We start from the raw sequence: 72,089 nt of genomic DNA on the forward strand, positions 1-72,089 counted from the left end.
TGTGGAAACGTAGGATCTTTGGCGGAGTAGCGTGCGTCTATGCGGGTCATCAAAGGTCAACCCTGAGAACTATTTCATTCGGCAGGGTAAGCTTACTGCGAAGCATCTTGTATCATGCATCACAGGCCCACGGAACGTTTCGTAGATCGTCGTCGCATGGGAAGTGAGTGTACTGTATTATACCATGGATGTAAAAAATGATTATACTGTGTCGGTACTGTATCATGCATGTGTACTTTTGAACTGGCCCGCGCCAGCCATCTGGGCTCACAGCGCCACCAACGTCAGAAAACTTGAGGAACACAACCAACCAACACACAATACAACGTCTCTTCCTGTGGGCGAAAATACAGGAAGTACATGTACTGAAATATTGCAGAAGTTGACAAATTTTCAAGATGTCAGTCCCTCAACAGCACAAGAAAACTCAGAATGTACCATCCAGCCTTCTGACACAGCAGGAGAACGACCAGCTTTTTAACATATTGGGGAAAAGATGTTCGGTAAGGAGCGTTTTGTAATTATGTCCACCGGTTGAGCAGTGCTGTTCGCCGGACGGTCACTCAAAATTACGACATACCAGGTATATGTACCCAGAGAGTTATTTAATAACTTGAGGTGTGGACTCCATGTTTGTAGAAGTCATATGTCATGAAGTTATTTCTACGGGCTTAGTAGTAACTGTGATGAACTTTATTTAACTTATCTGGTTCGACCGAGGAAGTCCCCGCTACTACCTCCATGATTGACGTACATGTACAACAAATTCGGACTATGTCATCATTGATTTTAAAGCGCAGTGGTCGTCGCGCCGCGCTTGCGTGGTTTTTTTGTTGATAAACATAAATTTTTGTAAACATAAGTCTTCTCAACTTCAATAGGAGTGAGATGGGAGCAGTCCCCCACTTTGTTAAGGCCTTTGTAAGACTCAACATCATGCAATAGTAAAATATTAAGATCGGAAACGAACTTCAGTGGTATAAACTCGTGTAGAGCTACGAACATTGGGACACTACACTCAGCACATTATGTCGCTGAGTTCACTGTACGCAGACACAGTGAACAAAAAGCTTTGATCGCGCGCGATCACGCTGGTTATACACAATGCTATGTACAGTACAGTGAAAATACATAGCTAAAATGATCAACATTGCCTATATATGTAGACCAGCAACAAGCACAATGCCTAACACAAAAATTACACTCAAGACCATGATCGGCTAGCCTGAGCAGGACACGGGAGATGTTGTTGGGAGACGGTCACCGCGCGCCGCGTTGACGTACACGGATATAGAGAATCCGGTCCCACAACGTACCGGCCGGCCCGCGACGACTTGGCCCACAACCAACTGTTGATCACCATGTCTTACTTCTCCTAGTATTACGTGGTAAGAAATAGTAAATGTCAGGAAACAATAGACAAAACGAGCGGGTTTTCGCGGCATTTGGCAGGAAAATTGCACGGCTACACCGTGCATAGACGTATCGAGAGATCCTGTGCCCGGGCCTGTGCACGGTCATGGCAGTGATCCAACCGCTAGCTGCATGGTGTAGGCCTACAGGTGCTGGGCAAACTTCGTTGTTGTACCTCCTGATTGCCGAGTAGGTCTGAATCCTCTTTCAAAAGAGATAACCCCCACATAACAAGAAGACCTATGAAAGGTCCTTCGCTTGACTTGATACCTGTACTCAGAATTCTCGTTTGCACCCCAAAACGGGTAAACTTTGTTGTAGTTGAGTTGGATTCTCCACAGCCGAGTGTAGCGCGCCATATACCCGGTTTGACACGGACGTTCATACAGACCACGGAACGGAACAGATGCAGAGATGCTTCTTGCTGCAGCGGGCATTGCTCTGCGAGCTGTAGATTTCTGTAGTTTGAGTTGTTGTCTTTGTACAACTTGTTGTACTCCTGTCGGGCCTCTTGAAATGAAAGCTCTCGTCCTTGCTAGCGATGTCGAAAACTAGAGCCCGGTCGTTGATAGTCTGTTGGCGTATACATGCGTACATGCGTACGTCTAGCTCTATGGCTCGAGCGATAACAGTAGCCGAGCCCCATTCAACTGATTCAAGAAAATCATGAGCAAATGTGATCTCAATCCAGCGTGCAATTATTGTTCAATATTCAGCAGATATTTAACTTAGATTAATTGACCTTTTATTGCGTGTTACATTTGGTTAGTTGGTATGCTTGTGACAGATCAGCCGCCATTTTAACAAGCGGCAATATCGCAAACATTACAATCAACCGTAACATGTGCGGCGTTCTTGGATTTGTTTACAACAGAGGGGGACCCCCTCAGGAGGATGCGCAGCGCGACGACCACTGCGCTTTAAGTTATGACACGATAACAAACATGTTTCCTCAACCAATGCATAATTACCCCATGTCTTAATTTAACTACATGACGAAGGTTGACCGTTTACCTGAGAAAGTGAATACCATCTCGGCGTCTCCGACACTGGTTCGAACCAGCCTTGATTTAATCAAGGTCCTCTGTGATTAAATGCAAATTTGACACTTCAGGTTCACTTTACCATGTGCCCTGTTGGGAAATCAGGATTTGAAACTATCTCAAGGAGGTGTGTCAAATCAGGTTTCAATGGTTATGTTTTGTTAGGATTATGACAGGTCATTTGCTGGATGCTTGACACAAGTGCCAATAATGATGCGGACAGTCTGGCATAAGACTTTGAGATTGGGAACAGGTTACTGACACCTGTGCAGAAGTCAAGATATGAAACCTTGTCACAGCAAAGAGACATAAGAATGTTGTTTAATAGATGGCAGTGACAAAGATAGGTGTTCAACCAGTTTTAGAAATTTTTGAATAATTTTTTCTTGGATTTGCAAGCCATCACAAGCAGTAGCAAACTCATGTTCATTAGTCATCAAGTGTTTGGCAAATATAGGTTCTAAAGTAGTAATGGTATAACTAGGTTCACTGCATGGAGATTCTGTTCTGTTTTTTTCTGCTGTATAGGTGTTACTATTATATATTAACCTATGGCTGTGCATACCATGTTGCTGAAAACATTCATTATAGAATTTTTTAACTTTAGTTCCATACTTCTGCTTACCTGTGCATCTGTTAGTATTTCAACAAAAACACTATTTTCTTTAATAGTTGAAGTAACTGCCTGTTTAGCATGACAGCACTAGCAGTAGTGTGAACAGTGTAGTGACTGCTATTACTGATAGTACCACTGAGCAGTATAAACATTTCAAAATAGTTGAAATCTATAAAATCATTATCATTTGAAAGAATTCATTTTCATCAATAATTTTACTATTTAACTATATAGCTCATGATTTTCAACTCATTATTATCCAACATACTAGCAGTTTCCATGAGCTCACCTGTTTCAAGATTTCTCTCATCCAAAAGTAGAACACTTCAATTTTTCACACTCATTTTAAAGTTAAAATTTGTGTTTTTATCATTGATATAGATGGGACAATCATTATTTTCAGTCAGTGGTTACTACAACAAAAAAATATTGTATTTCTCAATATGACATTTCGTGAATATGTGAAATAGACAAAATTATTGTAATTAAAGGCCTGGGACTTGATCTCCAGGATCAAGTTTGTCTAGTCTGTAAGATGACTGTGGAGATGTCATAGCCCTTTGTTTTCCATTAAAATTGTAATCTAGTTAGTAAATTTCCTGGCAAAATAATGTGACGCCTGAACAGGCATTTAAAGGGACAAAGTCAGCCATTTTACATGAATTTTTTTTGATGCGAGATACTACTTGTATTGTTTGACATTTCGAAAGATACTGAATGAATGGGTGACCATGCATATATTCGACCCCGATTTTAGACATGATAAACAAAACCATTGTGAAAATGAATTAATTGGGGGGGGTTTCACCGTGCAAATTTTGGTGCTAGAGAAACAAAGTACCCCAAATTTACCATTATTGGAAATTCAAAATGGCCGCCGTCTCTGTGTTAACTCAAAATTAAATTTTCGATTTGAAAAGCTAAGACGATGAAAAGTTTTCTTACACCAAGAGCTTTAAAATGAACCCTGCTAGTGGTAGATTAGAAAGGAATTGTAAAAGTTTGAGAGTCCAAATATCTGTCCTTGAGGTGCATTCTACCTTAGGCCAAAGGAAAAAATGCTGTTCCGATAACCCGACCTACCCTATTTTTTGCCTGCCGACCCTAAATTTTTTAGAGCTACGTAAACACAGAAGTAAAAAAATGAATGAAAAAACCGTAAAATCACATGTTCGTTACCCGACTTTGATTTTTGCTTGAACGAGTACGTCTTTTATGGTTTTATTCCTTTTATACATTTATGTATGATACATTTTTCTGGGAATGTTGTGGCCAGTGTTTGATTGCCCTGAACCATTAAAAGTGCATGTTTAAAAATAAAATGTTTTGGAAAAAAAATCCCTGCCGACCTACCTACCCTATTTTTAGAAACCATGTTATCGGAACAGCACAATTTATTTTTTTTGGCCTTAAAGCCATTACACTGTAGATGCTAGTATGGTTAGGACTCCTAGATGTATTTGACAAAACTTATGAATAATCTTATGCTCTGGTATGAAAATGCTGTGAACATGGTTAACATATGTGCCTTCTTTTTACGTATGATCCATTGGATTCAGCAAAAGTGTACTGTTACAATGACAGCGTGGATCAAATGATGTAGTAGCACGTTTACACTATTCCTGGTAAGCAAGTCAAGATAATCAGGCCAAGTCAGTATTTTCTTTCAGTGACGGGATTGAACTGGCAAAGATGGTTGACACACGCATTACTGTAAATGGGACTAAAATCAGGCAGCCAAGTCTGTCAAAATACATCAAATGGAAACAAAATATGGCTTTATGAAATGGGTATAAACTGATCCATTTAAATGGTCACCATGTACACTATAGTTGACGCCAGCATCCAACAGCCTACATCCATCTGTCAGGCTACATTTAACACCTGTCAATCAATAAATAAACTTAATGACAAAATTCTCTCTCTCTCTCTCTCTCTCTCTCTCTCTCTCTCTCTCTCTCTCTCCATGTTCAGACACTAGCAACTGCCATTGTACAAGTGTACGTGGCTCGTCCAAATCCTACAAAATGGACGAAGAAGTGCTGTGGAGTGGCATGTTTCGTTAAAGACAACCCACTAAGGTCATATTTTATTAGGGTCTTCAGTCTTGAGGTAAGTTTGTGATATGCTCACACTTCTCAAAGCCATTGCACCACATATACAACCACAAAATACTCTGAAAGAAATAACAAACCTGCAAAATGAAGATAATGACTGCTTCAGATATGTAAGATATTGAAACCGAAATACTAAGTGGATTACAAAATTGGATAGAACAGTAATTGAAAAGTGACATCATGAAGGTGTCGCCAGTATCACAAAAACACCATGATAAAAGTGAAAACAAATAATATGTGTAAATGTATATTTGATTATGAAGATAAGCAGCCGCGTCCAATCTATGTTTCAAAGGAAAGTTACTCTGATGTTTTTAATTTACAAGTATGATATCTGAAAATGAAAAATAACACTATTGCCAAATAAAATATTTCAATAGATTCCTATACAATCAATCTAGACATAAAAAAATGTTTTATGTGTATCGTCTCAGGAAAATCTAAATCAAAGTAAAAAATATTTGTCTATCTATAAATGGAAAACAAGCATTGAATAATACATTAAAGTATAATACTTTTCACAAATACTTAAATGTTCCATTTGTAATATGTGCTATTTTGAATCTATTACTGAATAAATAACAACTGTAAATCCAAATAATGATAAATTGTATACAAATAATCATCAATAACATACTTGACTGGATTTGGATGTAAAGTGGTTTGTTGTTATGGTAGTAAATTTAGTATATCAGTTGATGTATATAGGGAGACCAGGTTCCGTTAATAAATTTGTGAAAAAAACTTTTATAAGAAGTAAAATATAGTAACATGAAAAACAAATGCTTTTACAAAGATATGATGAAGACACCAGATGATTGGAAAGATTGTTAAACTCCATAGTATGTCACATTTGTGATAAACAATATGTAGAAAAAGATACCATGGTTAGGGTTCATTGTCACATAACTTGACAATAGGTGATGTCAAGAGTTGTTTGCTCACAGGTGGTTGGTCTTGAAGTTTGGTTCGAAACCAACAATAAACCATTCACTGTTTTCATAAACTGTGTGGCAAATATTTCAATATGGTATGGGACGGTGAATGAAACTTGTGAAAATAATTGAAAATATATTAAAAAATGATTGGTAGTAAAGCTTTCAAAGCCTTAAAGTAATGTTCTGATTGCTGTGTTGTTTGGTCTTTGACCAATAACCTACATTTACATGTATCTATGTTATTTTATGTTTTACAGAAAAAAAGTATGATATGGGAACAAGAGTTGTACAACCAGTTTCGTTACAGTGTTCCAAAAGCATTCTTCCACACATTTGCAACAGACGTAAGTAAAACTGATCTTCTTCCGTGTTTTTGCTTACGGTGTTGGAGCATACGAATGTCGTAAATGGCTAGGAACCTGTCATAACATTGTCACTGTCCCTTAAAGGGGAAGTTCACCAAGGATGATTTTTACATATGTGCTAGCTTTGTGGTCACTTACCTCGGAAAAGCTATTTTCGCCATTTATAACTCGCACGATTTTTTACAAAAACGATAGAAATAGTACAGGAAGTTGCCCATGTAATTTGAATCATGGGAAAAAGCTCCAAGCTTGGAGCTTGCATAATGTGATATGGAAGGGACCATTTTTCCATGGGTATGGCATTGTCCACTCACCCATGCTTAAACCAGTCTGTGCGTAGTTACATAACTTTTGTTATACTGAGTATCCTTGCATAAACGATGATTCACTTATAATAAACTGTCCACTGTCAGATTTGTGTTACTGTTTACTATTGTGTTACTGTGAGTGGACAAAGTTGGGGGGCCATACCCATCCGGAGATTGTCCCTTCCATATCACATTATGCAAGCTCCAAGCTTGGAGCTTTTTTCCATGATTCAAATTACATGGGCAACTTCCTGTACTATTTTTACTGTTTTTTGTAAAAAATCTTGCGAGTTATAAATAGTGAAAAGTTTTTCCTGGGTAAATGACCACAGAGCTACCACATATGTAAAATCATTCTTGGTGAACTTCCCCTTTAATACTTTACTGTACAGACTTTGGTTCATACCCATCACGGTCCCTGTGGAGGGACCGTGTACCCATACAGTAATCAGATGGATGGACCTCTATACAGTGAAAGGGAGAATAGAGTGCTATAATGTCCAGATAAACCAGGGGAGATCTTGACAAAATGACCACAGTGAAATTTATTGGCTCACCAACCCGAACCCCTTCAACCCCTCACCTCAATTTCCTCACAGATGTAGATCCAACCAGCGTATTGGAAATGACAAGGTTGTACCAAACCATGGTGGGATATAAACACAATGTTGTATCCAAGATGCATGGAAACATGCTTTTCTCTCAGTATCAGAAAGATAAGAACACTCCACTGCAACATTGTTTATCATCAGACATCTCCCAAAGTTTCATCTTAATGTACCCAACACCACACAAAAGCTATGTTTCCAGATATTTTTTGTACATGCGCTTATACCACCATACTTTGATAAATTTGCTACCATAAATTTTTTGGACAAGTTTTTTACTTTTTGGTCAAAAAGATCATTATCTTCAGGGAAGTTGTTCCACTACTTTCAAATTGCTTTTAGGTTTCTTTGAATTATGATCTCATTTAAGGGTTACAAAATAATGACAAAATAAGCATATGGAAATTTTTGGCCAATTTTTTTATTTTTTGGTCAAAACATCATAACTCATTGTCCCATGCACTTCATACTGTAGCTGGATGTGCTGTGGATTTTCCATTGCTGTGAAGATTAGAAGTATCAATGTTTTTGAAAATTCATATGCCATGTACCTTCAAACATGAATTGTATATCAAGTGCTACTTTCAATCCAATTGCTCACCTTGACAATGTCATTGGAGTGACTCTTCTTTAGAACCTGCTTGGATTAAGACAGGAATACGCTGTAGTGTTAACATATCCACACCCTATGGCTTATGCTTGGAAGATTCTATGTCTCTGGTTGCAGTGTTCATGTACTTCTCATCCTCATACCTAGACATTTGAACGTTTTAGTAGATTTTTGATACTGGTTCAGGGTTTTACATCACTTTTTACTTTTGAGAGTCCCTGGGACCCCTGGTGTTAGAAAATGGGAGTCCTACATCAAAATATGGGGGTCCCAATTTATTTCAAAAGAATATTTTATTGTTTATCCATGCAATGGTCTTCACTGTGTTCAATTAGTGTTATAACACACGGCAAATGGTTGCACATTTCTTAAAATAATTCTTACATGAAAATTCTAGTTCATACTGCTCAGGGCCCTCATTGATCAATTCAAAGAACACTATTCATGATTAAAATGATCTCATAACTTTAATGACAAGTTCACAATGTTGTGAAATTTGAACAAGTATTCAAATTTGTCAAATTGACAAGAAGGTAAGTAATTTCATACTCTGAAATGGCATTCACCTAGCAAGTCCAGTAGGTTTGAGTTCACACTCTGCCAACAGCTCCTTCAGCAAATAACCTAGCAGTGTTCATGAAGTCAAAATCATCTATGATGGGGCCAACCAGTTTGATGAACATTAGTCTATTAAGCCTTTGAGGATTGAGTCTATTTCGTGCCCTCTGTTTGATGGCATTTTGTACTGAAAGCCCCTCTCGCATGGGGCAGAGGACACTGGTATGACAAGAGCAATTTTAGCAAGAATGGCAAAATCAGGATACTCCTCTGTAAAATCAGTTGGCAACAGCTTGATATACATATCAAAATTCAGTGCGTCCCTATAAGATCTTGTGAAGTGTTTGTAAAACAGAAAGTGTGCCCTAGCTCTATCAGCATCAATACCTGGTGTATTATATAATGATTCAACAGTTGATCAAGCTGGTTGACCCCATAGTCAGGTAGGTTGGCCAAATTTTCAGGATATCTGTGTGGGTTTAGAATTGCATCAAAACATTCCAGAATATTCATCTCATCATTTTGAAATCTGCTATCTAAATACTGCAGCAGTTTGTTGATATAATTTCTCTCACAGTACAGAACCTCTGTCTGAGTGGCTGATTGTAAGTGATTCGAATGTTTTTGTATGTGTCTTTCTGACCATTGCCAGGAACATCACCCAAATCATTAAAGACTTCTCTGACAGTGTGTGAATCATTAGTCATTGTATTCAATGTGCCCTTAGTAGACTGAACACTTTATGGGATAGGTTGACAGAATCTTTGTGAAATGTAAAAGGCTCAAAATTCCAATCACAGTAAGGACATCAATCAATAAGGCGGTGAATAGCAGAAACAATGAATTGGAGACAAATTTCAACAGCCGATCAGCCTTTCCCCTTTTTTGTCACTTGCAAGTGCCAAGGCAATTGGCTCAAAACTGATGAAAATCATCTTGACAGCTGATTCAACCGACAACCAGCGAACAGATGTAGGCTGAGTAATTTGTTTTGCCTTCCAATTCAACAGAGTTTGAATTTCTCTAAGTTTGTCATATCTCACACTAGAGTCATTAAAGTATTTATACAATGAATGGATTATATTATGATATTCTTTGCAATATTCAATATCTCTGCCTGCTTGAGAAGCAGCAAGATTCAATCGATGTGCAACACAATGCACTTGAACAAGGTTGGGATTTCTGGCTTTTAATTTTGCACCCAACCCGTACCCGTTCAAAAACGGCCGCCCGGTCTGTTCCTAGTCCATATATTTTGTCTACGGCCGCGTCACAGATTTCTTTCCAAGTCAAAAATTCAATCAAGGCGTTTCGATCCCTGCAGTAGTGGCATCTGTAATTTGCTGGTTACCGAGGAAAGAAACATTCGCCTCGCCATTCTGAATATATCGAACATATATGGCAAGTTTCTTATGAACGGTTATGTTCACAAGTCTCATCCAACATTATAGGCCGATGAAATCACTAAGACTTGCATGTATGCTATCAATCAGGGACTTCGATCACACGTTGAATACACTCTTCAAACTCCATAACTATCGGAGGACGTTTATAATATTCAATGTCTAAGCCGTTCAGATTCTGTAGATGCATGATGTCAGTGAATACTTTGCATGGAAGGTCACGTTTAGCGATCAGATAAACAGTACGTAATTGTGCAGCGTACGCCTCGAGTTCGTTACTCTTACCCTGCTGCAACTGCCGGTCCTCTGCAGATTTGCGAGCAGTAGTAAATTGTGACCTCACGCTTAGGATTTTAACACTTGTGAGATGACTTTTCCTCGAGTCGCTTTCAAACATACATCTCATTCCATGACGTTTCGCTCTTCAGAATATCGAAGCCATTTAAATCTATCGAGCCAACTTCTGTTGAATGTTCGTAATTTTGCTGACTTGGCCGGGGGACCTGATGTATCAGTATCGCATGGCGTAGCTGCTGTTTCGGCCTCGACCAAACCTGGCATCGTGCTTGTTGCCGCAGCCGCCGAAAAACTTTCGCAGATCGGCTTGTTTTGGGTGTTTGATACGACCCGCCATGATGATGCATAAACATGTGTTGATCGCCGCAAACAAGAAATCGACCAATTAAGAATCATTTTACATTTTGAAAGTCACTTTTTACGGTAATAAAATTTGTTTCCGCGGGTACCATTGGTCATCAAACAGTGGAGGCCAATGCACTACGGAGCATTCCATTAAAGTATGGGGTCGGTAAGGTTTACTGGGATGTGTTTTGCGTGTTCAGCAGCTCACAAAATATACACCAGCAACAGATATTTCTGCGTCCGAAGGGACGCGTAGTTCAGTTTTTGAGGGGTCCTGCGTCCGGTTTTATGCATAAAGGACGCAGAATGCGCGTCATGTAAAACCCTGCTGGTTATTCTCCAAAGTTCTCATCATTTTGCTGCAGATGGCAGTGTGTTCTTGCCATTCTGCAAGGAAAACACAGAGACTTCAGGCAGTCTGAATGTAATAATGCTGTGTATTATTTCCATGTTGACTACTGGGACATGCTAATGCACGGATTGTATGACCCCTGTGACTGTGTTATCATCAAATAATTCCCACTCTTATTTCCTTGTTGTCACTTTAGTATTTCCACCTGCAGTGCCACAGTGTAATCAAACTGCTCTGGATGGCCTGCTTTGTCAGGCAATGAAAGTACATGTGTACAAGGAAATGAAAGAATGTGTAAAAGGAAACGAAAAAGAGCCATATACGAGTAGTGTTAAACATTGCTTTGACTGTTGGTAGTAGCATTTGTCAGGCAGTGTTACCTTACTAGGGTTTTAATGACAGAGTGAGTCTACATCTATCAATAGGTGATCTAACGTTGTGTCTGGCTATCGTGAATTATGGTAACCAAGGCATGAGTGACAGAGCAGACATATTGTTCCAAAAAGCTTTGTGTCTGACTATGATGAATTGTCTTAATCAAGACTGGAGTGATAAAGCAGACATATATATTTTTCTGAAAAGCTTTTCTTTATGAAGTTAGTGTCACACTGATTGTCTTACCATTAGTATGTTTTTGCATGAGATTTTAATATAAAAGGTACAGTATTTCCTTTTTGAAAATTACTTTTATCAGTGTATTTTTGAAGTACCATAGTTGTGTTTGAAAGTAAAGGAATCAGTCCAACTGTTTTTCAAGCTAATTTCAGTGTTGTAATTCATAAATGTTTGGCTTTGAGCTTATATTTGGATTAATGTGAGATGCTGTGTAGTTTACGTACCTTGTCATACAAATGCGTGTGTAATCCTAGTAAATCCCTCATCTTAGAGGGATCATATAAACAATTTAGCACTGTACGTCTTTCCTAAATGACAAATTCACAAAATGAGGCAAGTAAGGTGGTTCGTTGCATGAGGAATGGAAATAAAGGATAATGAATGTGACGTGATGTTAATTTGTCTTTTAAATAAATCAATTTCAATATCATTTATGTGATATGTTATATGTTGTTAATTTGCAAAGTTAAACGTTGTCATTGAAATGACTCTTCACAGGACTGCCAAGCTGCATTAAATTTCTCCAATGAATCCGAGGCCCTCAGCTTTAAAAAAGCTGTTCTGGAAAAGATCGAACAGAAGCAACAAAGGAGGCAAGGTGATTATTCAAGCATTAATTTTCTGCTCAGAATATTACTTGCTGCCAAGGCTGCTGTCCTCTTGGGAGGTGGGAAGTGCAGGCAGAGTTTTGTTGTGAAAATTCAGGAGAAATGGAATCTTTAATGTTGAAGGAGTTTATGAATGCAGTGGACAAATCCCTTCCCATGAAAACCATTGGGAGAGGGGTCTTTTCCCTGAGGGAATTTTATCATAAAATAACATGTGTACTTTTTGAATGAAAAATGAAAAAAGCCACTTTTATGCAGAGGAATCGAGTGGCAGTATCCAGGGGTGTTATACATTCCTTGAGCTAAAGTTTTACCCCTTCCCACCGTATCCTCCTGCTTGCTGACTGTGTCTCTTAGCCATTTCAGAAAGAAAACGTCAGGCGCCGCAACAGCCACGTGGTCCACCTCCACCTAAACCTACAGCTGTTCCAATGACACCCCGTAAGTAGTCTTTCAACTCATAGGAGAGAGAGAGACAGAGAGAGAGAGAGAGAGAGAGAGAGAGAGAGAGATAATATTACAAAGTGTAAAAATTGTAGGCTTCAGAGATAACATTTTGCCTGACAAGAGCTGTTATTCTAAAATGAATTTTGCTAATTTTATAAAAAGAGGAACAAATTATCTACAGCACTCATGCTTATAGGTAGACTTGGTTCAAGTCTGTGATTTGTGAATGTTTGAGTGGAGTGAACGCGATGATCCACGTGAGTGGAGTGGACAGGCTATACAGGGGAGTTTCATCCGGAATCACAGACTTGGCTTTCTTGCATGATCTGCGTTGCTATAAATTATTCACGAGATGACATTTTATTTACTTATATATTATTCATAAGATGACATCACTAAATTTTACATATTGGGAGGAGTTACCTAATTGAAATGGCTTTGCACAACATGGAGATGACAAGAAAGTGTTTACATATGCAGAGGTTTATTAGCATGCGTTCTTCTTATTGGCCAGAATAATGGCGGGAGCTGTCAATCATTTTGTATTTGCTTGACGTCACTGTGTACACAGTCCGTCTCGCTGCCGGTACTGTGCAAGAAGTCCAAGTCGGTGAATCCGGCAGAAACTAACTCACTACTGCGCAGACTCTAAGGTAACGCATTCAATCGCTGGGAAAACCTGGCCTGGGCTGCCAAATTCCAAATAGGTTTGTACGAAATAGGAGAGACACAAGAGAAACTATTATAAATGATTTTATTTTTTTAAAATTCACCGACTTGAACCAAGTCATGCTTATAGGTTAAGATCTGTAGAAAATTTAATCCATCTGACTGGACAGTGTTCTTTTGTTGTTTTTGCTTGACATAGTGTGAATATTTTGGAAATTATCTTAATGCAAGATTGGTGTGAAGACAGATGTTAACCTTACATAAACCAGACTTAGGAACAACAGCAAAAAGTCAAATGTTGATCTGTCAAAGTAGCATTGCATGTAGTACAGAATGTACAATTATTCAAAGTGCATTTGCTTGGGTCAGCATGTTTACTCCAATCAGTGCAGAGCTCAGTGAAAGCATTCATGCTGATTGGCTGGTCAACTGGAGACAAAATTCTATGCTAATTTCACCAGCTGGAATTTCAGCATTGGCATGTTGAATAACATGAATATTGAAAACAAACACACAACAACTCCCCAGGGTTTGTTGTTTCTGTTTGATGCAACCTTGTGATTGTTGTGATACTTGTACGGTTACGTGCAGTAAGGCTTTGAGTCAACATGATGCAAACTTTGTTGAATTACGCCACAGCGGTGATAGCCACACCACTACCAGCTCAGGATCAAGCGACGGCTGTCTTCAAGAAGAAAGAGAAGAAGGGTAAGAAGGACAAAAAAACCAAACTAACAAAGGCAGACATTGGCCTACCCAGTGATTTCAGGTGAGGATACTGTGTACCATATTGTGATATTGCATAACACACCTAGACCTCTTTGAAGAATTTACTCCCTGTGAACATAATTTTGCCCATTTGATAGCCACAATACAGACATGTATTTGTCTTCATCCATGTATGCATTCCCTTGGAAGAGGGTAGAATGTGATTAACCAGGAAATGTGTGTTGAACAAGATATCATGTAAAAAATCTCTGTGAGGATGGCATCATAGTACATGTACCTCTGTTGATATCCTATCTGCTTGTAAACAGTGATGTTCAGTGATCAAACTCTATTCCATTTGTTGTAAACATTATTTGTATGTGTTATGTAACATTGAAATTAATACTGGTTTCTCTGTTTTGCTGTACACACTGACATGATGTATCATTTCATAATATGAATTTAGCAGATAAAAACATTGCTGTGAATAATCAACCAATGATCACCTAACAGCAGACATTGGACAGAGTTTGTGTAGGTTGCCCCTCTTAAACGTTTTATTTGAGGATACACTATTGTTTTGGTAACCCTCCAAAATTCTCCTTGAGATGAGATGCACCTTAACCAAGCTGATATGATTTCAGAGGTGAGACCCCCCCCTCCTTCCATGCCCCATCCCCACTCAAACAGATTAGGGAAGGGGGCACCTCAAGAAACTCTCCAGCCTTTTTAAGACCCACAATACGACATGTCCAGACACAGGTAGCTTGGCCTATTAATCTGTCAATGGATGTACCTGTACCGGTAGTAACAAAGAACATGCCAAAGATTTTCACCGAAGATCATGATGAGATATTTAAAAAGGAAGTCAATTTTCTGTTTTCTCACTTACAGACATGTTGGTCATGTTGGATGGGATCCTGACAAGGGCTTTGATGTAAGTGCAAGCCATCTCTCAATCTCATGTTTACAGTATAACTTTGACAACCTTGACTTGGTATACCTGCTCTTCTGCATTTGAATCTATCTGATTCACAATGTTCAAGCCTCTGAAACAATTCCGTTTTATGTTCATAAGCTTTTAAACTCATTCTCTGTCAGGCCCATCATTCACCATCCTGCCAAGTCTGTAAAAACTGTAATAAACTATCCTATTCCATCTACTTGCCATGTCTCATGTATCTAAGAATGTAATTTACCAGTGCTCAGTTCTGTGATTTTAGCATTATACTGTGAAAACCCCCATCTAACCTGGGGCACCATGAAAATTAACCCTTTGAGTGCCAAAGTTAATTTTTGCCACATTTAGAAAATATACTCCAGTCAATTTTATTCAGATTTTTGTCAAAATTTGATAACAAACTGTAGCCAATGAAATGTGATGTCCATTTGGTCCAAAATTATCAAAAAATTACAGAAATATTTATAAAAATTGGTAAAAATGTTGCGCTAAAATTTTGGTAGGAACAATTAGAGCACTCAAAGGGTTAATGAAATAGCTACTCCCTCAGTAGGATTAGGGTTAAAGGACAGTGAGCTACCCTTAGCCCTGTTCAAAAGGATTGCATGGCAAAAGATAAATGCATTTTACTGACGGTTGTGTATTTTCACTTTGTAGACAGAGAATCTTGACCCAGACTTGAAGAACCTCTTTGACACTGTAGGTATCTCAGAGTCACAACTGAAGGACAAGGAGACATCCAAATTTATCTATGACTTCATTGAGAGTCAGGGTGGTGTGGAGGCCATCAAACGAGACCAGGAAAGACTCAGAAGCCAGAAATGTAAGTCAGAAAATCTCTTCTTTGAGTTTGTTTACTTGTATATGCATGTGTAATCTACAGCTTGGTAGTTCTGTAAATAATATGCTAATGTGAAAGAAATGTTTTATGTATGTTACCGGTGATTGACTTACCCTACCAATTTGTAAAGGAAGAAAGTCAACCAAAATACGAGAAAATGCCTCTATGTCTCAGTTTGCTGGTACATGTAAGTACCGGTACCAGCTAAATGCATGCACTTAAGATTCAGGAAGAAAACATTGAGTGTTCTGTTTATAGTGGTCATGTGAGTAACTGCTGAGTCATACTACAGAGCAAGTTCATATGATGATACATGTATCTCTAGAATGCTTCCATGTACATCTGAAAATTTGCCTTCAGTTCTGAAGATTCAAGATTATTGACTTTATCAGTTTTGTCATCTTCATCATCATTTGTCACCAATTTTGATACAACCTAATAATCTTCTTTGTCTCATTAAAATCAGTTTAGAATTAAGGCAAATTTGGGATAAGAAACCAAATGTTATAGAGGCCAGTTAACATTACATAAACTTGTAAAAGCTATATAGTGTCACATGGTGTCCCACTAATCTTGACAATGTTATTTATGGATTTTTTTTCAGCGGCACCACCACCACCACCACCTCAAGGTAGAGGAGGCCCTCCTCCCCCTCCTCCTCCATCACACAGCAGGGGAGGACCTCCGCCACCACCACCACCACCCGGACGAGGAGGACCCCCACCCCCTCCACCTTCCAGAGGAGCTGCCCCTCCAGCGCCAGCTCGGATGAATGGGGCACCTCCACCTCCACCTCCATCAAGAGGACCAATGCAACCTCCACCACCACCACCTCCAGGCATGGGAAGACCTGGACCCCCTCCACCGCCGCCGCCTTCCATGATGGGATCTGCGCCACCTCCGCCACCACCCACAGGTGCACCACCCCCACCGCCACCTCCAGGTCCCCCTCCCCCACCTATGGGAGGCGCACCACCACCTCCCCCACCTATGTCTTCCTCCTCAGAGAGTATGTCAAGCATGTCAAGTGGGCCATCTCGTGGGGCCTTGCTAGATCAGATCCATATGGGTACCACACTGAAGAAAGTTGACCAGAATGAGCCGAGACCAGCTGCATCTACTGATTCAAGGGGAGACCTCCTTAGTGCTATCAGACAAGGAATCCAATTAAAAACGGTATGGACAGAAAAAAGATGAATACATTTTTTTGCTGTAACAGAATTGGTCTGGAGACGGACCATAACACTGCATATGGATTGAACACTTCTTTTCCATACTTGTACCGTAACCTACAGTGTACACGAAAATGCCTCCAACTATGTCATGCCATGCCTTGTACATGGAACTTCTAATACACAACTGTTCTCTATGGAAAGTATAGTCTGTGACATGGCTGGCAACAAAAACCATCACTTGCCCACAACTTAATTTGAACCTCTTGTAGCATTTACCTGGTACATTTAAATTGGTGAGAAATCAAACAAATGCGTGATAGCACATTTTAGGTCAAATAAGTTTTGTTTTAGAATGTACAAGAAAAGGATGCATAAAGAAATATTGAAATAAGTAACATTAGTAACATTTAACCATGAACATACACTTCCTGAGGGGAACTGTGTGTTATCTTAGAGATTATGTGGATGATTCCTTATAATGTGGCATACTCACCTTTAGGCATCTGGAAACTAATAGCATTATCCCATTAGTCAAAATTTCAACCCAAAATATTTTTCTGCCTAAATAATTGATTTTAGAGCTCTCATTCTGATTAGATCTTGTAACCTGGCACAACTGCCATGAACAATCCATTCAATCCCATCAATTCAATAACACTATATCTACATGTAATAAAAAACACGGATGTTTCTCTCTTTGAGAACCTCAGTGACTCCTCACAGTATCAAATTTTTTATAAAAAAGTGCTTGTGAAACATTTTCTTCATCTCAGATATTTTAACCCTGCCTTGCATTTCAGGTGGAACAAGACGACCGACCTGAGTTGACCCCTGAACCTCAAGGGATAGCTGGAGCACTAGCCAAAGCTCTGGCTCAGCGCAGCAATGCTATCCACTCATCTGGTAAGTATACTCTCATGTACCTGTATATCACACCATAGAAATGGCAGTCTTACAAACATACTTTAGGCTATGTTTAAATTGTATTTCATGGATAGGACTTCTACATTTGTATACTGTATGTAAGAGGCAAATTTAGAAAGGAATGGTTTCTGTGGATTCCTCTGCCATACTTTGTAAAGACTGAAAAGTTTAAATATTTTCAAACCTTTAACTCATAATCTGCATTGTTCTGTACTCAGAACAGAGGTAACTATCTTTGCTGTACATTATCTTTTTTCAGATGATGATGATGAGGATGATGATGATTTTGATGACGATGATGAGGAGTGGGATGACTGAAGAGAGTCTACCAGTAATGGTGTACAATGATACATTTACCCCCTATGCTATGTTGAAACATTGATTTAAAACAAAAATCAAGACATCTCTAATACAAATGATTTGTAATTTACCATCAAACTTTATTACTAAAAGTTTGGATGGGAAATATGATATATTTAAAAAATGAATGTAATGCAATTGTCAATCAGGGAAACACAAAGCAATGTAACTATTGTTGTACTTGATAAACTTGGATATTTCACTTTGACTCATCTCAAAATACACCAGACCACAAGGAACGTGTGGTAGTCATCAATGCTTGTCTTAGAATGCTATGTATGATGACTGAGTAGAAATGTCTCTCCTAAGATAAAGACTTGGACCGCAGAGTATCTCAGCTCCAGTATTCTGCAGTTGTGCCTTCTTTTGTTGCATCTTTTCAAATGTAAACCTGAGTCTTACAAGAATCTCTTTTTAATACCCAAGATCTGAAAAAAGAGCTTATGTTTACTACCAGTAATCAGTTTTCATTGTTGCTACCTGCTGTACCCACGTTCCTCAGCTCATCAATGAGGTGCAACCTAATCATGTAAAGTGAATTTGGAACAGACCAACTGCAGTGCTTTGTTAGGGGGGGATAAGGGTGATATTGCTGGGCAAAGTTGATGAACAAACTTAATCACAAAGCAGTGGTGAGACTATACTAAATCATCCAGAATATTTGGAGAAATACACGTAAGCCTGTCTGTTGCAAAATGTAGTAGCTCATTTCATTAACTTGATTGAAAGCTTCCGTGAAATGCGGAGGTCTTATTTACATGTAATCACGATGGAATTTGTTAAAGCCAGTCTGTTATCAACAGCTTTCCAGTGGAGGAACCAGTCATTTCTGTATGGTCCAGAAATCTTTTGAAAAGGGCAACATTTCCCTTGGTATTTATTGCAATGGAACCAATCAAACCATACTTTGACTGGAGAAAATTATCTAACTGAATGTATGCACATACATTTTTATATCATCACATTTAGAAGGAGCGTGTAAATATACTTGGGAGTACAAATGATCTAAATTATTTTTTCAGGATCATAGAAACTGCCCAGTAACCATGACAACCTCAAGATATTTTTCATATAGCTGTGATTAGTTTTCCTTGTGTATCAAAGGAATTAGGTGAGAGAGACTTGCAGTTGATTATTATTAATAATTTCCCTTGATCTGTATAACTTTTGTCTTATTTGATGGCAAACAAGCTGTGCTTGGTAGTTTCCAATGTAGACAGACAACTCTGTTTTGTAATTTTCAGATGTGTATAAAATGGCACATTTCTAAGACACAGACCATGTATGGTATTTGTTTTGTAAATATTTGATATTGACAATCCCGCTTTTATCTGTGTTTTAGCATGGATAATGAAGTGGGATGAACTGAGAAATGACGGGGTCACAGTGGAGTGGTATCACAGTTGCATGTCATGAATATGAATTATTGATCATCCAATCAGCTGTTGCCACACAGTATACAAATGAAACAACTGACCAATCAGATGTTCCATTGCCGCCTCATGCATATGCAAAATTTGGCCAGTTGGTGTTCACCTTGAATCTGACATACATTGTCAAATGAATTGATCAATGAAGTACAGTATGTATTACCAGCAGGCAGTCGTGCCCACAACAGGAGTATTTCAAACCATATGCAAAATGCCCTCATTCATTGTACTGTAGGTTGTATTTATTGGTGTCACACACAGTACACCAGAAGAGAGTAGAGACATGTTTTGCTGGTAGATGTAGTTGAATGTGAAGAATGAAAGAATTAAAAGTTATTGGCAAACATTTAAGTTGTTTATGCTAGTGTGATTTACTTATTTTTTCAGATTTTCACCTGTTAAATAAAGTTACATCATTGACATGTGGGCCGCCGCAAGCAGAAACACCCCTAATGCAAATTTGTAACATTTTGAGTAAAATGTATCTAAAGTTTACGTGTCAGATTACACTGACAACGCAGTGTAAAATTTAGCGCCCTATGAAAACGATGCTGAAACAACGAATTTCAGAATATTTTTGACAAAATTTTCTGATAGAAATAAAATAATTTATTGTCACATGTTGTATGGTCCAATAGTATCTATTTTAGTTGCTGAGAAAAACGGATTTTTCAAATTTTTAAACTTGGCGCCGTTCCGATGTGACCTTTTAGTTTTCCCATGTGACCTTAGCGTGACTAAAGTTCACCGCCCGGGTCATTTCCGGAGCTTTGTCTGCCACCTTCGCGGATTGCCGAAGACGTGTTGTTTATTTTGTCTGCGACTGAAACAGCTTGATTTTAGTATGTCTGACATTCCAATTGATCCTGACCTTGATGGAGAGCTAGTACAGCTACTCCAGGACAGACACGATGAAATTTCATGTTTACTGCCCGGAATCAGAGAACGCCGATATTGCCAACTCTCAGCTGTCAAGTGTGTCGACATTGACACCACCAGATGCCAGTCTGGAGGTTACGTCTGAAGATGACGATGTTGATGACGGGAGTGTCGATATTTCTGAAGCAATTCAACTAGCCATTTAACGACCACCAACTGGTAAACGGTGTCGATGGATCGCAAAATACTGGGCCAAATGTCGATCTTGACCGAGCTGCCGACCGGGCGACGTTTGAGAAAGGTTGTGGCTGCAAAGACGAGTGTTTTGGCAAACTGAAACTAGACCTCGTCTTTCATCATCGACTGAATATGGCAGAGTTTAATTAAGATCAACGGGACATTCTAATCTTGGTAAAGCTTGATGAGAAAACATTCTTCGGGGACACAGTTCGAGGTAATAAGCGAGAGTGTCAATGTTTTATCTACAAGTTCGACGGCGTGAAAGTTTGTGAGAAGGTCTGGCGATACTGTTATTTATGTCGGTAAGTCATTTCCAAATTCCAGTCCAATTTCGTCTGACGGAATTTTGATTAAACATGCCCGATTTTTCTGCAAATGAATCAGTTACTCTTCGACAGTAATAGCATTGTTATTTAAACCAGCTATGTTAAACAGGAATAACGTTTCACTCGACGCTACGATCAAACCATGGAGGTAGAAAGTAGATTTGCTGTGACTGTACACGGATTCATGTTGTGACGTCATGGCGCAAGCCCTCGTTTTGTAAACAAACATGACCTCTATAATAATCGGGCTTCACACAAACCAGAAATACTCTGTTTTGTCACGAAACCAAACCGATAATCTTAAACTCATTTTATAAGTGTTAATTAGGTGTGTTGTGTCCAAGTTCGATGACACTTTCAAATAAATAAAGATATTGTGAATGTGAGTCTTCAATCAAATGTGGTTCTGTGTTCTCTGACAATCACATGATCTCACAGAAATCAATTATGGCTTTCAATATCTTGACACACATTATGTATACATGTTGAGACTATAAATTTCATCAGCCAACGTCTTTTTCCTCAGGGGAAACTGCCTTTTTAAACTTGAAAAGGAGAATGGTGTAATACCAAGACAACATGGTTTGAAAGGGAGAAAACCAGTCAATACATACACATTTGAGGTAAAGATTGTGTACAATACTTTCTTGGAACCAGTCACTTATTTTTCACTGATAGATATTTTCTGTTTAGTTTCTATGGTTGTAAATTGCTTAGACTTCTTCAAGACAAATTTAAACACAGAGGACTTTCAGTTGATTTAGCAATTCAAACCTGGATTTGAATACCACTGGAAATATTGAAAGTTGAGTGGGTAGGGTGAAAAAATAACTTTTGTCAGTAGTTTGTAAAATATCCATTCATTCTACAATTTGATACATTGAAAAATGTGTGATTTCATTGCATGACACAGAAAACATCAGTGTCTATTGTATTTTACCAGCTGTGTATTATGAAAGGCATTTTGTGTTTTGCTACATTCAAAGACTACTCTTTATTGAGGAAAATTAATGAGTAGAGTGATTTTCATGATAATCTTCTAAAACACTATGCATACTGGGATGCACAACACTGAGTTAAATTACTCTGGCCAAGGACAGATTTGAATTTTCACCTGCAAGTAACAACAAATGAAACTTCAGTTCACTATTTCTGTGAAAGAATAATTTTAATTGAAATAATGCCAGTATCTGCATTCGTCTTTCTCTGTAATTATTTGTTAGTGACAAACTGCTTACTTCTAACATTTGTGAAATAATGATACACAAACAGATATATCTCAGAGATTATATCAATCCAAATGTGACTTTTTTATTGTCATACATTACATTTTGTAGTTCTGGAATTTGTGGAAGTTTTACATGGCATGATGTGTTCCTTTCAGTAACATTTCCTGTACCCTCTTTGATCTCCAGGTTATTGAGGATGTTTTACAATTCCTTATAAGGTACGCTGATGAGAAAGGGTTACCAATGCCAGCTGCTCCAAGGGGTAGAGATGATCACCCTCCCATCTACCTACCTTCAAATGACACCAAAGCTGAGGTGTATGACAAGTATACGGAGAGTTGTCAACAAAGTGACCCTCAACATATGGCTGTTGGTGAGACAACTGTCCATAATATTTGGAGTAGCTGTGTCCAACATATCAAACCACTGGAACCAAGGACTGATTTTTGTCCAAAAAGTGAAGTTTTCAGACAATCTATTCAGTATGCAACAAGTGAATCTGATAAACTGAATTCAGTAATCACATTTCAAGTGCACAGTCTGAAAGTGAATTCTGTAACGAATTGATAAAAATGGCAACAGCAGAGTATGAGCCTGTCAAAGAATTAATTAAGCCAGGTCACTATAATTTCTGTTGTAATAATTTATCTAAAGTACACTATACGTTTGATTTTGCTCAGAGTTTTCTTTTACCCCATCAATCGCGTCAAGTAGGACCACTTTATTTTCTCAATCCAATGAAAGTTAATTGTTTTGGTATTCACAATGAGGCATGTAAATTACAGATGAATTATTTATTTGACGAATCACAAACCATACAGCCAGACAACAGGGAGTGTAATGGGCCAAATAATGTAATTAGTATGTTTGATGATTTTCTTAGAAATGTTGGCCTTGATGAGGAATATGCTGCTATCCATGCAGATAACTGTTCTGGTCAAAATAAAAACAAGAGTTTATTGCATTATTTTATTTATCTTTATAGCACAGTAAGCATAAAGAGATCACATATCACTTTATGGAAGCTGGCCATACTAAATGTTACTCAGCATTTGGTAAGATCCGTCAGTTGTACAGGAGGAGTGACGTTGACACTATAGCACAACTATGTACTGTAATGTTGTCATTAAAAGTTCAAAGGTCAACTCTTCAAGGCCATACATGTCTTCAGATGCATCAGGTGATGTTGAGAGTGAGTCAAATTTCCAGTGGAGGGAATGGGATGAGTTTTTTAAGAAGTATCTCAGAAAAATCAGGGGAATCAGTGGCTATCCTCACTTTAGATTCACGAAAGATGACCCAGGGGCTGTGTATGTAAACAAATCAGTTACTGGAGTTGAGGAATGTGTTTATTTAGTGAAAAGGGGGTTACACGGCCACCAAGTGATGATACTTTACCCCCAGTACTACCAGCTGGTGGTCTGTCCAGAGATAGATATTGGGATCTCCAGACCAGAGTACTACGGTATGTTTGGGAGCCATACAGGGCCACATACTTCTGCAACGCTGCAACACATAGTGAATAAACGGTGCTGTGGTAACACTTTGAAAAATAGCGGTTTGTAAAACATCTATCTGTCTGTCTATCTATCTATCTTTACATCTATCAATTTGTCTAGCTATCCTTTGCTTATATGGCTACAATATATATATATATATATATATCAATGTATTGTATCATACTCAATAGTTAAAACAGTTTAAAAATTGTTATTGCAGTGCTATACTGTGCTTTGTATATATTAAAAATATTGAATGTGCAGTGAATACTGATACATAATGAGCAATTTCTGGTTTAAGTTAAATTTGAGGAAGTATACTGCTACACAATTGTATTTCTAGATGAGGTAGTAACAACTATAATTGTATGTAGATAAATTATTGTAGTCTGAATATTGATAGCAAATTTATGGTGTAGTAAAAGTATCTCATACTGGACCTAGTACTGCATTTGGTGTGAATTAGCATAATTAGCCATTGTTATAAGTTTTAATTTCTTTAGAAATGAACTTAAATAAAACTAAATTATTGTTTACACTCCATTGAGAAGTATTCAAGGAGATTTTAACAAATGTAAGCAAACATGAGGTAATGGATTGTTTGTCACTGACTACTGAGTAGATTTCCAGAGTGTAATGCATGCTAGTCTCTCTGACAATGCTTCACTAATGTGATATGTTATATGATAAATAAGGTTTCATTGCTATTCACTTTATTGCAATTCATTGTATATCCATTGATTTTCCAATGTGAAAATGTATCTGTGCATAATAAGAAAAAAGGATTTTTTATTGTAATATAATTATATGAAGAGGAACGATTTCAATATAGTCATTTATGACTATTTTACACTGTATTATAGTCAATATCTATGTTGCCTAGCAACAATCTCCATGGCAATTGGTCATATCTATAATTGAAGATACCTGCTGCACTGTAAATAAAATGTCATGAGCAAGTTTTTACAGGTCAACAAAAGAATAAAGATGCCATAGCGGCTCAAAATAGGTGATTTTTACTTAAAATTAGGTCTGTTTTCTCTTCCTTCCACCCCCACAAAGAAAAATGGTTTGATCCAACAGTAAGCATCCATACCGAATGCCGACTGTGACAAGTTTCACTGTCGAGCAGAATTGGTCATCTCCAAGATGACAATTATTTCATAATGTCATCTGAAAGCTATGCAAAGGATCACAGTGGATGAAAATAGTCAGATATAAATTTGCATAAATTTGCATAGGTCAAAGGTCGTTTAACCCTTGATTTATAGGGTATAGGAGCATGAAATGGGCTAACCACTTACATTTTTGGAAAGAGCAGCTTCAGTACTTTCTGAAAATATCAATAACTCAAAATTGAAAAATTTTAGCGTCGGGGGTGTTTCTGCTTGCGGCGGCCTATGTATCTTGCCTGTTTTGAAGTGCTGTGAGTGAAGTGCTGTACCTCTACTGGCGTGAACACAAGGTCTGATGTAGTGGCAGTAATTTTAGTACAGCAACACGAATATATAGTGATGGCATCCTAACAGATATGTGACTGCTTTCAAAATAATCCATGGCACTGTAAAAAGAACAAACATAACAAATAGAGGTTTTCATGAGAAAATTTACAGGAGGAGAAAAGTGCAATCAATCTGACCCAGTTTTGATCAAAAAATGTTTGATGTATGGGTAAAATGTGAAGATTGGGCCATCGTTATGTATATCAGTCAATGATATCTAATGTTCATGAAAAATCAAGTAAAATTTATGTGCCTGGAAAATATAACCTATTTGTGGACACATAAACTATATTGCTGGATGATTGCTTTGAAATTTGGTTTACCTTGTCTTTGTAATGTTTCATTACTACATTTTTATGGAAATTTTTTTCATTGTAAATCAAATAATGTCCCTAACAAATTTCTTGATTCATTTTTTGAAATTTTGTTTGCAGGATCCTAAAATGCATGTTCATATCTGTTCCCTGGGGCTCCTTGGTAGATTTACAACCATTTGCAGTAATAGAGCGCGAAGCCACTGCAGTGAACTGCAATAAAACTGCTTACACTAATTAGTTTCAGCTGTAGCCGTGGCCACTTTGGTGTTGAACAAGGCTACTTGATAAGACCAAAAAGTCTGCTTGTACAAAGGCAAAACTAGCTCTGTCCGAGGCTTGAGTTGTAAATGAGAGTTTACGATTGGCACCCTGTGTTCAAGATTAAGATACAATGTAACATTACCATGCACTGGTCCACGTACAAATCTTTTTTATTTCAACTTCCCTAGACAAACTGTCTGCATGGCACATACAATGTTGTCGACTTTGCCAGCTGGCTACAGCTGAAACTAATTAGTGTGGGCAGTTTTATTGCAGTTCACTGCAGTGGCTTCGCGCTCTAATTCTGAAAAGGGTAGTAGTTTTCCATTGGTCATTTGGCAAAGACACTGCCATTCTTGTCAACCAACTTGGATATAGTTTGGCATTTACCATTGTAATGCAGGTGCGACATCATTTTTGCATTTACCATGGTAATATATGGCTGTGACGGCATTGTTAGCACTGCCAGATTGAGGCAGTGGGCGTTTTGGCGTTTACCATTGTAATGAGATGTTGCATCCTGGACGCGCCCTTGCGACAATGCCCCAAAACGATACCCATTGTCCCTCAAGTACTGCAGGTCACATTGGCACATGCACGAGTCCAACTGTGTTGGGTGTAGTCTGAAATATCTGATACTGATGATAACCTTTGTTTTGCATGATTATTTTGAAGCTTATATTTACATGCTTTCGGAGCTGCGATTAGATGTAATTAAAACGCTGCGCTTGATATTATAACTTGCTTGTAGTCCAACTGAGCTCTGATTGGCTGCAGATAAAGTATACTGCTACAATAACATGTACTTGCCTGAAAATCAAGCATAGCAACGTGGTCCCGTAAGCTTGAATTTTATTTTATGAAACTACTTTGTTACAGAATAGTTCAAAATTCGATTGACAACTGATGCATGTTGTGACTGTTGTCCCCATAGGTGCAAAATGTCCCCAAAAACAAAAGTTAGTGGGACACTGTCTCTCATCATTTGAAATTCCTGGCTGCAACACAGGCAATGTAGGTGTGACAGCATTGTTACTGATGCTAGATTGATGCAGTTTGGCATTTACCATTGTAATGTAGGTATTGCAGCATTGTTAGCACTGCAGATTGATGCAGTTTGGCATTTACCATTGTAATGTAGGAGTTGCAGCATTGTTACTGATGCTAGATTGATGCAGTTTGGCATTTACCATTGTAATGTAGGTGTTGCAGCATTGTTACTAATGCTAGATTGATGCAGTTTGGCATTTACCATTGTAATGTTGGTGTGACAGCATTGTTACTAATGCTAGATTGATGCAGTTTGGCATTTACCATTGTAATGTAGGTTTGGCAGCATTGTTACTAATGCTAGATTGATGCAGTTTGGCATATACCATTGTAATGTAGTTGTGGCAGCATTGTTACTGATGCCAGATTGATACAGTTTGGCATTTACCATTGTAATGCAGTTGTGGCAGCATTGTTACTAACGCTAGATTGATGCAGTTTGGCATTTACCATTGTAATGTAGGTGTGGCAGCATTGTTACTGATGCCAGATTGATGCAGTTTGGCATTTACCATTGTAATGTAGGTTTGGCAGCATTGTTACTGATGCCAGATTGATGCAGTTTGGCATTTACCATTGTAATGTAGTTGTGGCAGCATTGTTACTAATGCTAGATTGATGCAGTTTGCATTTACCATTGTAATGTAGGTGTTGCAGCATTGTTACTGATGCTAGATTGATGCAGTTTGGCATTTACCATTGTAATGTAGGTGTGACAGCATTGTTACTAATGCTAGATTGATGCAGTTTGGCATTTACCATTGTAATGTAGGTATTGCAGCATTGTTAGCACTGCAGATTGATCATCATTTTAAAAAAAAACCATGAACAACCAAATACTACCATATAGCTGGTATTTCGTTCATTTTGACATATCACATCTGACCAAATGTGAGCACAGGTCCTTGATGCTATTTTATTAACACTGTTAGTATGGTGAAACAATAGCCAGGTATTATATTTGAATCAAGTAAAGAGTTAGATGTGTATTTTGTCCATATTTATGAATTAGATAATCACATTTGCCAGTTCTGGGCACTGTTTCTTCATTTTGTATAATTGTATCGGTCAGTTTTATTGGCTAAAACTAGAAACAATGTTTGTTCTATCCCGAAATCTTGTCAAAACGCCTAGTCTTTAACTTGTAACAAAGCCTATATGTTTGTAATGTCCAATATTATTGCTGATTACTTAATTCTGGTCCGGACTAGAATTCCTCGGTCAACAACAATATTGCAGGCAATTTTATGTTTTGTTTGGAAGGCCACTTCATTGGGTTTCGATATACTTTAGGAAGAAGAGCAAGAAAATGGGTTTGTTTTCAGCAACAAAAATTATGAATCATTCTCCAAGGTTACATGTATTACCCCGTTAAATATGGTGTAATGAGTCACACTTCTTTTAGCATGTTTAGTGGTGGACGGACTGTGTTTGAGTGCAGGGTGGATCTACGGTGTAGGGATCATTGTAGACGAATAAACGCGAAAGTAAGAAAGATCACTGCACTACATCGTTGAGGGCGGACTCTCCTCACCCATATCAACTGGTAGAGCATCCCAAACCTGGATGATGCCTGATATTTCGAATGTGTGACAAAACAGGAAACAATCCAACATATCTTTTAACAGGAACATTTTTATTTACAGTGCAAGTTCGGACCGTCACTGAGTAGAAGTTGAAGTTAGAACTTTTAATTGACCAGTTTTACGCGAGCTTGACAGTAAAACGGCAAAATACACTTCAAATTTAGTGGACACAGGGTTATAATTCTTTACAGAAACTCAAGAACTGTCACACCACATTTACATGACGTCACTATAAAACGCACGTGAGTGTCACCTAGTATGAAACCATCCTACATGGCTTTTAATTTGTGTGTTCTGTCGTTTTCCTACATTAAATTAAAGGTTGTATCAGCTGTACCTTTTGATGTATTTCCACAATTTTTGTTCTGTTTCTTAGCAAAATAACGTTTCTCTTTTTCTCATAAAATCACGAAGAAAGCCCTCGCGTTAAACTCGTCAACACTGCCTGCATGTGTGTCACGTCCAGTTTTTATCAACGACAGAATTTATAGTCCAGACTAGATTTAACTTGTCAACAATGACATTGCATGTATGTACACAAGGATAGTGCTTTGTATCTAAACATACTTCGCGGAAGAATCCTCAGTATTAGAATTTACATAATAAGATTGAGATAAGATTAATTAATCAGTACTAATTAATGAAAGATTGATAAAAGCAAGAAAATGTACCTGTTATCGATAACAAGTACATGGTCATAGCTATTGTCCCTGTAATTACAGTCAAGTGTCGACGTATCTATGAGAGATGACTCCCCTCTGCATGGAGAGTTTGGATTGTACAAGATATATAAACAGAGAGGCAACAGATAGGTACAGGGACAAATATTTACTTTGAGATCTCTTACATGTTCATGATATCGAGAGCAAAACGAGATCCCCGGTTTTCAGAGAGCAGGGACATACAAACGCAACGAATGAAATCACACTCATACCCCGTAGACTTTAGGAGGAGTAGGTTTTAGCAGCTAGTATAGGCATCAACATTTTTAGATGTAGAGTGCTATGACAGTTAACCAAGGTTTCTATCAGATCATGCTGATAAGGTGTATTTGCGACTTGAGGAATGTTCCAAAGCTCAGGTCCGGCAACGTTGTAATTTACTGACGTGAGAACGTAGCAACCTACACACGTCATCGAGTTTGAGGTTCAATGATTTACTCACCCTTTGTACATGTAACAACACGAGGTGAAGACGAGGGGAAACAGATAATGACAGACTGATATATACTAGGCCTTTACATGGGTTCCAAAGACGACTTCACTCGTCATGTAACGTGCCGTATTAAAGATTAAGACACCACCATTCAAAGATTATATATGCGATAAATATATGTATCAATCTAACGGAAACTAGGCATACTGTGAGGACGCCCTCTTTCTGACCGGTACATTGCCCAATATTGAACTTTATAAAAATTAATTTAATTGCTTGATAAAGATAGCGACGGTACTTGGTGCTTGCCCATTAACAACCGTAGTTAGCTTGGAGGTTCCCTCGGCAACGGGCGGTATGTAATTTTCAATCGATCGTAATATATAATTCAGCATGGAACGCTTACATGAATACATTTATCAGATAATATCACATATTTGCAAACCGAAAAGAAACTTGGATGTTTAACAAATTAAAAAGCCTGCTTAGTTATTTCCGGTTTTGCTCATTTCAAAAAATCCATATTGAAAACCTAAAATTGAATTTCAGCCATTTGACTGAAAACGTTTGATTTTGGACAAGAGGGAAACATGAAATCTCATCGCTGCTAAAATGAATGAATTTATGAGCAACCACTGACCAATATGCAGTGTACATCTGGAACATGAACTCATACTGAATCTAGTGGAATGTGTGCAAAACTACCCGTGTCACCTGATTTACCATTACACCAACATCAATTGATATTTCATGTTCACGTGATTTATATGTCCGCTTTAACAATGCGCAATTCGCAGATTGGTCAAGTTGGAAAACAGACATTTTGACATTATTTAATAACGAAAGGTATACCACGAGCTTCTAAGTGACCAGTGAACGACAGATATGCATGAGTAATAAGCTTAGCGAGTGGATATAGGTCGTGAGCTGGTCAAAAACGAGTGGTATACCCGTTGCTGTAGTTATTTATCGTTATTACATAGCAAAAGCACATTGAAATTCTGGTTCGGATCGTTAAAATAGGGGCATTCCCTATAAGAGAACTCAACTGTGCTACATAGCGATTTTGACACTAATTATAAATAAAATTGTCGTATACTTGCGCCATTCATATACTGGTATGATTTCAATAGACTTATTACACATAACGTTCGAGAACTTGTGCCGGTCAATCATGGGAAAAACCTGATTTTATAATCTGTTTTGTTTTCACAAATTGGTTTTTACCACCAAGCAACTATGCATGAAAAGTCGCTTCAAGCTTTACACTCTCATTTCGAAATAATAGCCTGCAAGCAACTTTTTACCTATTTCGGCATTTTGACATGGTAACCTTCTTATTATACTAGTACTTCCTTTGGATTTAGTGTAAGCTGAACTGATGTCGAGGTCAGGTTCAGAGAATCGAAACAAAAGAGAAGAAGAAGTAGTCACGACATACAATTCAACAAAGACTATGAGAAACAATCGATCAGTAAGCAAACTAAATAGATTCTAAATAATATTGTAATTCTAGCATGGTTTTCTTTTGTTTTCTTGAAAAGGAAGTTAAAGTTGAACACAAATTTCACAAAATATTTTGAGAGTAGATCTGTCAACCATCAAACATGGATGTCTGAATTTAACGTTCGCGTTTTTTTTTCAGAGGGTAAGGCAACGGTAAAGCGTCCTCTCGTGGTAGCATGTGGAACTATTTTGTACATTTCTTGTTTGTTTACTCCAGCGTAACTGAGTCGAAGGGCCACAATAGCAGGCGAGAGGCAGCGACTCAAGAGACTTTGGAAAGTACAAGTGATGGAGTACAGTGGTTTTAAGACCGACGGTTCAGCAAGTACTGACAGGTAGCTTGGTCTAAGTAACCCCCAACCTTAACTAAAAGAATCAAGGATTTTTGCAGACGATATAGCAAAGACAGAAGGTCACATAGTTAAAAAAATGAACCATGGAACGATAGTCATCCTTTGTTAAGCATTTATAATACAGTATATCTACAGACTTGTCAGTCAATTTTCTGTATTTTCTCACTTATAGACATACTGGTCAAGTTGGACGGGATCCCGCACAGGGCTTTGATGTAAGTGTCACCCATATCTCAAACATTTAAAAAATGTGTGTTCTGTTAACACGCCCTCAGGAAATAGGGTAGGTCGGTAAGGTTTTTTAGTTATATATTGGTGCGACCAATAAAAAACAGCAGAATTTGGTAAAACCATGCGTAAATTTTTAAAATTCGAGTTAAGTGTTGAAGGTTTGTTAATTGGGTATGTCAGTTACCGGAACCACTTATTTTGCCCTAATTCAACAGTAACCCTGACCGTTTCAAACACATATTTCCAGATTAACCTTTGACCATACTAAAGGGACACATTACGTACTAACCCTTATCGTTTAATGCGGGTACTATCTCATTTATGATTACAAACCCGAGCTTCTCTATGGCGTGAGAATGATGCCAAAATACAATTTATTTCATCGCGTTGTTTCGTTATTTAACTATGTTTTTACTTTTAATTTACTTAACTTTCTACTTTAACATCGTATTTTGATACTTCATCATGATAATTTTTATTTGAATCATTTTATCACCCTTTCGTTATTGATTACTTTATTGAATTTCTTCGTGACTATTTTCAAGATTTTGGCTTAAATTCGTATATACATGTAATTATTTCAACCATTTCATCAATTATCCCGTTTATTTGATCAATATTGCATATTTAAACATTTTACTCCAATTTATGATGACCGAGATTTTATCTCTACTTTTATTCCTGAATTCATTATTTTGTTATTTTCATCTTTATTTTCCTCGCTCCGTAAACTTTTCATAAATTTCAAAATATTATCATGATTTCATTCTGTATTACTGTTATTCATTTACTTGGCTCTCAATCCGGAATCCGGAGCCCCTCCCCGATCCTTAGCATTAATATTGCATTGGATTCGAGTTGTCAAAGACTTGGCCAGGCTGTCAGAGCCCTTCACTAGACGGAGACATGAGTCACGAAATCCCGAGCGTAGCTGGACATGTGATAGGAACTGCCGGCCGAGGGGGGGGGGGGGGGGGGCAGGCACTCTGTTCCGAATTTGGTATTAGTGTACCCTTAACACTTTAAACTTAAAAGAAAAAAAGTATACAGTTTTCTGTCAAGTGCGGGGAGTCGAGGGGCAAGAGTCATTATCTTTTGTCTTGTTTCCTTGTTTGTCTTTTTATATGGTTATTTTTTGTCTTTATGTTGTTTGATAATTTGTTTGTTAATGTGTCTGTTTGTTTTTGTGTTTATTCGTATATAGTGTTCCTATCTAGCTACGCGAAGAGACTTCACGGTGAATAAACGAACACCAATTTCACTGAAATTAGCTAAAAGCGCTACAATCCGAATGTTTGTGTCATCGTATTGCACTTGACAAGGAAAGGATGTTGGGAATGTATCGCCCTCAAATGTTACCCTGTTTCGGAAATTGTAGTATCTTGAACTCCATTTGGGTAATCCGACGAGTGGGGTTAAGAAAAGTGGTGGTGTACAGACCTCGGAAAACTCTTTTATTAATTCCAAGAAATCTAAATGCAGCATCTGTGAAGTGAAGTCTTTAGGATTTCCAAAGTTCTTAAAGTCAGTGAGACACATGGTCGCCAAGTCGGGGCATACAGAGCGCCAATTGAGCGCCCGTTCCGGTTTGTCTCTGTCTTGAAAGTATCATCTAGCTCCTATCGTTAATCATTATATATATTATAGCCCAAACATGGGACTATGTGCCCGAGGGTAGGTGACCATTTGCCCGACGTAAGGAGGGCAAATGGTCTCCTGCCCCGAGGGTACATAGTCCCATGTTTGGGCTATAATATTTTTATTACATGCCTCTCTTACTCAGTTTGCACCAAAAGTATTTAGTTATTGGCAAAATATAGTCAAATGCTTTATTTTCATTTTAGACGAAAAAAAATAGAACGATTTTCATCATCGAATGGCGCATTGATATATTTAAACTACTGTTAAGCGGTTTATCAATATTTTTATGCGAAATTTTCCTAAAACCGGATTTTCTGTGCAAAACATGAAATTTCAAGACTTTTGCATCCAAATGTTTTCAAGTTGAAAGTAGTTCTGGTTCACTTTCAGTCCAATGATGACTATGCGGCCCGCGACATCATCAACAAGTTACCATTAATCCTATGGAGCGCGACGTTCGATATACGATGCATGTAATAATAGAGAATAAGGAACGAAACAATAACATTAACTTAAAGTTAATGAAAACCTTAAAACATTTTACTCCGATTTATGATAATTAAGAGATTCTCTTGACCTTAAATTATCTCCTGGATTCATTTGAGGCCCACATGAGTGGGCCTCAGTAAATCTTCATACCAGAGTTGGGTGTTGTGTCATAGTTAATGAGGTCAACTAAAGACAAGTAACAAGGGATAGGGTGATTCTTCATTTCTTACAGTAATAAAACAATTTTAGTCTTTAGAATATTGCTGTGAGTAAGAAAATCTTGAATAGATTAAATTATGTCTTGTATTAACACAAATCACTATATGATGGAATGATACTCTTTATTAACGAAAACGAGGCATCCAAAATATTTTGAGGACAATAATTGAACAATAAAGATGTTTGCAACGTCAAATAACAAGACATAGTTAATTGCTCCAAATCTGCATAATTATGCACTTTATCTTCAGCCAAAATGTCTCTCAAACTGAGGGATCAAGTAGTTTGTAGATGGACTTAGTCCATGAAAGGTTAGTGAAATGAGACGTCACAACAAAATGCCACTTCAAAGTTTTTAGAATGGATATTTAGTAGAGTTCAGTTTCAAATACAGTTATTTCGATGGCTTTCATATTTTCTACAAAAAAGCACTTGTCACATGACTTTCAACTCTGTAGTGTTAGCTCCTAGTATGTCTCTTTGATGAAATGAAGGTGAAATTTGTAATTACGCATTTTAAATTGTTAGGAAGCAGTGCTCCCATTTTCAGTACAACAACTTTTCCATAAATGTATATAAGATAACCCCAAATTCGATTTGTTGAATGGTGTTATTCAGATTTGAGTAACGAAATATGACTTTGAAGACACATTTTATGGGCCACATTTGTCATCTTTAGCCAAAATATCTTCACCATTGATATATTCTGTGTAATAGCTTATATATTTGGTATATCAAACTTGCTTCTTTGCTGATCAAATTGGAGTATCATTGACGCATTATTTTGTTTTATTAATACCTTACTTGATTCATTAATAAATATTTTTCAAAGAGCGTCTACGGCGCGCCAAATGTTTCAAAAATATTTATCGATTCAGTGCAAAAATAAACTGTCTTTCTCAATTGAAATAAAAATTCGGTCTCATTAGGAAGGAAATAAGTAAGAAAAGTATAATTAAAAAACAAAAGACGGAAATGTCATTTAATACTTCATTTTAACTTGAGAAAAAATCTTTTAAGCGTAATTAGGAAATAAACATTTTCAACGATTTGAAAAAGTCATACATCCATACTTATCGACATACATACATGTATAATAGTTCGCGAAAAAGGTGCAATGAGTGCTGATTTTACAAAAAGAAAAAAAAATGTTATACAGTGATACGTCCACAAAATTCACAAGAAAATCACTAAAAATCACTACTACCACTCGGAAAAAAGAACAAAAAAATAAAACGTGAACCACATACAGAAAATAATTGTAAAAGAATCAGACAAAAAAAGCCATGCATACATAAAATTATTTATGTACTTAAGAAAATAAAAAGCACTACGTCTCATAATAAACGTATTATAGATAATCAAAATATAATATGAATCACCAGCCGCTTTGACAGTAAAGAGAGAAAATCGGTGAAAAAATTCGGCAGTGATGGCTCTAGACAAAAGTGGATCTCATCTACAAAAAAATAAAATAAAATAAAATAAAATAAAAACGAAAAAAATAAAAAAACCATGAAGAGAGATACAAAAAAAAACGCGTGGGCCTGTGGAAAGAAAAAATAAATGAGGACTCGCCACAGCAAAAAAAAAAGAAAAAAGAAAAAAAAAAGAAAAAAACGAGCACTCGCCACAGAAAAAAAAAACAACAAGCCCGAAATTACAATTATTTTATTCAAAAAAACTCTTGGTTCTCATTTCCTTCGATCGATGAATCCCCAACAGCGGGGAATCCGATCACCACATACTCCAATGTTTGACGAAATATTAATTGAGCATTTCAGTGATAACGTGACATCTTGAAACCTAGCTCTGTTTGGCTGGGCCCTGCTCTACTGGAAACCATACTTGATGAAATGAAGTGGGCAATATCACCTAAAGAACGTCCAAGTTAACAGTGAATAGTTCCAGAGAGTCAAGTTAACTGAGCCAAGATTTCAGGCAGTCCACAGGTCAGATCACGAGCGAGACGTACAACCCATGACCCTTCATAGCAACACTGCGAACATATCGATGCCTTAGGCGCGGTATGGCAGGGAGCCCACTGCAGGCCTTCCACCGAGCCGCACTGTCATCGCCGTTTGGCCTACATGATTTCTACACAGTTTTATACGTATGGTTCGATACATCGGGTTCAAATACCATGATAATAAACCACCTCGTTGTTTGCTAATTCCTCGTCTATCCTCAAAGATCACCCAAATCATGATAAAATGAATTTTTGAAGAAATCTGCCGCGTGTTGAGAGAACGTCCATCGTTTTCCGTGTTCGACAAGACGAGCGACGCAACTGTACAAGCCTTACGACTACGAGTATGGCGAGAGTGTCCGGCCTTCGCAACGCCAGACACTCTCACTACACTCGCAGGGCTAGACCGACACATACACGACATGTCGTTCCCCGTTGCAGAAATCTCTATATCCACACAGTCCAATATATGGAGCTACGATATTTGTGCATGCAGTAGGCCTATACATAGCTCTGGGTGGCAGGGCAGGGCTGTGAGTAGACTCTCCACAGTCGCTGTGCCTTGTTGTGCGCGCCCACGATGGGCCTGCATTCGAAGGCTACGCTATGCAGCTGTGAGCACGCGCTGCCAGACACAGCGACTGTGTGCACTCTAAAACATGTAAAATAGGAGACGTTCAAAATATATCCCATAAACGCCCATGTGACTAAAATAAACCAATCACTGTGTCGATAACGTCATGCGGAACACCGCCGCCAACGTTGAGACGTACGTCTGTGGTCTGACACATGCGCATATCGCGACTGCTCGACTCCGCCTATCGAGGAAAACAACAGAGTCGCAGCAACAAAATCATGGAACTTAAACATCGTAAAGTTCATGCCATGGACGGAAGACACTTTCACATGGTCTTCTAGACGTTTTCAGCTGAGGACTGACAATTGATGTAACCATCGGATGGCCAGTCATTTCATGTCTTCGTCCACGGTTCGATATAACGCCGGGAAAACGGAATTGTACGCAGGGCCATACGGCTGCAATACTACTCACGACCTGCGATCAACAATGCTTCTCGTTTTCAAAACCGCGCACCGTTGCGCACCTATCCGTGGGACCCAAGTGTTAGGCATCATTAGAAAGCTGGTTTTCTGCCCCTTTGAATGATATAAGAAATAATTAAATAAGCTAGAACAACGATCGTAAAACGCCCGCAAAAATGAGTCGACTGTCAACGTTAAAATCGCGGGAAAGTGTGATGGCGATTTGTGTATTTCAATGACTAACTTCAAAATGACGTAACGAGAAAATCTCGCACGTACCACCCTCCAAAACTACCATTTTAAAGTGTAGACCATTTTGGAGATATTTTCATTCGAAAGACACAAATATCTGTCAACTGGGGTTAAAAAACCCGCCGAAAGTTGCCAATGGGTTCGTTCCCGCAAAATCGTACGTTCACTTCCGCATTTACAAATTTAAATATTCATGAGAAATTCCCTTTTGCCATTGGCCAATACAAAAGGTCATGACTTCAGCAAATGTCTCCTATTTTAGAGTGTACACGAACTGGTCAGTTCTTGCAAGGATATGAATATTCATAATGGTAGTGACCAATCTCCACCGCAGAGTTCTTATCGGCGTGTCTTTCCCACAATTCCTTGCGCTGTCGCCGATAATGACTCTGCCACAGGTGTCTTGTTTACGTGGTAAATCACCACATACCGATCCGCAAACCGGAAGTCAGCTCGAAAACCGACACTGTGACGAACTAGCTGAAAATACAAAGTCCATCCTCCATGCAAAAATGTTCATCGGTTTGAAAACTAATTACTATAAGTTTATAGCAAAACACGAACTGGAAAATATAATTACCATTGGAACTTCTTTTAAATAGTGTAATTATTCGGGAAGAAACAAGGCTTTGACCTTTTCTGACCTTTGGGCGAATCCCCTGAATCGTCTGCTGATGATGTATTTTCTTGAATTGTGACCCCTCCTGCACTCGAAGTTATTTACCATGGCCGTATATATGAATACTCAAGAAAGAACAATAAATAAACACTGAAAGGGGAAAATGGCGTTTTTATTGAATTTGTAGATAACTGTGCGCGTGCTGGAACGAATTCCAACTGCCGCGCGTTACTGTGGCAATACCATAGATACAGTGCGCGACAGGTAAAAAAGTAGTTCATTGACGTTCCAATGACCTCGAGGTCACATGAATATTAATCTGCCTGTGCCAGAGATACTTATTAGCGTACGCGCGATAAGAACTCTGGTTCGAGAGTGGGTAGTGATGTCAAAAGAAACACCTATCTAACTGGGCCGACAGAATATATACTAGTAGCCGGTAGATCTATATACGCGGTATGGTTTTATTTTTCGTTTTTCATTTTATTGGCTATGGTACTTGTCATTTTTTTTTGATTAACGGATGTGTGGAGTTCCGTAAAGTACCCGGATCAGGCAGAAATCCGACCGGTCGCTTGCAAGAACGTCCAGACCCTGGGATTCGCGTCGCGTCTCTGAAGGGCACGCGCGTGTTCCAACAGGGAAGAACGCGAATCGCAGGGTCTCTGCCAGACTAGGCTGTGAGTTACCGGCGTTATATCGCCTGGCCGTATAACGCCGGTGTTATACGGCCTGGCCGTATCCGGCAACTCACAGCCCGGCCTTGCGAGGGTTGTTTCTCGCTTATGTACACTCGTCTATGGGGCGAATAGTCCCAGAGCTGAATAGCTCTCGAGCGACTGTGCCCTACCACTCCCTTTGCTGGTTGTGTTGAGCTACAGTGTACAGAGAAATAGCGGCTGCTTGATCAGTGTTTGTCAAGTCGGGCGCGTTCGCGTTCTACAGGTACTAGTGAAAACGTTGCCTCGAATTTAAACGGAGTGTTTCAGCCCGAGTATTTTTGCCTTTGCCACACTCCGTTTAGAGGCTAAACCCACGAGATACGTGTGTGGTTCGATACATAGCGGCCGCTGCTAGCTTTGCATGGCAGGGCTGTGTACGTGTTACCGGCGTTATACGGGAGGCCGTGTCACGCCGGTAACACACAGTCCTGCCATGCAGAACTAGGCCGCAGCGTGCTGCGTGGTATGCAATTTTACTATGCATACCCACACGGCGGCCGCTGTGTATCGAACCACACGTAACCGTGGGCTAGCGGCAAGCCATCGTTTTGTTGGGGTTTGGGCACAGACTGTCTATGGTTTGGGAGAGGCGGCCCTACACTTTATAGCGAGGGGATCGCTGGTTGCCGGCGTGTAGGCCTACTGTACTAGCGACGGGACCGCCGGCTGCTGGCTTACCACCTCGAGTGTACATTGGAGCGAGGGGACCGCTGGCAGCCGACGAACCACCACGAGTGTTTTGTCCACTTTTAACCAAAACTGGTAACTGTTTAAGGTGGTTGGAAAGGCTATTTTTGCACCAATTCTTTTCTCAGAGTTAATGTCAAATTTCAAGTGTTAGAATCAAGATATTTAGTTCAAATTTTCAGGATAACTCCCTTAGTTAATATTTTCTCCAGAGAATATAAAAATTGTATATTTGCAGCCATGATTTTGAAATATGACACCAGTAAATATTAAAATTAAATTTTTCATATTTTTTTACATATTTGAATTTAATAATAATTGGATAGTATTAATATTACCAAATTAGTTATAAATATGTTGACACTATTTATTGTAAGATTTGTACGGCAGGATTTGTAAATAAAATTTGTTTTTATGATTTTACATGGGTTTATATATCAAAAAATTATTAAAAATTCTTTCAAATTTCAAAATGTGATTTTTCAAAAAGTACTTCAAATACAGGAAAATTGTGCCGTACAAATCTTATCTGTAACCTTGTTAATAGGCTGTAAAAATTCCATGTCCATATCTCATTTCAAAGTTGGATTAAATTGGTATACAATTATGTAGGAAAACTGTTATTCTGTCAAAAATGTTGAAAACAAGCCATGTTTGTACCCCTCTTTTGAGGTCATAGAGCAGTTTTTTTGGTTAATCTCACTTTTGACACCTCTTTGACACTCAAAGAATCTAAAAATGCATTTACAATAGCAGTCACTCACTCTGAATGCCAGCACCGCCTTGTCAAACTTTCCTGAAAAACAGCAAATAATGACTTTCCCTTTTCAAACATTTTATTAAAAGCTAGGGGACCTCTACCATAGTTAATACACTAAGGACTCCCCAACTTCTTCTTATTAGGTCAGTTTTTCAGAAGTTTTAACAGGCTATAACTCTGCAATGCCTTTGTGCCCAAATGTCTAGTTTTTTTTATTCCACAGAGAATGTTGACTACTTTTATATTTTAATAGTTTTGTTGAAATTTATAACTGACGCTCTAGCCCTTTCCAACCACCTTAATATAGAATGGGACGTGTCGGTAACTTGGACGTCCATGAGATGATATTGAAGACAAGAAGCTGAGAGTAATCGCTGAAATACCCCAAATATCATGTCCAACATCCGCGTGTGATGATCCAAAACCCTCTGGCATTTAGCCCTGCGTACGATGCTGTGTGTTCCGCTACAGCTAATCGCCCCGCTCACCACCGGGCGATTAGCTGTAAGCGGAACACACAGCATCATACGCAGGGCTGTCTGGCATTAAACAGTAACAATCATGACGTTGACAATTATTCAATTTTCATGTTGGGCTTTTTCTGCGGGGTGTCCCACTCTTTTTTCTTTTCTCGAACGGGCCTCTTTTTTTTCTACTGAGGTTTTTTTTTTTTTTTTTTTTTGGTAACCTCGCTTTGGTTTTTTTCCAAGCTGACCTCGTTTTGGTTTCTTTACAGCCTCAACGCCGGCGCGATCTCGGTCGACTTTTCAACTGTGATTCTCTTTCTTTTTTTAGTCAGACCTGATGGTGGTTCGTTTTGTTTTTTGGTAGTAGTGCAAGTACTATTTGTGGTTTTGTTTTTAATCATTTCAATATTTTTTGTGTGTGTGCTTGATTTTTTTCTTTTTTCCCTCATAATCAGCATTCATTGCACCTTTATATCTAATACACGTGTATGTGTACTACGTCAATAAGTATGGGAGTGTGGTATTTCCAAATTTTTGAAAAGTTTATCTTCTCATTACGGTTTAAAGAATATTTTACAATTAAGCATTACATAACATTCTGCCCTTTATTTTCTTCCGTAATTCAATCAAATTTTTATTTCAATCGAGAAAGACGGTTGCACGTCATCTTTATCTGTACAGGCACATTCAAATATTTAATGACACGTATTTCGAATGAATGCTATTTTATGAAAAGGTACATTAATAAAATGCAATGATATGGACGAAAGAACTGTTTTCTTTATTATTCATACACGTTTAAGGTAGCGGTAAAGGCTATTTTTGCACCAATTCTTTTCTCAGAGTTAATGTCAAGTTTCAAGTGTTAGAATCAAGATATTTAGTTCAAATTTTCAGGATAACTGCCTTAGTTAATACTTTCTCCAAAGTATATAAAAATTGTATATTTGTAGCCATGATTTTGAAATATGACACCAATCAATATTAAAATTTAATTTTTCATATTTTTTTACATATGTGAATTTAATAATAAATTAATATTACCGAATTAGTTATAAATATGTTGACACTATTAATCTGGAGATTTGTACGGCAGGATTTGTAAATAAAATTTGTTTTTATGATTTTACATGGTTTACATATCAAAAAATTATTAAAAATTCTTTCAAATTTCAAAATGTTATTTTTCAAAAAGTACTTCAAATACAGGAAAATTGTGCAGTACAAATCTTATCTGTAACCTTGTTAATAGGCTGTAAAAATTCCATGTCCATATCTCATTTCAAAAGTTGGATTTAATTGGTATAAAATTATGTAGGAAAACTGTTATTCTGTCAAAATTGGTGAAAACAAGCTATATTTGCACCCCTCTTTTGAAGTCAAAGAGCAGTCTTTTGGTTAATCTCACTTTTGACACCTCTTTGACACTCAAAGAATCTAAAAATCAGAATCTAAAAGCATTTATAATAGCAGTCATGCATTCTGGATGCAAGCACTGCCTTGTCAAACTTTCCTAAAAAACAGTAAAAAATGACTTTCCCTTTTCAAACATTTTTTAAAAGCTAGGGGACCTCTACCATAGTTAATACACTAAGGACTCCCCAACTTCCTCTTATTTGGTCAGTTTTTCAGAAGTTTCAACTGGCTATAACTCTGCAATGCCTTTGTGCCCAAATGTCTAGTTTTTTTTATTCCACAGAGACTGTTGACTACTTTTATGTTTTAATAGTTTTATTGAAGTTTATAACTGACGCTCTAGCCTTTACCGCTACCTTAAGACTTTTTTTTTAGAAAGAAAATTTGACAGTTTATATTTACTCTATGACGATAAATATTTTTGAAACATTTGGCGCGCCGTAGAGCGTCTTTAAGCTAACGTCACTGTGGCAGTTTATATATGTTGTGGTATTAGCCGGTATTTTAATAATGTCATATGTTTTGAAGTTACATATCCTTTTGTATATTGACTTTCATTGACACTCAGAGTATGTTTTAGTATACCCTCATTTAAATGGATTCAAATGAAAGAGAAGTTGGGTACAACTTGACGAAGTGACAAATGCCCAAAGAATAAATAAACGTGGTAGTTGGTGTATGAATAATGAAAGACAAGATGACGGATGTGATGTGTAAATCATTATTGTCAATTTGAATCGATCATTTTTCTTAGTCAGATTTTATTAATAGTTTTATCGTTTTATTAATTGTTGTTGTTGAAATGATTCTTCACAGGACGGCCAAGCTGCATTTAATGTCTCCTACTCTGAGGCTCTCAGCTTCAGTCAGAAAAATATGTCAAAGATGCAACAAAGCTATCAAGGTGATTATTCAAGTTTTAGTTTTCTCATCGGAAAGTAAGGGAGGCCGTTAAGTCAACACTGTATCTGAGTGCTGTGAAGCTTTACAAGAAAAATAAATAAACAGTCTTTTGATCAGAAAATAAGCGAAAGTATGCCACGGAAAACCACTTTGCTAAATTCTCTTTACTCCTCTCTATAGCCTGCCCAAGTGTTGACATCGCCTCTATGCGTAGTAATTGGAATATTCTGCAACCGTACGAATCACATGAATATTGAATCAAAGATACACATTAACTTCCGAGGTTTGTTGTTCTTGTTTGATGCAATGTTCACACTTACCTTTTATTTGTCGCAATACTACTCCTAGTAGACTGGAAGATTCTTCGCTCGAGGGCGCTCTTTACGCTGGGGGTGGGGGGTAGAGAGCGCCCCTCGAGTGACGGATCTTTCAGTCTACATTCCTAGGGTTATTTGAAGTATAAAGTCAGGCTTTGAATCTACATTAAGTGAATGTTACACCACAGCATCGAAAGGAACGCCACTGTCAGGTCAGGCTCAAGCCACGGCTGTCTTCACGAAGAAAGATAAAAAGGGAAAGAAGGACAAGAGTAAGAAAGTAACGAAGGCAGACAGCGCCCTCTCCAGTGATTTCAGGTATAGTTGCAATGTGTATTGTATATGTGAACAGGTACTCAATTTGGCAACTTTGTGAAACTTCATTTTTTTGTAACACACGACACAACCTAGACTACTGTGAAGAGTTGTGTCCCTAATGGCATAGCTTTCGCTTTTACAATTGCACTCTACCTTCCATGCATTCAGGAAGAGACAAGAATGTGGTTAACCAACGACTAGGCAAGTGTTTGACAATACCCCGCCCAATGTCACTATGACGTTGCCTATTGTGCACCCACGGCACTGGACCTCTCCTTTTAACCTCTTGGAAATGTATATTGAATCAGCAATCACGTCTAACACTTCTGTAACGATGCAATTATGGTACACTATTACTGCCATCCTACAAAGGTGTGCAGTGAGTGATGTTTAAAGATTGCACCTCAACACTCTTGGTTAAATTAAGATTGGTATTTTTTTCTCCATTTTTGCACTGCTCATGGACGTAATATTTCATTTCGTTGAATAAATTTATCAGATAAAAACATTTTACTAGTGATGATCTTGAGGCAGACGTTAGAAATACTCCTTAAAGTTGCCCACATAAAGTATCGTCTTCGAGGGATCCAATTTGTTTTGAATTCCATAATTTTCTTCAATGGTTAATTTCAATGGTTCATTTCCTCCGTGCTTTTTTCACTTGCAGGCGTGTTAGTGATGTTGGAAGGAATCCTGGCATGGGCTTTGCGGTAAGAGTAAGCCATCTTTTGTCATAGCTTTCAAGCATGTTGAAAAGATAAATCCCTTGGTAAAGCTATTTTTCCATAGTTGTGTGTGTTTCTTACCATCGAATTCACTCTTTTTAAACTTTTTGTTTTTAATGATTTGAAGTCTTAGAGCAAAAAAAAAACATCGTTGTCTGTCGAATTTCATATTTAAAATCATCTTCTGCCAGGCTAAACAAACGCTTTCCTGTATGGTCAGTAAAAAGCTGTAATGATCCATAACCTATTTCACCAATTTAACATGCCTGATACACATGGAACTAATTTACTTGCGGTGGCAGAATTACAGTTATAAGCAATACGATTAGAAAGTAATTTGCCGTGTTGAAGGCAGTGTAGGGATAAACTTTCGATTGACATGGGGTCACCCAGGGTCATCAACCTTACAAGTTCACTGGAGTAAAGGAGCTCAGGAAGGAATTCGATTCAACCCAATTGTTAGAAATCTTAAATTTCATTTAAACATTGTATATTGCAAATTATTGACAATCGCTTTTGAGTGAATTCTTTGATTTTTTATTTGTTTATTGTTAAAGTCTGTTTTTAGTTTTAGTCTGATCAGTATATTTTTATGAATGTTGTTGGATTTCAAAGAGGACTACGACTCTACTGTTAAGCTTTTACCTCATAGGTGTCAATCGATAGGTTATCATTTTAAATAAATAAATCCAAAAATATGAAGTAAGTTTTATATTTGTCCTTTGTAGACGGAGAATCTTTATGCCGACTTGAAGAACTTCTTTGATGCTATCGGTATTTCAGAGTCTCAACTAAGGGACAAGGATACATCAGAATTTGTCTATTACTTTATTCAAAGTCAGGGTGGTGTTGAGGCAGTCAAGCGAAACCAGGAAAGACTCATAAGCCAGATGTGTAAGTCAAAAAATCTCATTTTTGAGCATGTATGAGTACATGTTTGTTTAATTCACAAATTGGCAGCTCTTTACATGATTGCCTTGATGTGATAACACGTTTACGGAGGCACCGTTGGGCAGTGGTTAGGGTTCCGGACTCATCGGAGGATTGCTAGTTCGAGACCCGGCAGGTCCAGAGTAACGGACTCAATGTCAGAGGACGGTGAGTTCGAGACTCTAGCACGGTGTTGTGCCCTTGAGCAAGGCACTTTACTCCTCATTGCTCCATTGGGGTAGTGGGTTATGGGTATCTCATCCTGTAATTGGGTTCGCCTGTCGGATGATAGATAAAAAATGATGGTTTGTGTTTGTTGCTGCTTAGTACCAGTCTGACTGGTTTGTAAACAACTAAGCCTATAACATTAGGGAATTGAAAGTTCAATTGAAACATAAAAACATATGATTAAGATTTAAGACAAAAACACGTTTTATTGAGGGTAATAATCATGGACCTCTTCCAATTCAAGTTGAAGATTCGATGCTGGTAATGATATCTTGAGAGTGCAGCCAACTTCGATACAAACCAAGTATCTTCCTTGTCTGACCATGAGTCAAATAAGTGAAGATGTGGGACATATTGGCGTAAGAAACTAAAAGATGTGAAATCCAGTACACCTTACATGGGCACGCAAAGCTGTCATTTCATTGAAGTTCGATTAAATTCAATGACATTTTGTTTAATTTTCTTTCTTCTGTACAAACACCACCACAACCAGTGGGAGGATACTTTCATATCCCTCCTCCTCCATCACAAACCAGGAGCGAACCGCCCCCGCCAATGCCACCGACAGACTTACAGGAAAAGGTCAGGAAAAGAGCCAGAGGAAGCAACAAAGGAGGCAAGGTGATCATTCAAGTTTTACTTTCCTCATTAAATTATTTTCTAATTGGGTGTAGTGGCGCATTCCAAACCTACCGTACTTTCCTGTTTGCTGAATGTGTATCTGAACAATTTCAATAAGAAAACATCAAACGTTCATACTGAGACAAACATAAATACATATGGAGGCTACTGAATACAGCATTTTGCATGACTAATTTGTAAAATCAATTATGCCAATCACAATCACACGTTAAAAACTCTGTTTGAAATTCAAATCACCCATTTGGCAATTCTAAACACGATGTTGTCAGTGCTTGCCATAGTGTAAATATTTTGGAAATTAACATGCAGCATAAATCGTTGTGTCCACATATGTTCATACATATGCAGAATATAGAGGTAACAGATAAAATGATTGGTCCAAAACATTCAACAAGTGTATTTTTATAAAGTGAAATCACTTGTGTCTACATAATTGCTCCCATAAGTGCTGAGCAGAGTGAAGGCATCTATGCTGACAGACCAGATATAACACGCAATGCAAAGTTCACTCGTTGGAAATTTCTGCAATGGTATGAATAACGTGGATAAAGAAACAACAAACATACTAAATCGTCAGGGTTGTTGGTTCTGTATGATGCAATGTTCACGTTGACTTTGTATATGATGAAATACTCATGGGTTTATGCGTAGTGAGGCTTTTAGTCAACACGATGCAAATGTGTTGAATTACACAGCAGCATCGAAAACAACGCAACAACCAGGTCAGGCTCAAGCAACGGCCGTCTTCAAGAAGAAAGAGAAAAAGGGAAAATTGGACAAGAATAAGACATTAATGACGTCATACATTGGCATCCCCAGTGATTTCAAGTAGGTACAGATACAATGTGTATTTTAAATGTAAACATACAATTAAGCAATAACCTCGTGCTATATGTCGCGCATTGCACCAAAATCTCATGTATACCTGCCTGTGGCTGCGGTCTTTGCTTTTATATTATATTATATTATATTATATTATATTATATTATATTATATTATATTATATTATATTATATTATATTATATTATATTATATCATATCATATTATATTATATTATATTATATTATATTATATTATATTATATTATATTATATTATATTATATTGTGCTACCATTCGCCATTCTGACAATAAAGGGGAGGTCATATAGATAGCAGGGAAATTTTTAGGGTAATGAATAAGAATAGATAAATGGTTAATTTGATAATTAGTATCTTGTAAACACAGGTGTAGACGTTTTCATCCTCGGTTTAGAAATACCTCACTGTACTTTTGGCAGTTTGCCATACTTGCACTGTCACTTTTTGCCGTCTTCGTAATATGTTGTCGTTCGATACTGTGTGCGTTTGTTGACAACGTAATCCCAACTCATAAAAATGCTCGGCCTAGGGCGCTGAATTTCCGACGTTCGATCTCTCAGACGTCCGTTTTCTGCGGCTTAAAGTGACGAGAACACCCCAAGACGACGACAGAGACACAAGTTGATTATAAGCAATAACTCTCGCCGCAGTCGTGCATACATTCGATTTTGGTACAATTAATGCATTGGACATTACTGGTTGAGAACAGATAGATTGGTACAATGCGCTTCATATAGCACTCGCGCTGTATGTCGTGATTTGTACCAAAATCTCCCGTATATCTGCCTGTGGCGGGGTTATTGCTCAATCAACTTGTGTGTCTCTGTCGTCTTATTGAGGTATATCCTCGTTACTTTAAGCCCCAATGTAGAAAACGGACGTTGACAACATGTGCACACTATATTAAACAACATGTACAAGATTACTGAACTCCTATCCTACCTGTTTTCAACCAGTGCTGGCAATCACCCACATTCTTTGTAAGTTTGTTTTCATGATTTTTTTTGTATTTGAGATGTTTTTGTGTATCTGATCACTGATGGTTACATGGTAATTAATACCACCACCTCTATTTTTGCACTTCTAATGGATATAATGTATTACCACATGAAATTATTTTATCCGTATCTATGATTTATCACATAAATTGATCACCTTGAATCAGATATGTCCATATATAAACTGTCCTGTTTGAGGACCCAATATGTTTTTGTTAACTCTCCCTTTTGAGAAACTTCTATCTTCAACCATTTATTGATAAGATTTTAGAATGGCTCAAGATGAGGTGTTGCCAGTTACTCCCACAAGAAATGAAGATCATTAGTTTTTTTTCCAAGACCGACAATTTCACAAGTAACTTAATCTAAGTTAGTGCAAATAGTAAAAAGGACCTAATCAGAGATTTCGTAAAAGATGTTCATTATGTTTGAGAAGCTGAAAGTCACATATTAAAAAATTTGCACAATGAAAAAAAATTGCAACTCTTTCCTTTGCAGTAGTACGGTAAAAGCATGGGAGGCTAAATGGGCCAATACATTATGCGTTTTTTTTACTTGCAGACATGTTTGTGATGCTGGGTGTAGATGGGATCCTGATAATGGCTTTGATGTAAGTTTGTGACACATATTTCTGTTTCTAGACTAATCTTCAACTATCTTGAAGGAACATATCTCATGACGTATTACACATCTCATGACGTATTACACATCTCATGACGTATTGCACCTATTTTCCATGATTCAATGTATTTAAACCCCAGTTTCTATCAGGCCAACCAAACACCTTCCTGCAAAGTCTGTAAAAACTGTAATAAGCCATTACAAGTCCCATTTGCAAGAATGTACAGGACTTTTGCTGAGCTTTGAAGTAACTCCCTAAAAAGTTAAATAATAATATTGTGGATACCACTAAATTTTAATGGCTAATAATAAAACATCACTTTTGTTTTGCTATGTTTTTCGGATTTGGAACTCCCAGACCAGTTCAAACACCCCCAGTATGATGGCATTGATATTCCAAGAAGAGGGCGCTCGATGACATGCTCTGGTAACATTTACTAACGTGCTGCTCCTGGAGAATGAGAACGGTCTTTGAACGCCAGCATCTTGAAATCCTACCAGATATGAACTGAAAATGCTCACGTGTTTCATTATATATTGCAGTTATGTGTAAATTTGAACCTTTGCCACATGTTTGCAACTTCATTGAAAGTATTATGATCAACATAATGAACAATATTCACCACCGATTAATTCTAAAAGGTCATGAAGTATACAAATATGTAATTAGCTGAAATGAAAATATTAAAGTTCTTTGACTGCTGTCATTGTATCACCACTTTATATAGCAAGTGTAATTACCTTTGGCCAAGTCCTTCAAGCCATATATGCCGAACTGTGAAAGCTCATTAGATATGCAAATTATAAATTAGCTGACATGAAAATGTGAAATGACTTTCGATATTGTTTTAACCTGGTATAATCACCAATGTACATAAAATGCATGTTTTGCCAACTTTGATCAAGTGAATCTCAGAGGAAAGATCATCGAAAATGCAAATTAGGAATTGGCTGAAGAAAAATTGCTTAATGACTTTCAATAATGCTGTATCATGGTATCTTTAATGTGTATAGCAAGTTTCATCAACTTTGGTCCAGTCAATTCAGATATATATCCCTAATTAGCAAAGTTCATTAAATATGTAAATTAGGAATTGGCTGAAGTAAAAATGCTTAACGATTTTTAGCTACTATAGACTATAGTCTATAGAAGCTATTGGGATGGGTATCCGTCCGGCGTCCGTCGTCTGTATGTATGTATGTATGTATGTATGTATGTATGTCCGTTTGTGAGGCGTCCGTCCACTCAAATATCTCGAGAACCGCAGTACTTACTGATTTGATATTTGTTGTGTAGATGAAAAATATGATTTTGAGAAACTAGTTTTTTTTATTTTTTAATATTGTTGAAAATAGGCAAATTAATGCCAAAAAAGTTGTTTTTGGTAAAAAATCTTCTTCTTCATAACTGCTGGTCGACAGCTTTGTTATTTGGTATACAGGTCCCTAGGGGTACCCAACTTAGATTTGTTGAAATTGTGATGAAATATGCAAATGTGTATTTTTAAGGAATTTTTTTGTCATTTTTGGTCAAAATTTGACTTACATTGTGTGTAATTCTTGTATTGTATAAACCCTATCAATTCACCCAGAAAAAATAATTAATATGATATTAAATAATTGAATTAATTAGGAAATCATCAAAGCCAAAATAATATTAGTGTAGAATTATCAGAAAATTCAACTTTTTTTGACAGTTCTGAAATGCTTACCATCTTGGAGGATTAAAACATGTAAAGGCACTTTCCTGAATCCCAACTTTGACATATTCTGAACCGTCATTTATTGTGCCCTGTATGTTATCTAAAAGAAATTGCTCAAAATAGTCAATAGAGATAGAGATAGAGATAAAGAAAGTTCTAATTTCCATTTATGGTTGACTTGGTAAGGATAAAATAAAATTACTTTTTGAGGAAAAAAATAGAGTGGTCAATTAAAAGAGTGGTCAAAGTGATAGGGTTTTTATGGTAAAGCTGGGCTGTAAGATTCCTCATGTGCTATTTATAGCAATTATGCAATCTGTGTAAACAGTGCAATGAAAGTTACATGATTCCCTATAATGCTTTTGATGACCTTGAACTTCTTAAGTTTCAAACATTTGTCTCTTCAGTGTGCTTTCTCTGAGTATGTAGTACAGTCTCAACTTATTCAACAGAACTCACAATGTTAATCAAAGATATAATATATCCACCTTCTTCATCAATACATGTGTCACAAAAGGTTATTCTCTACATAACACAGCAGAGCTCTGTCAACTGTTGAGTTGCTTGTTCTTTCAAAACCGCTGGTCAGACAGCTTTAATATTTGGTTTACAAGTCCCTAGGATGACCTAAGTGAGATAATTTCATACATTCAGGAAATACTTAATTTTTTACCCATGTCTATAGTAGCTTCAGGGACTTTGTCCCTATGTTTAATATTGTTGTACCATAGTGTCTTCAATATATGTAGCAAGTTTTGTCAACTTTGGTTGAGCCAATTCAGATATATATCCCTAATTAGAAAAGTTCATTAAATATGCAAATTAGGAATTGGCTGAAGAGAAAATGCTTAATGACTTTCAATAATATTGTATTATAGTGTCTTTAATGTACATAGCAAGTTTCATCAATTTTGATCAAGTCAATTCAGATATATATATCCCTAATTATGAAAATTCATTTAATATGCAAATTAGGAATTGGCTGAAGTAAAAATGTCTTTTGACTTTCAATAATGTTATATCACAGTATCTTTGATGTATATAGCAAGTTTCAACAACTAAAATCAAGTTAATTCAGATATATATCCCTAATTAGGAAAGTTCATTAAATATGCAAATTCGGAATTGGCTGAAGTAAAAATGCTTAATGACTTTCAAGAATGTTGTATCATAGTAGCTTCAATACATGTAGCAGGTTTCATCAACAATAGTCCAGTCAATTCAAATATATATCCCTAATTAGCAAAGTTCATTAAATATGCAAATTAGGAATTGGTTGAAGTTAAAATGCTTAATGACTTTCAATAATGTTAAATCATAGTATCTTCAATATACATACCAAGTTTGGTCAATTTTGATCAAGTTAAATCAGATATATATCCCTAATTAGGAAAGTTCATTAAATATGCAAATTAGGAATTGGCTGAAGTTAAAATGCTTAATGACTTTCAATAATGTTAAATCATAGTATCTTCAATATACATACCAAGTTTGGTCAATTTTGATCCAGCCAAATCAGATATATATCCCTAATTAGGAAAGTTCATTAAATATGCAAATTAGCAACTATCTTTCATGTCACCCCTTAATGCTTCCCACTGCTGATATATCTTGGTGTGATCAACATTTGTAGCAAATCTCATCAAATTGTGTGCAGTCGTTTTTAATGTATATCCGTTTTTTTCTAAAATCATTAATTATGCAAATAAGCAAAAAGTGTGCAAGCCAGAACCCACCAAAAACCATTTGCAAACTCAATCTATGTACCAGATTTGATTCTGATCTGATCAGCCGTTTTGAGATATCGGACCAACAGACAGACAGACAGACAGACAGACAGACAGACAGACAGACAGACAGACAGACAGACACACGGACACACAGACAGACAGACATCGCTGCGACATATGCTCACGTGTGTGAACACGTGAGCCTAAAATCAATGCAATTTCCACTTTCTTGGCAGAATTACTGCTGAGAATAGCTGAATGCTTGTGTAGGGATACATAAGACCATTGATGAAGTTATAGCTATCTATATTTTCCCTTGTAGATTAAGAATCTTGACCCAGACCTGAAGAAGTTCTTTGACGCTGTCGGTATTTCTGAGTCACAGCTGAAGGACAAGGAGACATCCAAATTTATACATTACTTTATTGAAAGTCAGGGTGGTGTTGAGGCCATCAAAAAAGATCAGGAAAGACCCAGAAGCAAAAAACGTAAGTCAAAAAATATATTGCTTGAAAATGTATGTGTAAATGTATGGTTAATTTACAGCTCGATAGCTTTGTAACTGGTTAACTAATGTGATAGAACCTTTATGTACGTCACTGATGACACACTGGCCCTACCAATTTGTAAAGAACAAAAGTCAACCAATATATGAGAAGACTACAGCGTATCAATTTAAACATAAGAAAGAGTAAATATGCATGTGGTTATAAATTGAAGACATTTCTATTATGGGTAATCGTCATGGGACTCCATGCCAATTGAGGTTGCAGACACAGACGAGTATTTTTATGTAATCCGATTTTTCTGTTTGACGTCATCGTATACTCGCGTATTTCGTGGAGTTGTACAACTTCGAACCGAACCTGGATTAGTTTCATTGAATAAGTAAAATGGCCCATCACCATGGTGATATGAATATGATTTACAGGGTCCTTTCACTCATAAATCCGACGAATTTGAAATTTTAATACCCCACGTGCCATCTTTACCAATCAGACATGCGGATTCGTTAACGTGAACTTGTCAATCATTGTCTCACGCTATCCCTAGGCCAAAGTAAGCCGGTCATCAGCGGGCAGACAGGTTTCACTGCGCTAGCGGTGGACACCCACAGTAATAGTTATTTAAAATATTTCAAATCATTTATGAAAGAAATGCAACGACAAGATGGGAACATTAGTTCTTATTCGAGGAAGTGTCATGGCTTTTAAAATATCACAAGCTTACAATCTTGGCGAGCCCTAAATATTCCGTTTGATGGCACCCAGACTACGTCATGACATGTTTGTGGCCATAAGGGACTGGTCAGTTTCTTCGGCCTTGGGGGCCGGTGGATTATTTTTTGCAGACGTCAAAAGTGGCTGACCCCCCCCCCCTATTCCAGCCTATTCCAAATTTTGAAAACAGAGTGACCCCCCCCCCATTCCAAATTTCGAAAACAGGGTGACCCCCCTGCACGCGACAGCTATAAAACAAAAGGTGGACATAAATTATATATATATATATATATATATATATATATATATATATATATATATATATATATATATATATATATATATATATATATATATTTTATATATTTTACATACATTTATATTTTAACAGTCATTCTGTGTTTTAATGAAATTGTTGACATGTCAGTTGTAAGATAGGAATTTCAAAGTGTCAATTTTAAAGTTTGAATACAGTACATTTTGAATGAGCTGTGAATGTATTTCACACTTTCTATGCTTAACCAGATGTCCTGAACTGTTGTACAAAATAGGATGTCAATCATTAATATCAAACAGGAAAAAGCAGTAAATCAAAAACTTTGATGGGTGTTAAGACTTGCCAGCCATCCAATTAAATCTCCTGAGGAGCCATAGAGAGGCATTTTAGCCAAATCTGATGTGTGCAGTGTCTGAGATGACCTTTTCTTGTAACATTGAAACCATAAAAGCACAGCTAATAATGACAAAAACTGCCTTTTTTAACTGTTATTTTGGTCATAAAAAAGCATCATTCTACAGAAAACCCGAGACACAAAGGAAAACAGTTGCATCAATGAGAACGAAAGATATCTTGTCATTTTTCTATCTCTAAAATAAGTCACTGTATCAAATATATTGTGAAATATTTGTGCATGTTGCTTTCTCATACTGAATTCTCATAGAGAGAACAGAAAAGTATCAGGAATTTGTCATGCTTTTCATATGAACTGCAGATTTCATAATGGTACACTTTCACTTAGCAAACATCAAGATATCTCTGGCATATATCTCTGATATGTTAATTTGGGCGTGCTGAAAAATATGTCTGATTACGCGCGCTGAAGTTACGCGCCCGAAGGGCGCGCCGAAAAATGCAACTGGATGAAATTTGTGGCTGACAAGATGCATTTTAGGCAATGATGAGCCTTTGTCGAAATTCAAAAACACACTGACCCCCCCTATTGGGCATTTCAAAAACATGGTTACCCCCCTATCACCAAAGTCAAAACAGGGTGACCATCCCCCCCCCATGGATCCACCGCCCCAGGCCGAAGAAACTGACCAGTCCCTAATGCTGCTGTCACGTGCACCGGTCTGCGCCGGCGTCAACTCGTCAGTCCCGATCCCGGTCGTCCATGTTTATTTACGTCATATGGATTTTGGTGTTTGCAGTGACACATATCCCGCACGTAGATATCTTCAAACTTTTGTTACTTGTCGGAAAGTCTGCTTTGTTGTCGATATTCGATAAGATATCCAGTGATGGTCTTCTTTGTGTCAGTAAAATAAGTGTAGAAGTAGGATAAATTGGGATAAGAAACAAAAAGTTAAAGTAAATACACCTCACATGTATATGTAAAAGCTACATATGGTCTTCCACTAATCTCGACAATGTCACCACTGATGAATTTCCTTTCAGCTGCACCACCACGGCCACCACCTCCATCAGTTAAGAGAGGACCTCCTCGACCTCCTCCTCCAGCACACATCAGGAAAGGACCTCCGCCACCAACATGCCAAGAAGGAACCCCTCCTCCTCCTCCTCCTCCTCCTCTTCCTAGCACAGGAGCTGCTCATCAAGCACCAGCTCAGATGAATGTGGTGCCCCTATCACAACTGCCGCCGCCAACTTCTCCAGCCGTAGCAAGACCAGGACCACCTCCACGTCCGCCACCCGCAAGCATGGGGTCTGCACAACCCCCACCTCCACCTCCGGGTCCACCACCTCCTCCTATGGGAGGTGCACCACCACCACCACCACCTCCACCACCTCCCCCGCTCATATCTTCCTCGTCCGAAAGTGTGTCAAGCGGGACATCTCGTGGGGACTTGCTAGATGAGATCCGCATGGGTACCACACTGAAGAAAGTTGACCAGAATGAGCCGAGTCCAGCTGTGTCAACTGATTCAAGAGAAGACCTTATGAGTTCTATCAGACAAGGAGTCCAACTGAAACCGGTATGAAGAGATTAAGATGAATCAGTTTATGCTGTAACAAAGTCGATCTGGAGTGAGAGAACCACAATATCTCCTCCCTCATTGCATGTGCATTGTGCACCTCTCTCCCATACCATATTCTGCATGACAGTGCATGACACAATATTAGTATAGGACTCATACACGGAACATTTCGTTATCATGGTAGGTTGCCTATGGCATGGTAAGCTACAAAACCATCACTTGCCCACAACTTGATCCTTCCATCCTACAATCTACATGGAAGCGCCTTCAACAATGTTACTACATGCCTCCTACATTGAATATCTAACAGTATAGCAGCTTGCATGGTTGGCTATCCTGTATACAACTGTCACTCGCCCACAACTTGATCTAGACTTGTTCAAAATTGATGAGATATCAAAGTAAACCATACCCATAATGGACAGAATTGTTCTGCAAATGTAGCATCCCAGTACTCACAATATGTTTTTTTCTGTCTAAATAAAACTAACGGTTGCCGTGGATTTTAAAGAGCTTACGCTGCGTTCCTAATGAACCGTGTTTGTTTTATGTGAAGGCATCACAATGTGTGAAAAAAATTATTATATTAATACTCACAATTCATTACTAAACGTTCCATATAATCCACTGGTATTTGTTCAGATCTATAAATATTAATTTTAAATCATGTTAAGGCATGAAAATGATTTGTTTTCTATTCGAGGCATGCACGTGAAATATTCTTGACTGAGCATGGGAATATATTTACCTTATGACAATTCACCCTTATTTTTTAACATGTAGGAAAATTGTTCTGTGTCTGTCGCATCCCGGTACTCACTAAATGTTTTACACATTAAGCCTGCAGGCAGTAAACAGAGATACATGTTGGTCTGTAATTATATAGTATAGGACAGCTACAAACTCATAAATTTTGTTGGAGTAGGCCTAGTGTGAATCTATGAGCTATGCTTTACGAAACATGATAAACACTATTGGAACTAATTTGGGATAATTGGATGGTGAAGTAATGTCGGTTTAATCTGCAAATGTAACCTCATCTGTTTTTCTTTTTAAGTTACACACTTTTTATGAGTAATTTGTAGAATTGCAACATTCAGCTATAGGGCAACTAACACTTCTGAGAAATTTGAAAAATATGATACAATTAATTATCCCAAATTAGTTCCCATCGTTTTTGATGTCTTATATCTTTGCCCGTACGGTACCTCCTTGACTTTTATCATTACAATTTCACACAGTCCTCTGAATTCAAAAATTTATGTATCATTAAAGACACTGGTTTGCAGTCTTTTAGAACGTCAATCCTCAAAACAATGTAGAATTTATAACCAGCAGAAATTGCCTGCGACTCATTTTCCGTATCTCTAATATTTAACCCTGCCTTGCATTTCAGGTGAAGCAAGACGACCGACCAGAGGTGACCTCTGAACCTGAAGGGATCGCTGAAGCACTGGCCAGAGCTCTGTCTCTGCGCAGCAGTGCTATCCGATCATCTGGTAAGTTTAAAAAGCTTTTTAAGCTTTGTATACTCTCATGTATTTGTGCAGAACTCACAGCACACACGATGAAACATGCGAATATACTGTATTTAATCATATTTTGAAATTGTATTTCTACATGTGTGCATATAATGTATACGCGAAACAAATTCAGAAAAGCGTGGCCTCTGTCAGTTCCTCTGCCATACTTTTTAAAGATTGAAAATAATGGATATTTTCAAATATTTAACTCATTATCATATGCATATGTTCTTTGAAGGGTAACGCTCCTTGCTCTACATTTTATTTTTCAGATGATGAAGATGATGATGATGACGATGATGATGATTTCGATGACGATAGTGATGAGTGGGACAACTGAATAAAGTCAACGAGCAGAAGTGTACGATGATATTTTAACTCCTGTCTTTTGTTGCGACATCGATTTGAAACCAAACAAAAATCAAGATCATCTAACAAATAATTTGCATTTCATATCAAAACTTTATAAAAATTGAACCGGAAAGAGATATTTTCAGCATAATGTATTTAAAAATGAAAGAATTGCAATTGTCAAGCAGGGGAATCACAAACCTTAAGCAATGTCAAGATTAGGTATCTCTTTTTTGCTCAACTGACAAAAAATGTAGACCACATGCTACTTGTAGCAGTACTAGTAATCTGTGTTTCTACAATTGCCGTTAAAAATGATTAAATAGGAACATGTCTTTCAATATAGTAATGTTGACTAGTGCCACTGATGGGCCAAGTTTAGTCTTGCTTTCTTTTGCCCTCTGGGCAGTGTGTGTTTGTCCACTTTGTATTATTTTTCAGGTCAGTTTTATTTTGTGCATACTAGAAACATGGTGAAAGATCTAACGTGGTTGATAGACATTTTGTCATTCCGAATCACAAATATTTGACGAAAACGATAAGAATTTCTGTAATCAACCAATATGTCCGAGTTTATAGCTCCAGCCTGACCAAAATTAAAACAAAATTGCTACCAGACGTACATATTCGATTGTATCGCAAAACATTCTGTCATTGTACATCTGTTCTTGTGCCGAGTTTGAATGAGATCATTCAAGTCATGTCTGAATAATGGCTCTGAAAAGACACATATTAAAAAGCGAAATGGCCATCAGGCTGCCATATTGAATTGTATTGCAAGGCAAATTTACGTGCATCTGGAATGGTACAATGTCCTTATGCCAAGTTTGATTGGAATTGGTCAACACTGGCTCAAAACCGACAAAAATGAAAAATAAATGGCAATCAATCGCACATGCGTCATAGTGAACAATCTTTGTGCCAACTTTGAGGAAATTAGTTACGGCGTGTGTATTAAGAAATTAAATCATAGCTTTTTAAATTATAGCTTTTCGCACAAAATGTTTTTGTTCCACTTTGTTCTTTGTATTGTGTTCGGTTTTATCTTTTTGTAAAGTTTATTTTTACAGTGTCTGTAAATTGGCCTCTGACCCGTTGGGTTTACAGAAATAAACAAATTGCTTAAATAAAATATTATTATTATTATCACTTGGTGATTGTGGACTACAAAATTGCAATCTTGCATATTAACGTATCGTACTGTCTTCTTTGTTTTAGTAGAAAGCGTGGTAAATCGCCTATTTCTGGAAATTCGCGGCAGTTCGAAAACGTCAAAACTAAAGGGGCAGATTTTTTGTTTAATTTCTTAATAGGCTGATTTACTGTAAAACATTTTACAGGAAAAATGTCTCCGGGAACCAGAGACTGAGGACTGCCGCTGTAAGAGCGCCACCAGTGCCGAATGTGATTTCATGTATCTGATTTGTGCTAGAGAGACTTGCTCTGTACGCCCTCATGTGATTGCTAAGTTAGAGTGAACGCAATTCATATCTTACCATGGATAATATCGCCAGTATGCAATTTCAAAAATGGCCATATGGTAATAAACTGATTATGGCACGCTTTTCATGTATAAAACTGATCCCTCTCCTGATTGTTATAGATCTCCAGTATCTATAATGATCCTTTGTGAATCCAAATGTTGTTCAGTATCTGTCTGTGACCTGAAATCACAGTGTGCATCTGTTTGCAATTTCCTTTTGTCCGTGAATTGTACCGAAAGAGTGATATGAAATTGAATTTGCGAGCCCAACCTCCGGATTGAAACTTACGTTAATACATTTCTGCAAGAGACCTCAAACAGAACTGGATAGAAACAACAACCCCAGGCATGTTTCAACCTTTGAATAAACATTAATTATCCCGTATATTTTAGGCTACCATTTTCAGTATAATAAATTAAGTCAAATTTCAAAGGTCAATATACTATAGAGGATGTTTTATATTATACTCCAGACGGTGGTTATTTGTACACGGAATTGTCATAACGTCTCATATCACGTGATAGGTCAGGACATAAAGTATCATGTAATAACTAAGTATATCATAAGGGTTGTATAATGCCAATTGTATTTATAAATAGTTATTCTTGTAAATGGTTTATTTTAATAATCGAACACTATGTCTTGTCAGTGACAAGAGCTTCCTACAATGCCCAGTACGTAAGTTTAGCCTTCATTAAATTATTACTATGATATCATGATTTTGCGAAATTAATACGCCTATTGTCACGCCAAAGTTAGGAAGTGGTGTCCAAATTCGCGGTCGGTGACTTTGTTTACATATGTGTGTTCTGTCTGATAATAACTATTTATGGCACCGATACCATGAGTGGCAGTAAATTTTATCTGCTTTAGAATTCCAATACCACACAGTGAACAAGTCAAACAAAACGCCCTCGATAAGCATTTCCTCATGCGCTGTGTGTCCTTACCATTCAGTGCACGATTTTGACAGGGTACCCATTGCAAATCAAATAGGCATCTCTCTACAGTGGCCTGTTAATACTCGACTGCTGTTCAACTTTTGTTCGCCTTGACTTTTTCATTTTCAATATTAAATTCTGCCAGGCACTTGCTACTGTCGATTATGTTGAAGCGATCCTTATCAAATCGGCGTCACCCCATCCTGGAAAGAACAACCCCTTTCTCTTATTCTCTTTCCTCCTCTATCCGCTAGTACCACAGTATATGCAATTATAAAAACATATGACAGTTCGTTCAGTTTTTTGGCAGTCCTAACCTCCAAAGTATAAGTACTGGCCACCATCAAAGTGTGGCACGCTCACGAGCTACCCTTGGAAAAAAACTGTTGCAAATTCCAATGAAAGGACTGTTCCCCTGCGTTGTAAAGTCACCTATGTTTTACTCTTTTGCGTTGGCTATTGCCTATCTCGACACCTCTTATTTCTAACGATTTTTAAATTGAGATGTGGTGTAATTTATCCTTGTGCGTCCAGTCCAAAGTATCATGAGGAACCATCGAGTTATGAAGTCTAGAATTAGTTTTAGATGAGTCCCATTTAGCTCACTTGTGATTGTAATACCAGGCAAGACTTCGCGAAGGCTTTCTGAATATCATGAAAATATTTCGTCATAATAATGCTTCGAACGAGGATTTATTTAAAACAATGTATATAATACCACTACTGGATAGAATAGTTTATAAAAATATTTATATGGTTTAAATGTTTAAATAATCTTGTGCCGCAATATATGAAAAGTCTTTTTACAGAAATTGATCATAAAAAAGTTACAAGATCAAAGATGCAAAAATTGAAAGTGGTTCCTGTAACAAATAAAGATTTATATAGAAGGGGATTTACTGTAAGTAGTGGCAATCAGTGGAATAATGTTGATATAAATAAAAAATCTAGTATTTGTAATCTAGTAGTTTTGAAACTTCTTACCTTAGAGCTTATTGGGAATAATTTTTGTGTTTTGAATTTTAGTTTTCTTGACGATTGTTTTTGTCGTTTCGTGTATGCATTCATTTGTCTCTTGTGCGCTGGTTCACTCCTGGCCACTTTTTCAATTCTGTGCATTGTATTGTGCTAGCTTTGATTGTCATGTTTCACGTAGTACTGCTTTCAGTTTGTATGTTCAATTGAGGGCCGGCGCCCTGGGGAAGATAAGCATCTTTACTGAAGCCTATCAGGCTGCGCTCGTTAAATAAGGTTTAATAAAACAAAAATAAAATCACTCTATTCACCTTTGACTGACGACCCTCAGAGTGATGATATTCACAATTTGAACACATCTTATACTATATTGTTTCATTTAAATTACTGACAAAGGCTGGAAGCTGGCCATCATTGCATGTGGAAAAAAGAATTGCATAACGAATTCAATTGCAACTAAATAGATCGTTTACATTTAGTCTGAAAACAGAGTAAGTTAAATGCAATATTATCAGTCCCAAGTATTATAACAATGATAATAATGATAATCTTTATTTCAACTCGATAACCTTGATAGGTATACGCCTCTTTTCACAAGGGTCGAGCACACAAAGAAAACTTATTTAACCCATAGCCCACTACCCAATGGAGCAATAAGGAGTAAAGTGCCTTGCTCAAGGGCACAACACCGTGCTGGAGTCTCGAACTCACCATTCTCCGACAGTACGACCGATACCCTAACCACTGCCCCATGGTGCTTCTACTGAGTTCAGAAGCGTATCGATGATGATGATGATGACGACAACGATGATTTGATAGAGGTTTCTCTATCATATTTGTTTTGATGGATAAACTATCATCTATAAAAAGATCTGCAACGTAAATAAAAACAGCTTCAACCCATTCCCTGAAAAATAACACCTGATTGTAACTTGTTACAAAACGATTTCCCCATTTTTTTCTCCAATTATGTTTGGTTTTACTTGTATATCTTTGTCATTCATTATTATCTCGTACCCACTATTTAACACCCCTTTGTAAAAATTTGGCAGCTGATGTTTTCTTTTTCTTTACACGTCTAGGGCAGTCGTAAAGGGGCGATGGAAATCTCCAACATGCCAGCCACCGAACGTTTCAAGAAAGTCATCACAGTAAAGATAAGATGGAAAAGATACCATATTAAACCGTCAAAGATGGCGGGATGTTTATAGTTACCATGTCACTAAACATGAACCGTTGTTTCTCGAGTCTTTCTTCCATGTGGTGAAACACTCCATCGCGAACAACGAAACTCGAAGGGAGTTATCTGAATTTAAGATACGCTGCATGTGAAATAGAACGATTTGACATCGAAGAAACGAAAATGTGCAATGTAGTAAATGAAAATATGAAAAGTGACCCATGCTGGACTCAAACCCTCATTCCCCGGCGAATACATTTCGGATGCTCTACCAACTGAGCTAACGGATCAGTCGGAATTACTGTGGTCAGTCCTGTCACTTAGATGGGGCTCTTCATTTCATGTGAATGTATAGTGAGTTTTGGCTAAACTCATAACCTAATCTGTCTGCCTAAGGATCCGATGGATTCAACAGGGACTCGCACAGAAGTCACCAACTTAGGAATTGACTTTTGGTAATAAGGATCAGTCATAATGATACAAAGTATTCGGGGGTGTGGGTTCGAGTCCCACATGGATCACTTTTCATTTCATTTACTATGTTTAAAAAGATAAAAATTCGTATAGTGAGATGAGTCACAATTTCAAACCCAAAGAAAATGTGCGTCCAGATCTGGCTCACCATCCCACTCACATTTAATAGAATATTTAAGTATGTATCAGGCAAATATTTCTCGAACAAAATATCCCCATCAGGCCACAGCAAAGTACTAGTATTCACAAAACTCAGGTTTAACCCGTGAGCAGCTTGATTTAAGTGACAGCAATATATACGTGCTTTCCGAACTTCCTGAAAGAAAAGATGTCCTCGGGGAACTTTGCTTTGACCGTAACCGTGGACTTCAGGCTATTTTGTCATGTACGTCATTCAAGTCTACAGCATTACCTAATGGCCAGTGTGCCCGTCCCGTCACAGTACACCGTACCGAAACTGTTTACTTTTGGCAAAGTCACCATTCATCGTCCTTTTGTAAATGTTTAATTTATCATGTTGGTACTTGCAAAACCCGGAAATTAATATCTTGAATTATTAACTTTGATGGTGAACCAAATGACAAACATTTTGCGAATTTATTTGTAAAGAGTACAACATTGAGGCTATCGATAAGTTTAAATTAGTGATTTTCTATTCACACCAGTAACTTCCTTATTTTTGAAGAATTGCCGTTATCTTTGTGTGGTTTGTTTACATTACTCATACATTATCATATCCGTTTGTACTTATATATCCTGTTTGTCAAAGTTTATCGCATGAAACGTCAATTGGGACAACTTAATGGTTCATGAGTAGGACTCAAACGTTTTACTAAAATGCCAAGTAGGGATGTATTTTTTCATCTGATGATTGACACGCAAATTCTACTTCCCCATCTTTATGGTCAGAAATCGTCGGTCTTCTTCCCACCATATTCGCCGCTGTGACGTATGTGACGGAAGAAACTGTGTATCACCATGGAGGTAGGAAGCCATGGTATCACGGATGTAGGTTACACATAGAGCAGTGTGCAGCTGTCACACATTATGGACGGGATCCTTACGGGAGACACGCTCTACGTGCTCTGGGAATTTATTCCATGCCATTATCGTTCGTATGCAGTAATTGCATCATGCGCCTTGAGATCGTAACGTGACGTTTGATTTTAATCTTTAACAAGATTGAAAAGTTTTTGCGTGTATCGGAGTCTGAAACTTTCAAGATTTTATTGCATAATTTATTAACTCATGTTTGTCATACCTCTATAATGGTATTTTAAAATGTCTCCTCCTGAGCACAAATAGCTGCACAACTATGTTTGGTGTAAGCACTATCCTGAGTTCTCCTTTGTTCCTGGTCTTTTATCAGTGTTTTCTTTCTGTTCTTTGTCTTTTTCTTTCATGTTAGTAAACATAAAAAATGATGGGAAAATGTTTGGTGTTTCTCTATTGGTCAGGAGACCAATTCAACTTAAAGTCATCAACTTTAAGGATTTGGGATCATAATCAGATTGATTTTTGTGCGCCATGTTTTTGTTGACAGCCAGAACAGCTCCAAACTGTCAAGGGGGGCTGCCTACATGTCCGTCCCCGGGATGGGGATGGTTTAGAGGTGTCTTGGTCTCAATTTTACAGAATTCCACTATCGTTTCTTCCGCCTACCTTCGAACTCTAAAAGCTCCGCTGGGGACGATCATTGTTTCAGGTACTTGTTTACTTTGAAAACATTTGGAGGATAATTTTAAGTCACTTTGTCGGATAGTGCTTCAAAATCTTTTAAGCGTTTTGAATTCTACGACATTTTTCCACGCGAAATCAAGTTTGTTACTGAATACTGTACAACAACATCTTTCTCAGATTAGATTTACATAAATTAGATATCTGCGCTTTTAATGGCCGTGAATGATAAATTTTGCCGTTCTTTTGAAAAATCTCGTATACATGTAACTATAAGTCATTAATAATACAAACATTAGAAGTCTCCCTCCAATGTGACCCACATGTAGTAATGGTATAGCACCAGACATTTCACAGCAGTATGTGTTAGTGTTGGGTTAGCCAATATTAGGGGGCAGAGAACAGGGAATTCACTTTATGCTCATAATTGCCGTTTGTTGCATGGCAAAACATACGTACAGCGCACAGTGTAATATAAAGTATATTGTTTACCCGGCTCTTGCTTTTAAGACGTTTCGTTATTATTATATTTTTTCACAATTTTTCAATTTTCACGATTGAAAAGCTTTTCTCCACAGCACTACATACTAATTGCTAATATTTTTACCTCTGATGAAAGACTTTAAAACCCAGATATAGCTAAAAGTTGGTAATAATAAGAGAATCAAATTATTTGATAATTGAAAATTGGCCTTGTTTCGAATTTCTTTTCTGTAGGCGTAAATTGCTTCTTTGGTTGGATTTCGTAGATTCATACCAACGCAGTGTATCGTTAGATTTCACTGCCCTTACAGTAAGCCTTCTACCGTCAGGATCTGTTGGCCATGTACACGTGAATAATTTGTCACATTGTAGTCAAATGCTTCTCCTCTTCAATCTAACATATGTCAGTATTCAAACGTCCTCTTTTCGTAATCGTACATCGCTCGCCCTATTTCAACATATGCCCTCAGAGTCCATCAGTAGTCCAACTTCCTCTTTTTAAATGGCTCTTTTATGATCATTTGATTATTCCTTTCCTGTTCGCAGTTGTCGAGCATGTTTTTGTCTTTTCCCCATTTTTTTAACAGAGCTATAAAATACTTTCAAACCCAAAGAAGATCCTGCGGACGCGTCGACGAGGGGTCAGGATCGACGAACAGGAGGACGTGTATCAAATTCATCGCAGAATGACTGCCCATCATCATCATCATCATCATCATCATCATCATCATCATCATCATCATCATCTGTTTATTTCGCTACAAATACAAAGTTACACTCACTCAAACACACGGTGATGACCTTTGAACGTGTCCAACTATATACTTCTTAACCAGATCGCAGCCATAAGATTTACCAGCATCCAATAAATTGAACGCAGCAGGTAATAAATTCTGAACGTTTCCTAGCCAGGTGACAAATGAGAAGAACCGTGCTTTTTAATGTACTGGTGTGATCCACTGATGCGCTAAACTTTCTCTTGTTATTAATAACGCCATCTGGGGATTAGGGGCGCTCAAGAATAGTTTGTAGTGATAGAAATGTTATGTGTTACTTTTACGCCGTTATCTGTGTTGTTATTTCTGTTTCAATATTGTGTCGAGTATATGTTTAAGAATAATAAGTTGGTAACTGGCTTCCTCATGACCATCGCTTCCTTGGTACCCTGACCTCTCTGCACTGTCTCATATAATTCTTCATTCCCTATACACACTAAACGTTTGTAGGCTACCTGTAGGGACTATGAGTAAAGGGTGCCGGAAATTGGCGAGTGTAGCCGACACTGAGTTCAAGTACGAGCGCAGGGAAGTCGTGGTACGAGTCTACCGTCCCTCACTGACCACTTGAAATGTTCTTTGTGTGTGTACTGGCAACGGCAGCGACAACAATCACAAGCAAAAACAGCAACAAGAACAGCCACAAATAAGTGTCATTCAATTTTATACGTTACGAATATCCTCAAGTTCCATCCAACTATAATGTTTATAGAAATAACTGAAACTCCCTCGTCGGACATTTCTTTAGACGAAAGAAACAGAATGAATCAAACCCAATTCATCAACTTTTAAATATTTTTCAACGACGAAGCGTTCTCACAAATCTCAGTTCATCGTTCACACGGAGATGTGAGGAGACTTCTGCAGTTGCCGTAAACGGGTAAACCAGTTGTTTTGCGACAGGAAGTCGCGCACAGACATCAGGTGACGTGTAGCTACCACAAGGTCCAGGACAAAGAACATATACATTTTCGGAAGTAGGGAACTTTTCGGTAATCGAATGGTCAAGTATTTCAAGTGTGATGATGATTATGCAGAATAAAAGGCTTAGCCTACGTACGTACTGCGAACCTGTCACTCAGCCTTTGACTTAGGGAAATACCGCCTATTTCTACAAACGAAACAATAAAGTGAGAAATATGATATGGGGAAGTAGGATACACTGATCTAAATATAGCTTGAAACACAACTTGGATTCACTTGTATTTAATGTACCATGCTATAGCTGCATTTGACTTTCCGTTTTTCTCACGATATATGTATAGATACATAGATAGATAGATAGATAGATAGATAGATAGATAGATAGATAGATAGATAGATGGATACATACATACATACATAGATAGATAGATAGATAGATAGATAGATAGATAGATAGATAGATAGATAGATAGATAGATAGATAGATAGATAGATAGATAGATAGATAGATAGATAGATGGATACATACATACATACATACATACATACATACATACATACATACATACATACATACATACATACATACATACATACATACATACATACATACATACATACATACATACATACATACATACATACATACATACAAACGTACGTACGTACGTACGTACGTACGTACGTACGTACGTACGTACGTACGTACATACATACATACATACATACATACATACATACATACATACATACATACATACATACATACATACATACATAGATACATAGATACATACATACATAGCCGCAGCCCTATGTAAGAGTGTACTCGGCTTCGAATCCTTACATTTGGAAAAACCAAAGCAGCGCAAGTGCATGTCGACAATTGTGGTCAGATTTAGTGAAATCTCCTTTTTTAGCAAAATCCCTGTGTCCTATTTTCCAATAGGTTGTATCATTCAAAATATGATCCAAAGCTTTGATTGCGTGGACATCGACGAAAAAAAGCAGTCTCTCGATTACGCTTAAAAGTTTGCATGGCTAGTGTATTCTGTTCAAAAAATGTTTTGTTCAAGCAAAAATCCGTTATACCAGTTTTGCCCGTTAAGTGTGAGTTAGGTTTTCAAAGGTCGATATTTTTAGACGCTAAACTAACAAACAAACACGCAACGTTCCTTGACACAAAATCAAATATTACAGTTATGAAGGCTGTATCCAATAATATCGCAAATTCCACTGTGTCTAAGGTGGCGTATTACGTTCACAATGCTGGGATATTGTTTTTATTGCGGGTGTGGTTAAGGTATTTCAAAGATCATATTTATTCGTATTTGACACGGTCAATTCTGTGCACAAACCTGGAATTTATTGACATTTCGATTATTGGTTTTCAATAGACCTTTTCCCGGTTATCCCACAATGCAATGCCGTGACTGTGTCAAATACCATATACACAATCAAAACAACAAAATATACTGATTTTATGTTGTACGATATATTGTTATTCAAAAATGACACGAACATGCAGTGCCAAAAAATGCCTCGTGTATTTTATATTTATCGGCGACGAAAATATTGGTCAGTATGTAACCTGCAATTAGTTCTATGAGTAATGTACCCTGCGTATACCCCACGGCTGAAAAGTTATGTGACTAACGTACGCTTCGTACACTGGCGCGCAATGCATCATGGTACCGGCAAAAGACTAAGACCCCCATTAATACATGTATATGATGTCACAATGACCTAAATAAAGATAAAATCGTAAACACGGTTAGGCGAGAAAAGGTATATCAATCTTACAGACAACAAATGTTCAGAAAATCAAATATATTGTCTTTCAAAACTTGAGCTGGCGAATTGCTTTCAACCTTGTTGAGTGAGTCTTCGCGTCTGTTTTATAGTTAATTAAGGCATATGCAAGTAAAAGATTTCGCATGAAATCAGTAGAATGCGTACTTTATACATCAAAGGCAGGTTGATTTTATTCTTGCGCCCCCTATCAAAGTAATCAAAGTCATGGTCAGGTTCAGGGAAATTACATAGTCAACACAATATTCTTCACCAAATTTATTATACAACTTTCAGCAGTGTAAGTCAGTTTCCCCTTTCGAATAATCTAGGCTGGCGCGAGACTTGTAACAATTAAAAAATAATTTCTGTTGAATTGTACGTTTCACATCGTTAAATATGCATACGTTGGAAATAAAATCGAAGTTTATGGACCACGCTGGTTTTACCGATAAAATATTCAGTAAATCACTTTGTGGGTGGTTTGCGTTAGTTAGAGCGGGCCGCACTCGTTTGCAGTAATTAATCGGAAAGTAGCGGGGTTTTGTGTATCTTAATTTTGATAACGTATTGGGTTCCAACGTAGCAATGCGCTGTGTTATCAAAAATCCAGAGTCATTAAATAAAGTATTGTGTGTGTACCAGTATATGCGCTGTCTTGCATACAGTCTGTTCTCACTTGCAATTCTTATGAGCCACAATTCTGTCTGATCGTACTGTGGACAACATGGCGCGAAATTCATTCTGCTCAGCTCGTTCCGTTAAATGTTGCGCCTTTTCAGAATTGAGTTATCAGAGACTAGGTTGGTCCACACGTTTTCATCCGCTGAATAGGAAGATTTCTTTTGAAATGTACGTTCAAAAGTTGACACCAAGGGTGCAACTTAGCTGACCTGTTTTACTGCAAAATACCTTGGATTACGGCGAACTTCAAATTTGCTTTCTCCTTTGAGCAGAAATAATTATGTTTCGATATATCAAAAATATGGCAGCCAAAAAGATATGAGTAATAACACATTTTAACCTATTTTTAAAATACCCCTATGTTTTTTTGTCGTGTTCTGAAGAGATACTCCAAACGTGAAGTTGATCTCGTTGTGCACGCCAATCAGAAACTGCAAAACTGGCAATTAGGGATTGGTCAGTTTCCTCGGCCGGGGGGTGGATAATTTTCGCGGACATCAAAAAGTGGTGAAAACCCCGTTCAAACTGTCGAAAACAGGGTGACCCCCCCTATTCCAACTTTCGAAAACAAGGTGATCCCCGAGATAAAGGAATAACAAAAGGTGATATGTATAAATTTATATTTTAAACATTCAGTCATTCTGCTTCGGTGAAATTGTTGACAAGGTAAGTTAATTCAAATTTTGAATTTTAAAAAGGTGAATACGGTATTTTAAAAGCTGTGAATGTATTTCACACTTTCTTTGCACAACCAGATGTCTAGAACTGTTGTACATAAATTGATGTCAATCACTGATATCAAACAGAGAACACCCGTAAATCAAAATTTTCATTTGGTAAGGGACCGTCTCAGATTGTCGCAGAAGTTCAAGAAACGAAATTTCTTCGTTTAGATCAAAACCCCCTCCCCCTCCCCCTAAACGAAACTTCAAAAGTGCGAAAATGTTCATGCCTGCCTGAGAGTACAATGTTGCATTTTGCTATAGCTACTAAAGACGTATTCCCCTTGCCACATTACAATTAAAGTAATCGATCAGATTTGAGTACTAACAGGGCATTTTACCGCATAAAAGTTTCATTTTATTTTACTTTCCCTTTTTGCATCTCTTGTACTGTTCTTTGTCTTTGTGAACACGCAATTTGTACTTGGTAGGGGCGGTAAATAAGCGAGAAACTTTGACAAGGGGGGCAGGCATGTTCAATCATATTAAAACGACTATGACAAGGTGCATAACAAGTGAGAATAAAGACATCTAGTGGTTAGAGCAGACGCTTATAAATAGCACAAAAAAAAGATACTTTTTGTCTTTGTATAATTTGCTGAATGAAATGTTTTAGGATACAACGTTCCTATCGGTAAATTGTGTTTGGGGCACAAACGAGATGGAAACAGTTACAAATTTGTTGGCACGAGTGTGCAGTTTTTCTTTAATTTAAAATAAACACACGAAAACTTGTGATCACAAAATAAAAGTGCGAAAGTGAAGTTCACTAATTGAATGGAGGTCAAACCCCCTCCCCCCCCCCTAAACGAATAAATTTCGCTTTTTGAACTTCTGCGACAATCTGAGACGGTCCGTAATTAGACTGTTGCCAGCGATCATGTTAAGATAGACGCGCCTCGGGGACAGACATTCGGGATCGGACTCTCAAACTTTTACAATTCTCTTCTGATCTACCACTTGTGGGGTTCATTTTAAAGATCTTGGTGTAAGAAAACTTTTTATTGGTTTAGTTTTTCGAAATTCGAAAATCTTAATTTTTCTCCATTGAGTTAATACAGGGATGGTGACCATTTTGAGTTTCAAATATCGGTAAATCTTGTACCAAAATTTGCATGGTGACCCCAGATTTTTATTTTTGATTTTGAAAGAGAATGGTTGAAATATTTCTTAAGGAAAGTTTGATCAAAAGTTTAAGTCTTTCATTTTCGAGGCGCATATTACCGTAAGTGTTTATCAACTCATGTTTTGCTCAGGAGAGTCATATTTTTCCTCATTTGTGGGCAAAGCTTTACAGTTAGCTGCATCTTTTGACAATTTTTCATGATTCTTTTATTCTGTATATTAACGACAGAAATGCCCAGACTATAGTTTGTCAACATGGCATGCCTATGTGTAAAAATAGACACACAGGTCCAATAATCAGTATCATTGAAGGTAAATAAATTGCCAATACAGTAATTTTGGTTTAGACTGAATATTCCCCTTTTGCCTATACATATGCAGACTATTTCAACAAGCTTAACATCGGACATTGTAATGTACCTTTAACCCTTTCACCATCATGGTGGACCTCTACAGAGGAAAATGGGAGTGAAAAGGTTCAGAGAGTACATGACACTGTAGTTGATATTACAGAACAAAAAATAACAAAAAATAACGAAGAAGTATATAAATTGTAGCTACTCTTCCTTAAAGGAGAATTAAGTTTACCTCTGTTTTTTTATGATAATTTAGGTCTAAAAGCTTTTTTTCAGTGACAATGCATTACATGAAACCGTCTTTTAATAATTGTCATTGTACTAGCTTTCAAGGTATTGGATATGAATTTTGGTTTTCCCCGTAACTCTTGTAAAGTTATGCGCCCAAAGAACGCACCGAAAACTGTAACTGAATAATGCAATTCGTTACTGGTACAATGTATTTTATGTAAGCATGAGCCGGTGTCTTAATTAATAAACACACTTTCCCCCAGTGAGCATTTCAAAAACATTTTGAACCCCCCCCCCCATCACAAAAATCAAGGGTGACCCCATGGATCCACCCCCAGGCTGAAGAAACTGAACAGTCCCTTAAAAGAGTTTGTCATGCGTAGAGGAAGAAAGGCCAGGGTGGATTTTCATGACTCCAAATTTACGATAGCAGACTATGGCATAGGCTGGATGATCAGTGCATATACGGCAGTCCTACAAACTCAAGTTTCAAGACTTTTTGTCATGCACGCGTAAAGGATATAGAAACCGTGCACCTACAAACCATATTTTGTTTAAGTCGGTCATGGCAGTAAATATATTATGGTCCCTCATATATTCCCGCCTGCATGCTGGCCAAAGTTCCCCATGCACAGTGTCGGGGGAAGTCAAGAACAATATTTTCCTTACTCTAGTTCCCTATCCACTTTACATGTCTCCCACGGGTTTGACACCCCTTTGTCTTTAATACCCAGTCCCAGTTTCCGTCACAGTTTGCTGTTTACGTGCAGCGGTGAGTGCTATTATACCAAATCATGACGGCACATATACCCATCTTATTGGAAGTTTCGTGACAGAGAAGGGAAACTC

The 72,089-nt window shown here is 37.6% G+C and overlaps 2 protein-coding genes and 1 long non-coding RNA gene across 4 annotated transcripts; all 3 read left to right on the top strand.

The window, feature by feature from the left end:
• Positions 1 to 309: 309 nt before the first annotated feature.
• On the top strand, positions 310 to 20,133 carry LOC139135851 (actin nucleation-promoting factor WASL-like). Of its 2 annotated transcripts, none has more exons than XM_070703601.1 (11): positions 310 to 503; positions 5,047 to 5,184; positions 6,385 to 6,471; positions 12,087 to 12,186; positions 12,554 to 12,637; positions 13,952 to 14,081; positions 14,915 to 14,957; positions 15,639 to 15,804; positions 16,427 to 16,998; positions 17,798 to 17,900; positions 18,181 to 20,133. In XM_070703601.1, exons 1-11 carry the CDS (start codon positions 399 to 401, stop codon positions 18,237 to 18,239), a joined length of 1,587 nt encoding a protein of 528 aa, XP_070559702.1. In that variant the 5' UTR covers positions 310 to 398; the 3' UTR covers positions 18,240 to 20,133. The 2 variants fall into 2 exon arrangements, with proteins under 2 accessions (XP_070559702.1, XP_070559703.1); XM_070703602.1 differs by having other exon boundaries at positions 12,563 to 12,637.
• A 336-nt stretch (positions 20,134 to 20,469) lies between these two features.
• LOC139135853 (uncharacterized) lies at positions 20,470 to 23,347 on the top strand. The gene is made up of 3 exons (XR_011553042.1): positions 20,470 to 21,132; positions 21,683 to 21,779; positions 22,572 to 23,347. It is a non-coding gene; the product is annotated as an uncharacterized lncRNA (long non-coding RNA).
• An 8,120-nt stretch (positions 23,348 to 31,467) lies between these two features.
• LOC139135854 (actin nucleation-promoting factor WASL-like) lies at positions 31,468 to 58,566 on the top strand. The gene is made up of 13 exons (XM_070703603.1): positions 31,468 to 31,596; positions 31,787 to 31,829; positions 42,944 to 43,031; positions 43,536 to 43,665; positions 44,333 to 44,375; positions 45,119 to 45,284; positions 46,042 to 46,169; positions 46,889 to 47,018; positions 48,611 to 48,659; positions 52,426 to 52,591; positions 55,002 to 55,540; positions 56,940 to 57,042; positions 57,339 to 58,566. Exons 8-13 carry the CDS (start codon positions 46,984 to 46,986, stop codon positions 57,404 to 57,406), a joined length of 960 nt encoding a protein of 319 aa, XP_070559704.1. The 5' UTR covers positions 31,468 to 31,596; positions 31,787 to 31,829; positions 42,944 to 43,031; positions 43,536 to 43,665; positions 44,333 to 44,375; positions 45,119 to 45,284; positions 46,042 to 46,169; positions 46,889 to 46,983; the 3' UTR covers positions 57,407 to 58,566.
• Positions 58,567 to 72,089: the final 13,523 nt, after the last annotated feature.

This window comes from Ptychodera flava, chromosome 6 (assembly GCF_041260155.1).
Source record: "Ptychodera flava strain L36383 chromosome 6, AS_Pfla_20210202, whole genome shotgun sequence".
Lineage (NCBI taxonomy): Eukaryota > Metazoa > Hemichordata > Enteropneusta > Ptychoderidae > Ptychodera > Ptychodera flava.

Bases quoted from the DNA above. Each gene is read 5' to 3' on its own strand.
- LOC139135851 (XM_070703601.1), top strand. From the start codon at position 399: ATGTCAGTCCCTCAACAGCACAAGAAAACTCAGAATGTACCATCCAGC. The intron at 6,472-12,086 runs GTAAGTAAAACT...GACTCTTCACAG, and splicing joins TCCACACATTTGCAACAGAC to GACTGCCAAGCTGCATTAAA. The intron at 12,638-13,951 runs GTAAGTAGTCTT...ATTACGCCACAG, and splicing joins AGCTGTTCCAATGACACCCC to CGGTGATAGCCACACCACTA.
- LOC139135854 (XM_070703603.1), top strand. From the start codon at position 46,984: ATGACGTCATACATTGGCATCCCCAGTGATTTCAA. The intron at 48,660-52,425 runs GTAAGTTTGTGA...TTTCCCTTGTAG, and splicing joins ATCCTGATAATGGCTTTGAT to ATTAAGAATCTTGACCCAGA. The intron at 57,043-57,338 runs GTAAGTTTAAAA...TTTATTTTTCAG, and splicing joins CAGTGCTATCCGATCATCTG to ATGATGAAGATGATGATGAT.